This window comes from Arvicola amphibius, chromosome 8 (genome assembly GCF_903992535.2).
Source record: "Arvicola amphibius chromosome 8, mArvAmp1.2, whole genome shotgun sequence".
Lineage (NCBI taxonomy): Eukaryota > Metazoa > Chordata > Mammalia > Rodentia > Cricetidae > Arvicola > Arvicola amphibius.
In genome coordinates this window covers 67188468-67258769 of record NC_052054.1, presented here as the reverse complement: position 1 = coordinate 67258769, position 70302 = coordinate 67188468, and the positions used below count along the sequence as shown (strand labels likewise).

Below are 70302 nucleotides of genomic sequence, written 5' to 3'. Positions count from 1 at the left end.
TGAAGGAAGTCAGGACAGGAACTCAGCAGGGCAGGAACCTCGAAGTAGGAGCTGTTGCCAATGCCATGAGGGGTGCTTACTGGCTGGCTCCTCATGGCTCGCTCAGTCTGCTTTGTTTATAGACCCCAGGAGCACCAGTGCACCGCCCACAATGGGCTAGACACTCCCCCACCAATCACTAATTAAGAAAATTCTCTATAGGCCTGTCTACAATCCCAATCTTACGGAGGCATTTTCCTTTCTGTTTTTTTTTAAATTATCAATGTTATTTTTTAAAATTGTTTTTATTGAGCTACATATTTTTCCTACTGCCCTTCCTTTATGGAGGCATTTTCTTACATGAGGTTCTCTCTCAGATGACTTTAGCTTGTGTCAAATTGACACAAAACTATTGAGTACAGAAAGAAAGAGAAGAGAGAGAGAAAGAGAGAGGAAGGAGGAAGAGGGAAGGAAGGGAGGGAGGGTAGGGAGGGAAAAAAGGAAGGAAGGAAGGAATGAAGAAAGGAAAGGTGTCTTCTAACTTGTGAGGAAGGGCTGTCCCCCAACAACAGCCCAAGAGAAAAGTCACCATGTGCTGTTGCAGAGGACCCAGGTCTGGTTCCTGACAACCATATCAGGCTGCTCATAACTACCTGTAACTTCAGCTCCAGAGGACCCACCAGCCTCTCCTGGCATTCATGGACACCCCCCCGCCAACACACACAGGGGATGAGTGCATACAAGTACACACATGAAAAATCTGTGGGAGGGGCTGGAGAGATGGCTCAGCGGTTAAGAGCATTCCAAAGGTCCCGAGTTCAATTCCCAGCAACCACATGGTGGCTCACAACCATCTATAATGGGGTGTCCTCTTCTGGCCTGAAGGCATACACACAGACAGAATGTTGTATACATAATAAATAAAAAAAATCAGTGGGAGCCGTCTGGGGGCCAGGAAGCCCCTGTGATAGTTAGGACCTCCACAAAGGATATTAGAGGGGAGGGGAGGCTCCCGAGTCCTTTGTGGGATGGTGGGTTAACTACACCAGACATGATGCATTCACACTGGTGTTTCCCCACCTCCACCCGCTTTCTCTCCCCTCTCTGAGAAAGTTCTTGCTTTGAAAACTGGGCTGGCCTTGATCTTGCCGTGTATCCCAAGCTAGCCTTGAACTTAATCCTCTGTTTTTTCCTCCAGAGTGTTAAAAATACCACATTTGCTACACCTGCCCACCTCAGCCATTTTAGCCATTCTTTGAGAAAAAAAAAAAAAAAAAGAATGTAAGTTACTTTTAGTTAACTACGGATCCTGTCTCTTTAGTCCCAGAGCTGTCTCTCCATGGCTGAGCTTCCCATCCATGGCTTAATTCCTATGGTTGAACTTCCTGTTCCGGCTTTGCTTTCCCACAGTAGACGCACACGAACACGAGGACGTACACGTAGACAGACAACACGAGGACGGGCGTCTGTGGGTGACTTCTGGCCTTTCTCAAGGACACCGTGTTCTCCCTCAGGCTGTTGCGCTGTGCTATTCCCTTCTTATCAGAGTTGGGGAACAGCCTGTTCTCAGGCTTTGGAGGACATTTGGAGAGGAGCATACACGGGACTGAATTGGGAGGAGGGAAACCCCACTTTCCCGGGACTGCTTCTCAGTCAAATAGCACAAATAGCACATGACAATTTACCAATATAATGTGCATGTCACTGCTCTCTGCAGCCCAGGCAAGTACCCCCCCACCCCACATCTGGGACACCACTGCCACTGCCCTCAATCCCTGATCCCAGTGAGGGGCCTGCCCTTCGCAGGAGTGAAGACTCTAGGAAAGGGGTTCCTTTCTGACTTCCCAAGCCCCAGGGTGAGAATTCCTTTGGCAGCAAACACAGTTCATGCCTTCTTAAAGCTCCCCAGCTTCTACGGAGCACCACCATAATTACGGCTCAAAATAATAATTACCGCTTTCTCTTTGTACGGCGCTTTGAAGCGGCAAGATCCTTCAGGGCAGGGATGTGGTTTGGTTCATCTCTAGGTCTCTGGCCCCTGGCACTGGAAGGCTCAGATTATATTTATTGGACAAATGGATGATGGATGGGCTGAGCAGGTGAGCTTCCGAGGAGAGGGGGCTGGAAAAGAGCACAGCGAGCAAGTGGCGAGTTCATCCCTCTGCATCTCATGGAGTGCCTAGGACTGAGGTTTGAATGTGGGTTATCTTCTGATAACAGGTTCACTGAGACACTTGAGAAAGGCCAGTTAAATGAGGGGCTGGTTGTGGTTCCGTTGGTAGAATGCCTGCCTAGCATGCACACAACCCTGGGTTCAATCCGTAACACCAGATACACTGGGTGTGGTCGTGCACGATGCAATTCCAGCACGTGGAGTCAGCGGCAGGTGGGTGGAGCTCGAGTCATTCGAGGGCAGCTTGGTCCACAAGGTAAATTCCAAGTCAGCTGGGGTCCACATAGAGAGACACTGTCAAAAATTAACAAACAAACAAATGAACAAGATTGGGCCTGTAGAGGGGGCTCAGTGGTTAAGAGCACTTACTGCTTTGTCAGGGACCAGAATTTATTTATTTATTTTTCACCTTTTTTATTTTTCCATTCAAAAAATTTACACTTCCTCCCCTCTTCCCATTCCCCTCCCGCTCCCCCACTCACCCTCCTCCTTCCCACTCCCTCCTTAAGAGAGGGCAGGGAACCCTGCCCTGTGGGAAGTTCTAGCGCCCCCCACCACACAACCAATCCTAGGAAGCTTTGCGTTCAAATAGACAAATAGACTAGGGAGGGACCAGAATTTAGATCCTAGAATCTACAGCTCACAAGTGCTGTAACTCCAGTCCCAAGAGATCTGACACAACCTTGTGGCCTCTCTGGGCATCTGCACAAATGCAGACACGCAGACACGGACAGACATATGTACACACACATACAATGTAATACAAAGCATCTTTAAAAACTGGGGTAGGGTGCAACTCAGGGATTAACAGTGTCTGCTGATCTTACAGAGGACCTGAGATCAGTTCCCAGGACCCACATCATAAGGCTCACAACCACCTGTAACTCCAGATCCAGGACATCTGACACACTCTTTTGGCCTCTTTGAATACCTGTATTTATGTGCACATACCCACACAGACACCTGAGGAGCAACCATTGATGTTGACCTGTGTGCATGCATACACACACACACACACACACACACGCACGCACGCACGCACGCACGCACGCACACCATACACAAAGAGAATGGGAACTCACTCAAGTCCTCTGGAAGAGAAGAATGCACTCTTACCTACTGAGCCATCTCTGTAGCCCCAACCTTGAACTTCTGATCCTTCCATCTCCATCTCCCTCCTGAGTGCAGTGTTGTGATTACAGGTGTGTAACATACAATGGATGGGTTGACACGTGTGTAATCCTAGCATTGAGGAGGTAGAGACAGGAGGATTAGCAATTCACGGTCATGTTTAGCTACACAGCAAGTATGAGGTCAACCTGGGCTCATGAGACCTGTTTCAAAAAAACAAAACAAAAACAAAACTGAGGCTGGAGAGAGGCTCAGCAGCTAAGAACACTGGCTGCTCTTCCAGCAGACCATGTTCAGTTATCTCACCCATGTGCTGGCTCACAGTCACCTGGAGCTCCAGTCCCAAGGGATCCAACACCCTCTTCTGGCCTCTGGTCACCAGGCACGCACATGGTAGACATACATACTTGCAGACAAAGACACATAAAAATAACAAAAACATCTTTCAAAATAAAACAAACCCTTAAGCAAGCAAAAAGAAAGACTAACATTTTATTTCTCAGGATAGGGTCCTGAGAACATGAAATGAACTATCTTGCAGACCTATGAAATGTGTGTCCTTGAACTCAAGATGTAGCTGGGGATGACCTTGAGGTCTCACCGCACCCCCACCCCCGCCCGCAAGTGTCAAGTGTCAAGGGCTTCCTGCGCCTCTGTCTTGCATTACCCCGAAGGTCTCAATGGTGGCTCTCCCTATCTCAGGCCCTCTCCCAACTCCACCCTCACACCCGGGGTAATCTGAGAGTAAAGAGCCCGGCCACCTCACCTTCGTGAAGGCCTGTACCACCTCAACAGCTGCAACGTACAAATTTGAGGTCAGATTGGAGCCACAACGGGAACATTTTATATTGTGGGACACAGTATTATCAGGAACACACACCCTCGAGAACTCAAGGAGAGAAAGGGATGGGAGCATTTCCCAGAATCATGTCGAACCTGTGGATGAACTCTTTCTAGTTTCCAAGACAAGGTCAGTCACTCCCAGAAAGAGAAAGTTGACCAGGTTCTCCAGCTTCTTTCTTTAGACCAGGTTTCCTTTGTCTCAACAGCCTGTCATTGCCCCGGCGCAGCTCACCTCAAACTGGATGGAAATCTAAAGGCTCATCATTTCCTTATTGTGGATATTGGATAAAAGGGACAGGTGCTAGCCTAGAGTGCCCAAGGGTTCATTGAGCTCTATCAGCAGTCTGGAGAGTTAAATTTATTTAGCCAGTTGGAGAGTGGAACTCAGGTTCTCGGGGTTGGTGGCAAATGCCTCTACCCACTGAGTCATTTTGCAAGTTGGCAATACAATCTTTTATTTATTTATTTTACATTTGAGTATTTGTTTGTTTGCTTGTTTTGTTTTTCGAGACAGGGTTTCTCTACAAAACATTCCTGGTTGTTCTGGAACTCACTCTGTAGACCAGGCTGGCCTTGAACTCACAGAGATCCACCTGCCTCTGCCTCCGAGTTCTGGGATTAAAGGTGCACCACCGCCACCCAGCACTAATTAAGTGAAGGAGGTACACACCACAGTGTGCGCAGGTCAGAGAACAACTTGTGGGAGTTCTCTCTCTCTTTACCATCAGGCTTGGTGGCAGGCACCTTTTCTCACTGAGTCACCATTTTTTTGGGGGTGGGGAAGTCACCAATGCAGTCTTGTAGAGAAGACAAAGTGGAGGGTAGAGCCAGTTTTACCGCACCTAGTCCTTCCTATTGTTCATTTTGAGCCTGGACAAGAACCTGTACTGTATTCCAGTACTGGGGGTGGAGGGATACCTCAGGGTCAGGGTTTATAGGCAGATTCTGGGGACCACAGAGAAGGCTCAAAAGCTCTGCTTTTCCAGAGGACCCACATTCTCTTCCCAGCATCATGTTGGGGAGCTCACAACCACCCGTTAACTCCAGCTCTAAGGGATTGGTGTCCTCTTCTGGCCTCTGTGGGCACATACATGGTATTCACTCAGAATGCCGGGGGGAAGGGGGGCACTCACACATACACATAAATAAAAACAATAAAGTAGGGATGGAGAGAGGGCTCAGAGGTTAAGAGCACTGCCTGCTCTTCCAGAGGTCCTGAGTTCAATTCTCAACAACCACATGGTGATTCACAACCATCTATAGTATGATCTGATGCCTTCTTCTAGCCTGCAGGCAGACTTGCAGACAGAACACTGTATACATAAGAAATAAATAATTCTGAAAAAAGTAAATCTTAAAAAAATTCCAGGTTTGATTCAGTTAGTCTAAAAAGGAATCTGCAATTTCACATTTCCCATAGGCTTTTGGGTGATGCCAATACTGCAATCTGAGGTCCTCACCTGGAGGTAAGGACTACACTCCCTCATGCAGAGAGGGAAAGATTAAACAAACATCTTTCGCAGTTCCAGATGACAGCTAAAATATGATTGTTAATTTTAGTAACGACAATTTGCAAAGGGTGTGTGTGAGAGAGTTTGTGTGTATGAGTGTGTGTATGTGTGAGTGTATGTGTGTGGTGGGGTGAACCAGGGACCCTAACAGGGATCGTACAACAGCTGCAGCCCCTGTACTGGCAAGCTGTTCCCATCACTCTCTGGGGGAGGGCATCCCCGGGAGGATGAGAGCTTGTAAAGGGCTCTCTGATGGGGTCTGCCACTCAGACATCTGTACCCAGGAATTCCTATGACTATGGTGACTCTGGAGGCTGCTTCACTGCCTCAGAGGTAACTGCCTGCTGCTTAACACAGGAGCTGAGTTTGAGATGCTTGGTGACAGAAACCCATGCAGGTGGGAGCAGCTAAAGGCCAATACAGGTTTTTCTGGGAGTTTGGAGACATTGCTCAGGATAGAGGAATGGGAGAGGCCAATAGGAATGCCAGGAAGCCTTAGGGGCACTCGAGGCTTTTGGCTTGGGAAGGGCTGGGCCTTTATCTGGTTCTTCTCATCCTACAGACTTAGAGACAAGGGAGCTCCCAGCTCCAAAGCTTGTCAACCTCAGGACCCACAGCGCCAGAGAATGCCAGGGAAGGCCACTGATTGGCCACTTTGGATCAGATGACAGTCCCACGCCTCCCAGTTTGCTGTCCTTTCTCTACTTAAACTCTCCCCTCCCCCTCCCCGCATCCTGTCTTACCCAGTTTCATGGCTTTGTATGTACTATTTTATAGACTACATTTTTACTTACGTGCATATATGTGTGTCTGTCTGTCTGTGTGGCTTTGTGAGTGTGAGTGTAGGTGCCTGCGGGGATAAAAGAGGCAGCTGGGGCTCCTTGAACAGGAGTCACAGGGGGTCAAGGGCTCCACTACATGGTCTTGGGAACCAAACTTGAAGACTCTGGAAGAGTAGCAAGCAATCTTAGTTTTTTAGTTTTTTTTTTTTTTTTTTTTTTTTTTTTTTTTTTTTTTTTTGTCTTTCAAGACAGGGTTTCTCTGTGTAACATCCTGAACTGTCCTGGGACTCATTTTGTAGAGCAGGCCTAGCATCAAACTCACTGAGATCAACCTGTCTCTGTCTCCCGAGTACTGGGATTAAAGGCGTGCACTACCATTTCCCGGCCTAAAATGCTTAGTTTTTGATCATGGAACCATCTTTGTTGGGGCTGGGACATGTCTCCACAAGGTACCCATTGGCAAACCCAGGTTTCTCTGACTTTACCACTTTCTCTGGCCCATGTGATAGCTAGCAAAAAGCTAAAGGATGCCAGGCAGCCGTATTTGTTTGCTAAGCGCCTTGGCCTGCAAGTGGCCTATGTCATTTCTGCTCCATCTTACTGGTGAGAACCAAACACAAGGCAACACTCATGCCTAGAGAAGTGTAATCCCTGGGTGTGAAGAGACCCCAGCAATAATCTGACATAATTCCATGGAAAAGAAGAGCTGGCTGTAGCAGTTACTGCAACTGTGTGGGAAACTGTGATGGTTAAGATTGATTGCCAAGGAGTTGGAGAGATGGCTCAGTGGTTAAGAGCACTGACTGCTCTTCCAGATGGACCTGGGTTCAATTCCCAGCACCCACATGGCAGCTCACAACTGTCTGTAAACAATTGACTGTAATCCCAGTTCCAGAGGACCGGACACCCATGGCAAAACTGCAATGCACATAAAATTAAATAAATAAATAAATAAATAGACTGCTTGCCAAATCTGAGAGGTGGCTCAACAGCTAAGAGGACTTGGTCCTCTTGCAGGGGACCTGAGTTTGGATCCCAGCAACCATGTTGGGCATTTTAAAAATACTTGCAACTCTGGCTCCAAGGGCATCTAACACCTCTGGCCTCTGCAGGCACCTGGACTCAGTGCACTTACTGGCACGCACACATACACAGTTAAAAATGAAATGAAAATCTAAAAAAAGAGATTGATGATTTGAGTGACTGTAGAGTTACCTAGCCCCCAAGCATACTGCGAGGGATTATCTGGGTTAGGTTAAGTCACACAGGAAGACCCACTGTAACCATGGGTGGCACTATTCCCCTGCTGGAATTTCTGGAGAGCTGAGCACCAGTATTCACACCTGTCCATTTCCTGGAGGTGGTTGCAATGCCACGATGGACTGAATCTTCAAACTGTGAGTTCACATAACCTCTCCTCCCTTAAGTTGCTTTGGTTCGATATTCTGCTGCCAAAAGGAGAGAGGTAACTATTACAGAAATACCCTAGGACTGGGTGGGTGGGTAGTGTTGTCTAACTTTCCTTTGAGTTGAAATCGGGAAGAGTAGGCAAGCTCATAAAACCCATGGCTCATGGAACTCAGAGTGACAAGATTCAATTGCTAGGACTGGGGAAAGGGCTCAGCTGGTTGACTGTGCCTGCTGCCAAGCTTGACAACCTGGGTTAGCCTCCCAGGATCACATGCTAGACGAAGAGAACCAACCAGCTCCTGGGAGGTGTTCTCTGACCTTAAATGCACACTGTGGCGCGCGCATGCACACTCGTATGTGTATGTGCACTGGCACCTGTGTGTGGACACACACGTACAACATTTAAAGATTCCATTCGATTGCTGGCGAGAGATTCTCAATGGAGTTTGCTGGGAGCTAGGCTGGGAGCAATAGAGTATGATTCCTGACATCAACTTCAGGTCTCCACATGCAAACATGCGGACTCCCACATGTGTTCCCATATATGTGCAAACACACATAGGGAAATGGAAAAAAAATGAAACCCAAACAAATCAGTTACAACAAGTGACTCAAAGATAGCTGGTTGGTGTTGGGTGTGTGTGTGCACCCTGAGCACCTTGGAGCAAGTGTAGTGGGAAAGGAGGAGTGTGTGGGAGGGAAACTGCTGACAGAGTAAAAAAAGTCAGGAGAGATAAGAGATAGCTTGGAGCGCCCAGGGCCTTTGTTCCTTGGAGTTGTTACTGAAGGGGGCACCAAGCTGTTCCTAGCAGGGTTTCGTGTGAAAGAGATGGGTGAGCATGCCTCTGCCTTCTGAGGCTCACCAGGGAGGAAATAGTTAACATTCTAAGAATTCCTCGGCGTGGCCAGGACTCAGGACGGGATGATAGCTAAACTGTTCACTTTAGCTCTGGTAGCTCTGAGCCAGGGAGGAATAATTAATTCTATTTACAGTCCTTTGTTTACTCTTTGTTTCTGGGCTGTTCTAAAGGCCCTGCCGCCAGTTCACCTTTAGTCTTTCTTTCAGTCAGTTACAAGCAGCCATGATCTTTATCACTAGCTGGAAGGTCGGGCTGGTTTATCTTTAATCTAGGCCTGGAAGTCCAGCCCTTGAACATGAATTACTGACAGTTTGGAGATTTTCCGTTTCAGCGCTCAGCACAGGCCTCCTCCTGAATTTCCTACTTCTCTACTCAGCCCAACAGACCCAGCAGCGAGGGCTGGGTGCTGCTTCTGGGGCACAAAAAGTTGGCCTCTTGCTAAGGGGACAGTTAACGCTTTCCATTTTCTTAGTTTGTCCTCAGGTGTCATCTATCTTTTTGCCTTTGGGCTTTGTTTCTTTAGGCTGTACGTGATTTTCTCTGGTGTAGGAGGGGTTGTTTCAAAAATGGTCCATCTCTCACTTAGTTTAAATACGGGCAGCACAGACGTCTGCTTTTGTAAAGTTATAGAGCACTGAATATGCCATTTGTCTCTGAGAAGCTAACATTGACATTTTATGCTTCAAGCTGTGCCTTGAAAGCACTAGCTACAGAGAATTCTTTCATTCCGTTTCTCCATCATCAGCATCCTGGCAAAGTAAAAGTCACAGAGAAACACTTAATTGGGTGGCATACTCCGCAGGTTCGAGTCCAGGCTCCGTCATTCTTGCTATGTCACTTAATCTGTATAACGAGGGCAGATCTCAAGATGAGGTCGTCTCAAAGTGCAACTCTCAATCCAGGAGATTCAGGATAGCAGATCTCGGGAACTGAGCTTTTCAAAAGACCGGCATTGGCCTGGAGGCATTCCGGAGCGGAAGGGGTTACGATGATAGAGACGCCAGGAGGACCTGAGCGGCGGGAGCGTCCCCGTGAGCAGCTCACCACGCAGGCGCGAGTGGCGAGGCTGGGTTGGGGGCCGTCCCGACACCCGGAAGTGTGCGCCTAACGGGTCGAACCCGGCCTTCTGTCCTGGGAGGGGGCGGGGCCGCAGCCCCTCGGAGAGAGGCGCCATAGAGCAGGACGGAGGACCCGGGTCCTAGACACATCCGGAAGTGGCGTCCTAAGGCGCCTCTCGGTAACCATAGAGCCGGAGGGGGGTGGCGGCCAGGGGTCGCGGAGCTCGCTTGCCTAGAGCGGCGAAGAAGCGGTGGCAGCCGGGCGGGGGAGGAGAGGGAGAGGCGCGAGCGGAAGCGGCCGGGAAGGTCACTTCCGGCCTGGGCGCCCGTCCCCCTGACCCCAGGGTCTGAGTCGCCGCTGCCGCTGCTGCCACCATCCGCGAAGCAGGCGAGAGGGGGAAGAGTGCAGCGCGGCGGCCCCGGGGCCGAGGAGGTGAGGGCGGCTGCGGGCTCAGGGGGGCGTGCGCCGAGGGGCTGGGGTGGGCGCGCGTCGGGAAGCCGGGCTTCGGACGGGGGTGGGTGGGGAGGCGGGAGGGCGAGCGCGGCAGAGCGGGCGAGTGCGCGTGCGCGTCGCGTTAGAGGTGGGGGTGGGCGTGAGCGGGCGCGCGGCCGGGGAGCTCGCGCGCGGGCGCGCGAGGGGGAATGGGCGCCGCGAGCTGGGGCAGTGCGCGTGCGCGACGCAGGCGGCTCTGCGGGCTGGCAGGCATCTCCGCTAGGCGGGCGGTGGGGTCCGGGACCCCCCGGCCTGTACTTGCTGCCGGCCATGGCCGGAAGTGTCGGGGACTTTGGGTGGGGGGGCAGATGGGGAAAGGGGCCCCGCCGCCTGGACCGGGCTGACCGGAAACGGCGGCCCAGGGACAGTTTAGGCCTCAGTCCTCTCATGTCCTTCCTTCCCCATTTGAAGTCGGCCTGGTCCGTTGCTGCCCCGGGCGCCATGCGCCCGTCTTTGATCCGGCGGGTAATTACGGGGATGCAGGCGGCGGGAGGTCCATTCATCTCTTTTCCCCCCGCGCGTGCTGACGGGCGGCAGGAAACGGGTCCCGGGAGAGGAAGCACCAGGCCAAGGTCAGCGCCGCGTGGGCCCTGCGGCCCTGCCTGGACAGTTGCCTTCCTCCCCCGGGGCGGCTTCGGGGCTGGGTCCCGCGCGGAGCCCCGCCCCTCAACAGCCCTCCCGCCTCCACCCCCTATCTGCTCCAGAGCAGGTCACAGGGTGACCCCCAAATCCTAGGCATGAGTGCCCTAGCACCTGCAGAGGTCAGTCGGAAAAGTGATTTACAGACACAGAAGCGAGCGCGGAGCGTGAACCGACGCCTGTTTTAGTGCCAGGCCGGTATTGGGCTCCAGGATAGGAAGGTGAACGTAGGGGGTGGAAAGCAGAAGCTGAGAGCTGACCCAGCACAGGCCCAGGGAATTTTGTTCAGGGCGTTATTAAAAAGGCAGCGACTCGGGTTTTTGTTTGTTTTGTTTTCTTTTTTCCCTTCTGTGTAGTGTGTAGTTCAGACTCCATGTCGGGCATTGTTGAGGTGTATAGCCTCAGCTCTGCTGAAAGCACAGGTGGGCCCTAAGCCTCTTGGGTCGTGTGCAATCAGCCTTCCCTGCCTGCCTCTCTGGAGTTTCTGAGTGCTGTGCTGCCGTGGCCCAGAGAACTTTCACATCGGGTTCTGATTCCGCTTATCTCATGTATTTTCCCTCTAAGAGCTGAGGATGGGATGGGAAGGGCATATCCTCCAGCTTGGCCCGTGGTGAAGTTTAAGACTGAGTTGCAGCCACTGGGAATATTTATCCTGATGGGCTTTGTAGCTCAAATCCGTGTTTCAGCTTCCCGAGTTTTGTGGTAGAGAAGAAACTTCACTCTGTTCCCATGAGTACGCAATGGAGGTGATAACAGTATCCTCACCAGTACAAGGCCTGTTGTACTTTCCTTTCAGGCAAAAGTTACTCAAAAGGTCTTTGAAGGCCCCTGAGTCCCAGTTTTGGCTCTTTTACAGATCTGTGACCTTGGATGTGTAGCACTTCCCCTTTCCCAGGCTGTTTCCTCCACAGTCTCCTTAAGTGGGGGAGCATTGTTACAGTTCCCTTAGTAAGCCTAGCCCATCAAGACTACAGACACGGCTAACCCCAGGACATTGTTCTCTGGTGGGGACACCTCCTAGGTGGGAGAGAAGTTCTGAAGGTTTCCGTGGGCCAGACCTGCTGCTGGGTGACACTGGTCAACTTGACAAGGATCTTGTAGTCCCTTTTTGGAGTTGTTCAGACCAAGAGGGAGATATGCCAGAGTGGCCATGGGCCTAGGGGCCTACAGGGAAAGGGGACTGCGATCTCAGTTCAGGGACAGTGGCATTAGCATGGTGGGTCTTGGACAAGGTGACCCCAGGGCTTATGGGAGATGGCAGGATGCAGAGCTCAAGGCTGCCAACAACTGTGTAGTCACTGATGGGCACCCATCATTCTCGTGGTGGTGGTGGGGTGCCCAGATCCACTTCACAAGCTTTCCAAATCCGTACTGGTGTTCTCTGACTAACGGGTTGTACCGGCTGTTGGGCCCCATATTTAGGAGAGACTGCAAATTTGATGACGAGCTCTGAGAGCTTGGCAGGCACCTGGTGCTGACTTCTTTGAAGCCCTGGGACCAAGGTGGTCACCTCGGTTTGGGCAGGCTAGGACAGATGCTTGTACTAGTGCTCCCCAGGCCTTAAAGTAGCTTCAGAGTATGGTCTCTGTAGGAGCCCAGAGCTGGCCCTGATTGTAGTGCCGTCCCTACTGTTGGAACAGTTCTGGGCAAGCCTGGGTCTGGGATTACAGGCCTATTCTTAGGTGCTAGCCATTGGGTTGAGGTTCCTGGTTTCCCATTCTGTGGGTAAACTGTCAGGAAGACTCCTATATACAGGACTGCTAGCCAGGAGACTCTTGAGACCTAGTCTCTCATTATAGGGGACTTATAGCTTAGTGGGATAAGCAGATGTGACTTCTACTGGTGGCTGGGAAGGGTGGTGAGAATTGAGATCCCTATTAACTGTGGTGGAGGCCTCATTAGCCAACTGGGTGGGTAGGAAGCTGAGCTGTCATGGTCTTAGTATCAATGGCCCTAAGGTGGAGTGCAAAGAACTGTAGAGGGATCATCTCAGCCTCTGTCCAAGTGGACTGGGTGACCCAGGTTGCTGGTGCCTCTGCTCCTCTGCCTTGGCCTCTTGGGCTCTCTTTGTGCTCCCAGAACAGTGGCTTTTCTGCTGTGCCCAATGGGGAGTTCTGTCTAGCTTCATGCTGGAGTGCCTGCCCTGATGTGGATAACGCTGGGACTAGACATCAGATAAAATCTCAGCCTCAGGGCCAGGCTGCTCAGAGCATCGCTTTGTCTCTGTGTGCAGAGTCAGATGGTCAGGAGAATAGTTCCTGGCCTCCTTTGAGGACTCAACCTGCTGGACATTCCCAGTGATGTTAGGAGATGGGAAACCCATAGGAGGAGCTTTAGAGTTCCGATAGGAATCTCCCAGAGGACTGAGGACTCGACCACAGGAACAGACATTAAGAGCAGTGCCAGTGTCCTGAGGGGATGTCTGGCCGACCCAGATTGGACCTGGAGTTTGCTCGGTGGCTGTATGACATTGTATTAGCCTCACAGTTGTCTAGATCTTGGCTTTCTCATCTCTGACACGGGAACAGCAGTTATGGAGTGCAGCAAAGGCTTCATTGCCTTGTCTGACGGCATAAAGTGCCTGCAGCTTTCTTGTTAAACACTAGGCTTGTGTTATGATTTACTATTGACATGGGGTGAGATGAGGCACCTTGCCTCGGTCACGTGGTTGGTCAGCAGTGGGATAGGTGCTGACCCTGGCAGCTTGCCTGTAGGGATTGTCCTCTGGCCTCTCCCAGGGAGTTCAGGGGATCAGGATCTAAGTTTATGCTCTTAGAGCACCATGCACCCACAGCTTGGGGTTTAATCTCCACTTGGTGAATGTGATGTTACTGTTGGCTAAGGAGGACAGTTGCAGCAGAGGGAAGGCTTCCCCTTGGCAAATGGGCATGTTACCTCAGCACTTCTAGAAAGACATAAGACCAGGTGGTATCTGCACACCTAGAAAACAACCCCAAACAACCCAGTCCAGAGGGTGGGTCTGAGATGGCTCATGGGTCTTTCGTCTGTCTGTAATGCAAGATTTAGTTTTTAGAGAGTTTTAGTGTTACAGTAAAGTTGAGTAGGAGGCATAGTTCCCTTGTGCCCCTCCCACCGATCCCAGGTTCCCCACTGTTGGAATCCCACTCCACCCCCATCCTGGGTTAATTTGCTGTTATTGATAAACCTGTACAGATGCTGTAATTGCCCAGCATGCACAGTGTATTCTTGAAGAGGGTTTTGCTTTTGGCAGTTTGCAGTTACTTGTCAGTGGTTAGGAGTCAGGTGCTTAGGAGTGACCCTGGAGATTTGCAGATGGACTGAGTCTGAGAGCTAATGCTGCAGGTCCCTGTCTAATTTGGCTCCTGCTTCCTGGCTGTGCTTGGCCAGGGTTGAGCAGGGTGCCCCTCAGGGACTGCTCCAGCTGAGTGCCAAGTGTGTCACAGATTTACAGTGGATTTAGAATCTAGAAGGCTCTTCTGGGGTAGGTGGGGTCAAGGTCCTTCTCTATCCTGACCTTGTTTACTTCTTTTCCTTGACTGTCAGGCCCTGCTAGCCCAGGTTGACAGTGTCCATGCCTGCTGAAGAGACTAGAACCCACAGGAAGTGGGTGTTAGGAGTGACCATTTAGGAGGCAGAGGCGGCTCATCAGCTAAAACACTGCAGAGGAGAGCATGAGGACCAGGAAGTTCTGCCTGGCTCCATGCCATGTCTAAATACACCCTCAGATCCGGATGAGGTACAGACGGTGTTCTCAGATTGTCACTACTAAAACTGACTAGATGAGATGGAGTAGTCCCCACGAACTCACCCCGAAGGACAAGTGTAGGAGCCCAGTTGTGGCAAACTGTGGGATGCATCCCCTGGATGGTCAGGCCTTGTCTAGGGCTGAGGAGATGAGGGCTTAGCTTTGGTGTGGTGTTGGATGCAGGGCTTGGTTAGAGAGGAAGCCAGAGGGCTGGAGTGAGGGGAGAGGACAGTCACAGACAAGGGAAGCCAGAAGGGATCTGCTAGGGAGGGAGAGCAGAGAGGTTGCTTTGTGGAGCACCCTAGTGAAGGACAGCAGGGCAGTGAGCTGATGGCCACCTGCAGCAAGCATACTGTGGAATGGTAGGTACCTGGCACACTTAGTGATTGCCCTCAGGGAGCACAGAAGGAAATAGAAAGATGATTAGAGATAATGACACAGCTGGCATGTGATAGGAGGTGGGGCCCTGGCCGTGGGGGCGGGGAGGCACTTGAGTCAGCCCTTGAGAGGGGAGGAGCTGTAAGATCTGGGGCAGGATTCTCCAGAAGGGCCCGGTGGGGGTAGATAGACTGGGTCTCTGGGAGAAGATGGGAGTTTGCAGAGCATGGGCCAGACTGGGGTCCTGTGGGGACTGGACGAATTTTGGGTTTGTGGCTAGAGCAGTGGAACTGTGATGGGCTGTGCTAGGCAGGGTAATGTTTCTTGCCCGTGGAAGTTTTACTGAATTAGGGAATCCTTTCCATAAGGTACAGTTCACGCACAGAAAGCACACAGTTTGCTGACTTTCAGTATATTCATTGCTTTGTGTGTGCAAAACACAAGATTTTAGAAAATTTCCTTGTTACAAAAAGAAACTAATCCTCATGGTGATTCCCCCACCATAAAATTATTTTCCTTACTACTTCATAACTGTAATTTTGCTGCTGTTATAAATTGTAATGTAAATATCTGATGTGTTGGATATCTGCAACGCCTGTGAAAGGGTTGCTTATCCCCCAAGGGGTCACAGCATGCAGGTTGAGAACTGCTCTTCTATGGGTTTGCTTATTTTAGGTGTCTTTAGAATGCAGCAGTATGTGCTTCCCCAAATTTGGCTTGATTTACAAGCAGGATGCCTTCGAGGTTCAACTTTGTTGTGTGTGTTAGTGCCTCACCGATTGTGGCTGAGTGCCATGCTTCTCTAGATGACCACTTTTATTGGCTCTTTTTTGTTTCTTGTTTTGTTTTTTAAAACAGGGTTTCTCTGTGTAACGGCTGTCCTGGAACTCATTGTGTAGACCAGGCTGTCTTTGAACTCATAGAGATCTGCCTGCCTCTGCCTCCCAAGTGCTGGGATTAAAGGCCTGTACTACCACCACTGCCTGGCTATATTGACTTTTTGGTTTTTGTGATTATATTTTCAGAACATTGACATCTAGATTTTCGTGTGGCAGAAGTTTTTCCCATGTACTGCTCTAGGTATAGACTGGAGTGGAATTGCTGCGTTGACTACGATTGTTTGCTCAACCTTGAGCGACTGCCAGGTGTTTTCCAAAGCAGGTGCACCAGCCTTGCCCTCTTATCAGCTGAGCCTGAGGCTTCCTTTCTCTACCTTGTCACCAGCACTTATGACAGTGGCCTGTAGTGTGAAGTGGATCCTCTTTGTGGCTGTGCTCGAATTTCCCCAGGGCAGTTGGAGGCCCCTGGAGGCTGGGCAGTGGGAAGGTCGTGCCTTTGAAAAAGGAAGGGATGATAGTGGTGTTGGTATCTCTGCTGGTGACCCAGGGATTTGGGGAGGTGGGGACAGGGGACAGGGGTGTTTGAGACTCAAAAGCAAATGTGGGCACTTGGTGACAGAAAAGTCAGAGAGTGTAGTTTGCTGATGAAAATAGAAGAGGACAGGTGGTTTGGAGATGAATGATAGGTAAGGTGCGTTGGGGGTGTCACCATTCTTCCCTGCTGCTGGGAGGAAAGGAGCAAGGACCGCTAGGCTGGAACAGGGAAGCAAGTGAGGGAGAGAGGATGAGGGGCAGGAGGGGCTGCTTCTGCACCCAGCCCCAGCAGGCAGGGGTAGGAGGAGGTGAGATTGGCAGCAGAAGAAAGCAAGGGGGATAATTGGTGGGCAGGCATCCAGAGGGGGTGGGTGGGACCTAATAACAACAATAATAACAATAATTTGTCTGGGCTTAATAGCCCTGTCAGATCCATGCGCTAATTGGATTGCTTAAGGGCCCTGCTGGGAGGGGTGGGGCCGAGGGGGTGCTCGCTCATTTACTTCTGCAAGGAGGAGGTCAGAACAGAGTGAGCATCAAAGGCTGGAGGTACTGGCTGAGAAGGGAGAGGAGGGAAGGCAGAGGTGGCCTATACCTGCAGGGCTCCTGGTCAGAAGCATCATGTTGCTTGGACTGTTCTCTCTTATTTCTTCAGCGGTGCTGGAGCCTGACCCTTAGAGGGTCAGACCTAGGGCCTCTGCCATATGCTGGGCATAAACTCCGCCACTGAACACCCTTGCACATCTTGGAGTTTTCTTGTGTTCGGGTTGGGGCTCTTTTCCAGGGATCTGGGTTGTGGCTCCTAAGGTTCTCCTGGTTCCTCTGTGCCTCCCCTGCAGATGCAGCATTCTACTCCCCAGGCTGTGAGATCTCAGGTGGGCCCTGCGCCTCAAGATCTAGAACAAGAGGGCTGGTAGCTACCTCCATGAATGGGGGACCCAGTGGATGGGAGAGGAAGAGGACTGGATGCCCTTCTTAAACCGTTTGCAAGAATCCCTGATTCATCCCTACAAGCTTGGTGCCACTGGGGGTGTCCCACAGCTCTGTGACACGCTTGTCCTGAAACGACACAGCTGAGTCCTAAGAGCTTTTACTTGCTCAGGGTCACAGTGTGAAGCTGTGGTAACACGTGGGTTGAGCTTCCAGGCTGGGATTTGCCAGGTGAAGAGAGGTGTGTGCCCCTGGCTGGTACCAGACCTGCTTCCAGCTTGTTTGCCTATGTCTGCCAGGTGTTTCAGTTCCTGGAGAGCACAGTGGACTGCTCTAAGCAGCCATCTAGACGCCCTGTAGCTCTGCTAACTAGAGGAGTCAGGACTCGAGAGTGGTGGGCACCTGTGAGGCTTGCTGAAGATCTGCCTTACCCACACAGAAGTTTAGGCTCTTGTGCCTTGTGGCCTGCTGCCACAGGGGCCTGGGGCAAAACAAAAAGACTGCAGCGAGGCAAGAAGAACAGAATGCTTTCCCTTCTGAAGTCTAAATCTTTCAGGACATTTTGTGTGGGTGTGGAGGCCAGGTTTTGATTGATGATGGCAAGTTTTTCCCAGTCATTTTCTTATTTTTTGAAATTGTCTTTCACTGAACCTGGAGTTCATCATTTTGCTAGACTACCTGGCCAGCAGGCCTCAGGAATCCTTGTGTGTCCCTTTCTCCAGCAGTGGGGCACATGTGCACTGCCAAATCCATCTTTTACGTAGGTGCTGGGATTGAACTCACTCTGTGTGCTAGTGTGGCAGGCCTCTATAGACCGAGCTATCCACCTCCTCAAACCCTTTCGGGACATTTTGTGTGTTATTTCACCCGTGGGATAGGGGCCAACCCTTCCCGTACCCTGGGCCCAGCAGTGCTGTGGACTTGTGTGCTTCCTTGGTAAGGGGAATATACACATACAACTCGGCTTCACAGACAGAAATCAACACAGCGGCACATGGTCTGAAACCTAAGCGAGGCTGCCTCCTGTCTGTGCTCCCAACCCTGGCTCTCCTCATGGCTCCCATAGTCCTTGGATTTGAAAGCTGTGCTTATTTTTGTATCTCTTGCTCTTTAACATTAGGAGTCAACCAAACTCATCCTTTTATTTGGCCAGGTATTAAATATGTTAGACTTTATGGATCACAGTGTGAACCAAAACTGTCATTCTGAATAGGTGATTAGGAACATTAAAATGTGGCCATTTGGGGGGAGTCATCGTGGTGTCAGTGTCAGGAGGAGGAATTTGGCTAGTCTGGCAAACGTTTTCCAACTAGCACAGGTCACCCTGCCAGTCCCCTTGAGGGTTGCCTCCCTGTCTGGTCAGAATAGCAAGGCTTCCTGGCTTTCAGGCGGTGGAGTCTGTCCTCGTCTGACCACAGAAGGCCTGCTGCAGGGGTGGGGTGAGTAGAGAGCAGGCAGGAGTGCCCTGCCTCCCCTCCTGCCTGCAGGAAGTAGCTGCTTGAGCTCTGGGCTTCTTATTTAAGCGAGAATACAGTATCACACTGGCAGCAGCCTCTCATAGGACAGCCCTCTTTCCACCTCTTTGACCCCTGCCAGTGCCTGGCCAGTGCCTGTAGTTTGTCTGATTTTTTTTCTTCCCTTAGGTACTTGTAATGTTGACAGTTTTATAGTCATCAGGCATGTGTAGTTTTTAAAAATTTTTCTTTCTATTAAAGATATTTGTGTGCTGGAAATACGCTGTTTTAAAGCGCATGCTTGGGCGAGTTGCTCTGTCCAGAATTGCAGGGCAGTCGCTGCTGTCTAGTCCTACGTGTTTCACTCCGTGTCAGGAGCCCATGCCTTCTTCAGTCATTTCCAGTGCTGTCACAGCACTGCAGTCACTGGTCTGCTGCTGCTTTGTTTGTTTTTAAATTATTTTTTCAAGACAGGGTTTCTCTGTGTAGCCCTGGCTGTCCTAGAATTTACTCTGTAGACCAGGCTGGCCTCGAACTCAGATCCACTTGCCTCTGCCTCCTGAGTGCTGGGATTAAAGGCGTGCACCATTTCCTGGCCTAGTCTTTTTGTCTGTGGGCTTCTCTAGAGAGCCCAGACCCATGGAATCCTATGCCACGTGGCCATGGACTTAGTGACCTTGAGTAGTTCGTGAATACAGAATCTTACACCATGTCACCCTGGCTTATTTGACCCTGAGTTTAGTGACCTTGGGCAGTTCACACACAAACCTACTCCTAGTGCCCTGGGCTTAGTGATCTTGGCAGTTCATGTACATTGAGTCATACACTGGTGCCCTGGGCATAGTGACCTTTGGCATTTCATGCAACCATGTGGCCCTGCTCTTAATGGGTCCATGACCTTGGGAAGTCCATGTACGTGGAATAATAGGCTTAGGCCTGTTTCTTTCCCTAGTATTTGCTGTCTGCTTTTTAGCTGGCACGCACAGCACCACATGCCTGTTCACTCACGCTCTTGTGCAGGTGCGTGGTTTCTTCTCCGGTATATACCAACAGTGCAACTCGGACACTCCTTCTGTTTGAGAAGTGGCTTGTTTTCCATGTGACAGTTCACCTGACACTTTCCCAGTGTGCTTGAAGGTTCTCCTTGGAGTTGTTGGCTCACTTTCTCATCCCGAGACAAGATCTCACATAACCAGGGATGGTCTTGGATGCCTTCTGTAGCTAATGCTGGCCTAGAACTTTTGATCCTCCTGCCTCCACCTCTCAGTGCTGTTATTAACACATGGTCACCGCCACACCTAGCTTCCTTTGGAGTTTTGGTGTGCATGGTGTGCCATCCGAGAGCCCTGTAGTGTGTGTCCTGTGTAGGCGGGACAGAGCTTCCTCTCTCTCAGAGCTTTCCGCTCTGTCTGAGAAATAAGCTGCCACAAAGCCGATTACCCAGCATAAAGTGCAGGTGCCTCCTTGTGTGTGGACATCATGTAAGAGCAAGGCTCTGTGGGGCTGCTGTGCTGCTGAGAGAGTTGTACCTGGGGAAGCTTGTTTGTTCCCAGATCCCTTGGCCTTGGCTCCCAGCCTTGATAAGGTAGTTTCCTCCCCTGGAACTGGGAGAGCCTGTCTCAAGAGGAAGCTGTGCTTTCACTGATGTCCGCACAGACCTTGGGGTGTGTGTTCTGGTGTGTTCTGAAGTGTTTCTGCCCTCACACCTGCCTATTCTGTTCTATCGTCCTGAAGGTTGTCAGGTGAGGGAAATGAAGAGAACAGAAGAGATTTGGACTCACTTTTTTTTTTTTTTTTGGTTTTTAAGACAGGGTTTCTCTGTAGCTTTGGAGCCTGTCCTGGAACTAGCTCTTGTAGACCAGGCTGGCCTCGAACTCACAGAGATCCACCTGCCTCTGCCTCCCAAGTGCTGGGATTAAAGGTGTGCGCCACCACCACCCGGCTTGGACTCACTTCTGAGCACTGGAGGACCCACGAGTGTCACAGCCCCGTGACCCGTGGCTCTTTCCGACCATGCATGTGCTTGCCTGCAGCTGTTTGCTGACATTCTGTCCTGTCCATAGGCTGATGTCCTTCCAGGTTTCCCAGTTTAAACCTTGCTGCTCTTTTGAGAAGCATCCTCAGTCAGAGTTTTGAGTTTTTCTCTCTCAGTAGCTTCTGGAGAGGTCATCACCTAGAGTTCCTATAAGCATTGCACCTAGCTCTTGGGCCACTTGGCCGCCTTGTGCAGTCACAGAACTGTTCAGACCTGGCTCCAGCAACTGGGGCCCTCTTGGGTCTTTGTGTCTGTTTCATGTGGTTCCCCCTCCTGAGCCAGACCTGGGGCAGGACCAAGTACTAGAAATCATTGAGTTTTGTCTTTTAAGCCTTTCCTTGGCTCAGTTTCATTCACCTATGTATTCATACCATTGTTCTCTGTGGTACTTGGGCTGCCTGGCACTGTTGTAGGTGCTGGAATTCCTATGGGTAGTGCTGGCTGAGGAGTGGATGAATGAAGACAGACTAACCTGGTAACATGAAGGAGCCCTAGTATGTAGCACGAATTCTAATTGGTATTAATAATAAAAACTCAGAGTCAGATATAGGGGTTAATGCTAAAGATCAGAGAAGCAGAATGGACACTAGAGAGTTCTTACCTCTACTGAATCCTCAGACCAAAGGGGCGATCCTTTCCTCAGGCTGCTTCAGACTGACTGCCTTCTCAGACTGCTCTGAGTTCCTCTCTCCCTCCTGTCTTCTAGTCCTCTCTCCACCTAGCCCAGCCATAGTCACTCCTATCTCCACCTCCCTAGGGCTGGGATTAAAAGTGTGCCATCCTATGTGCTAGGTTCACCTTTGTGTGAGCTCTGTTTCTCTTTCAGACTGGATCAGTTTTGTGTAGCCCAGGGTGGTCATGAACTCACAGAGATCCATCTGCCTGTTTCCCGAGATTAAAGGTGTGCACCATCACTGCCTGGCCTCTAGTGGTTTAGCTCTGCACTCTGATCTACAGACAAACTTTATTTGTTAAGACAAAAACAAAATATCACTACAAGGGTGAGGCGGAGAAAAGGCCAGGTGAGGGTAGAGGTGGGTAAACAAGTCTTCCAAGGAGGTGACTCACTTGAAACACAGCCTGGCAGGGACAATGACCATAGCAGTCATCACTTGCTCAAAGGCTCTCTAGAGCCAGGAGGAACACCACCTGAAGGGTCCCAGGTGGCTGTACTGGTAGGGGACGTATGGTCCGGTTTTCCTGAGGGCTGGACCTAGTCCAGGCTTTCTTGCCTGGCCTAGAAGACCCACGTGTTAGTGTTGTCTTGTGGAGCAGGCTTGTTGCTATGATTCTAAACTTGGGCAGCCAATCGGTCCATAATGTTTGATACAGGAGGCACAGGCTTTCTGCCTCTGAAATTTCTTTTTGTTGCTCTTATCTTGATGTAGAAATTGACAGCATCTGTCACTGATCTCTCCTCTCAGTTGTACCTGAATGTCACTGCCACATTCTGGAGGCATATGAGTCTCTTCCACTAAGTGTCAAATCTGCATGGTTGTGTAACCCCATGCACCTCTGTCCTCGATCTTGCCCATGAGGAAACTGAGTCGTGGAGATGGGAGATGGCTGTGGCTGTGTAGCTGTGGGGACTGAACAGTCTTACCGCCTGAGTCAGGGTGCTGCAGCTTTAGCCTCCACTGTCTCAGTGTAGGCTCCTGTCTGTGGTGACTGTACCTGCCGTGCACATCTGTAATCTGTCTTCCTGTGTTATCCCTTTCTGCAGGGACCCAGATATGGAGCTGCGGGAAGAAGCTTGGTCTCCGGGGCCGCTGGATTCTGAGGATCAGCAGATGGCCAGTCATGAGAACCCAGGTGAGGTGGCCTCGGTGATTCTTCAGCCAATCCCACTGCCTTTCACCAGGCCGGGGAACCATCCTTTGTGACTTTGGGGTAGCTGAACCCCTGCCCCTTTCCCTCCAAGAGCCCCATACCCACAGCTAGAGTGAGAGGCTGATGTTCCAGTCCCTAAGGGTTCTATTAACAGGCCCCTCCAGATCCTTGGGGTCCACCTTTTGTCTCATTTCTCCAGCTGGCTATTGTTGAGCACCCCTTTTTGTGCCCTATGCTCTGTTCTGGTTCTAGGAGCACTGTGACTGCTTTACGGGCACTCCTCACATCAGGAGTGGGCCCCCAAACTCATGTTCTGGAAGTTGTAATGAATGAGTGAAGTACTAGGAAGGGGAATCTAGTCATGTGGTAAGATTGGGAAGGGTGGGCTGGGCTAAATATGAAGTCATTCATTTTTAAGTGTTGGCAACATGTGTTTTGTTTGTTTAATAAAGCATTATTGGGTACGTGGTGCCTAGGTTTGTTGGGTAAGACCCATCCTGGCCTAGAGCACCCTCATCCCTCTCCCTGGTGACACCAGCATGATGACAAGAAAGCTCATGATTCGGCACAGTCGACACTGTGTCTGCTGCTTGGGCCAGATGCGTTGGCTCCCTCCATTTTAATAAATCGGTACTTACAACACATTGCTTCAGTGTTCCTTAGACTTTGCTGTCATGACCTGAGGTGGCTTGTCTCGTCACCTGCACCTGTACACAACCACAGATCCATGGGGGGGGAGACTCGTTACAATAAAAGTTTGGCCCTCCCTGAGCGCCTGAAGTGCTTGTAGACTGTCCCAGTGTCCTTTCTGTCGCAGCGATAAAATAACTCCCCACGGAAAAGTAGGGGAGAAAGGGCTGATCTGAACTTCTAATTCCAGGTTACAGTCCGTCATGGCGTGAAGTCACAGGGCAGGAGCTTGAGACATTAGTCACAGCGCATCCACAGTCGACAGCTGAGAGAAATAAATGCATGTTTGCCTGCGCGGGCCCCGTTTGCTTTTTTTCCCTCATGTCAGTTTTGGATTCCCCGAGCAGTGACGCCCGCACAGTGGGCTGGCTCTTCCCACATCAGTTAGCTGATGACAGCTCCCTACAGACGTGCCCACAGGACAACGAGTGTAGACGGCCCTTTATTGAGACTTCCCAGGTTATGCTGGCTTGTGTCAGGTTGACAATTAAAGCTGGGCTCTGCCTTGTCCAGGTGCTGGCCCGTTCATCCCAGGCTTGACTAGTCTCTAAAGGTGGTCCTCAGCAGAGCCCTGGCTCTGGACAGCGGAAGCCATGTTGCCTCATTCTGCTGAGTGGTTACTGAGAAAAGAGGCATTCCAGAGAATTAAATCGCGGGGCTTTAGAATTTAATTTTTTTTGAGTCTTGCATATTTCTGGGAAGCCTGTTCAAAGGGCACTAACGCTGCTACTGAGAATGGCACTGGCAGTCTGTCCACCGTCATTGCAGCCTCCATGTGGTCATCTCACTGAGCATGCACAGAGCCTGGGAAGGTCAGGCTGCCTGCTGTTGATCTACCTTATTTCCGAAAGGATATTGGTGGGGGGTGGGAGCCAAATTGGGACGGAGGCCAAGCAGCTTGCTCAGGCATGGGGGTGGGGTGCACAGGTGAGCTAGAGCTCCCTAGGGCTGAAGCAGTTTCACAGTCCCTGAGGCTCCTTTTCTCCTGATTGCTCCAGCTGCCATATGAAATGGGCAGTGGCCGTGACCAGAGTGATCCTTCTAGATTGTCTTAGTTCTTAGCCTGGCAACAGGATTTCCAGACAAAGAGTAGAGTAGTCCCAGTTGAAAGGGCTTTCATCCAGTACTGCGGTAGACTCCCACTGGGTGATGAGGCTCTGTCCTCCCTGTGGAACATAGCACTCACCCTGCCATGCGCCTCCGTCACCTGGGAGCGCTCACTTCAGCTGGAATGGCCCTTGAATCTTCCCAGGTCCCTATGTAGTAGTACACCAACACAGCCAAACCCCAAGCCATTAAACCACACTGGCAAGTGTCAGGCCTTGAGCATACCTGCTAGCTCGAGTAGACATTAAATGGGATACGCCACCTCAGCCTGGGTGTGTAGGGGTGTCTTAGGGAAAGGAAGTAGAGGAGATGGCTTTCAGGTGTTCATTGGGAAGCTTGTGGGCAAGGACACACTTGAGGACCCATAGCTATAAAGTAGGTGCTGTATACAGAACTGTGTGAGACATGAGAGGCCAGGGAGGCCAATGAAGAGCAGCTTGGGTTCTTGAACCAATGAACCTAGACCTGCGTGGCATGGTCTAGGGAGCTAATTGTGAGCAGGGAGGGAGGAAAGAGAATTTCTTTCTGATGGAAATAGGGGTGGCCATTTGTGTGACCAAAGTTTGAAAACAGCGGAGAATTCCATCCTATTGCTTCATGAGCCAGGACACCTGCCTGTACAAGTAGCCGTGGCCCATGCCCTAGAAGGCTGTTGGGTTAATAAGGAAACAGGGCAGCCTCTTCACAGCCAGGTGACTGGGAATGCCCCCCCTCAAGTCCAGATTGCTTAGGTGTATTGAGAGAACACGGCACACAGAAAAACCATGTGATCATAGAACTCTTACATGGGGTAAACTCAGCAAAGATTAGGAGTAAAAGTGCAAACCGTCTCAGAATGGAAAGACTAGAAGGAACTCAAGTCAATAAGCACATTGTTCCCAGAATATTAAAGGTGAGGGGCTAGAGATCACTCAGTGGTTAAGAGCGTGTATTTGCAGAGGAACCATCTGTAACTGCAGCTTCAGAGGGCCTGATAATTGGACTCTGGGCACTTGCACCCACATACACAGCCCCCTCAATAGTACATATAATTAAAATTATTTAAGAAGCTGAGAAACAGGATACTTGTTAAAAATGAAAACAAGTTATTTTTGTTTGTTTCAATATGATTTCTTGGTAGTGCTGACTGTCTTGGAACTGTAGACCAGGATAGCCTCAAACTCAGATCCATCTGCCTCCTGAGTGCTGGGATTAAAGGCATGTGCCACCATCTCCTAGCAAAAATGAAATTTTAAAAAGATGACAATGAAGTAAAGAATATTGAAGTTAGGCAGAGAAGGTGTGATACACATTTAGACTGAATCCTTGATACATGCAAAACAAAGAAATAGGATATATGGCAAAACTGTAATTCATGGCTACATGGCACTTGCTGCTCTTGCTGTGGACCCAGATTCCATTCCCAGCACCCATGTCTGGCAGCTCACAACTGCCTGTAACTCCAGCTTCAGGGAATCCAGTGCCTTCTAACCTCTCCATTATCGTACACTTGTGGCATGCATTTACACAGACACATGCACACACAAACACAGATACACCCTAACAACTAATTCAAGTGAGAATCCCCACCTTTGAGCTCTGTTGAAAACAAGTCACAAACACTGAGAGCAGCTGTTCGGAGCCGAGGGCCAGGATGTGGCTCAGTGTCGCACACTCATTTCCCATGCCTGGGCTTCAGTGCTTGATCCCACTTGTTACAAAACCAAAATCCAGCTTCCTGGCAGAAAGAATGAATAGCTTATAAGGAAAAATAAAGGCAACAAGTAAAGTTAGACTTCCTGTCAGCAACATTTCAGCCCAACAAAACAATAGCAATGTAACCTTGACAACCCTCAGGCTGAGGGGTGAGCCGAGGATTTGAAGGTTCTTGACAGAACTTGAGCCCAGTTAAGCCCCTTAGCTGTGGTCCTTTCCCAAAAAAATGTGATGGTGAATAAGCTTTGGACAACGCCAGTGACCAGAGAGAGGTAGGCAAAAGGTGGCAGTGAACAGGGGCTGGCTTCAAGCATAGGACCAGCTGGCCACCCAGACACCTGCCTATGAAAATACTGTGAAAATGGAAAGGGACCCCTTAAGGGCATTTAGTGTGGCTGTCCCCAGAAGGCAGCATGGGTCATACCAGTGATTCCTGTGCTCTGCTTCCATCGTTACCTGCAGTGATGATGGGAGCCATCTCAAGTGGGAGATACTAAATAGTTGAAATAAAAACTCACGTTTGCTGAGTGCACGTGGCAGTTGCCAGTATGGATTCACAAGTTCTTACTTGAAAACAAAACCCCAAACAGGCACTTTCTGATTCTTCTCCTGAGTCCTGCTTTGGAAAGCTGTCTGTGGTGGGTCTGGGTAAGCAGCATACAGAACAAATGGGATGCCGTCCTGGACCCAGGGAGGACAGCAGCGTTGAGGAGGCTCCCTCACAACGGAGATGGGCCGTTTTAGCCTGAGTGAATATAACAGAGTGCCTGTTTTTGCTGTGGTTCTGGGGACCCAAGGGCCCTGCCACAGAGCTACATTCCCAGCCCTGTTCTACTTTTTATGTGATCACAAGATCTTGCTGAGTTGCCGATACTAACCTTGAGCTCATAGCCCGGGCAGGCCTTAGCCTCTTAGAAAGCAGATACTGCAGACCCTGCACCACCAGGACCAGGCTGTAGTCCTTGCGTTTTATGGTGTTGGGAAGGGGGAAGACTCAGTTGGTCACTTAGGTGAAGAATAGGAAACCAACCTACACTCAAAAACTGGGCCAATGTCCTGCCTACAACCTCCTGAAGTGGGCTCTTGAAGCACCAAGAGCTTACTTCTAATGTGTTGTCTTGAGATCATCACAGCTGCTATCCCACAAGCAGAACAAATAGCTGCCTCTTCAGTGGCCAGTTGGTCTATGATCTGAATATCATCCCTGGAGCCTTTCTCTGGGGAGAGGACAGGACGGCATCTCGAGACTGTCTTTGGCAAGGCGGGGCTCAAAGGGGTGGTCTGTCAGTCCGCTAGTCCAGAGGTGGTGAGTGGCCTGTGTAGCCAGCAGAGCCATGTGGGCCTGCCTCTTTCTGATATCTTTAAATTTTATGTTTTGCCTATATGCATGTCTGTATACCATGTGCCTGCCTGGTCATGTGCCTGTGGAGGCCAGGAGGGTGTCAGAGCCCCCTGGAACTGGAGTTACAGGTGATTTTGAAGCACTGTGTGGGTGCTGGGAATCGAACCCGAGTTCTCTGCAAGGGCAACAAGTGCCCTTAACAACTGAGTTAGCCCTGGAACTTCTACTTAATCACTAGCAGCCTGCCCGTTTACAAAACAGGCACGCTTAACTGAATAATCAGACAACTTAGAAAAAGTCGGAGCCAAAGGAAGGAACACACGTGACCAGAGTTGTTGCCCCTACTGCTTATCCACTTCTTCCCTGGCTTGTCACTTAGCCTGTGATGGCCCTGAAGGGAGGTGGATGCATTTCTGCCCCCTGCAGGTCTCTGTCCCGAGCTCCCAGACTTCCTGCTGTATTCAACATTCAGATTCCATGTCATAACTGCAAATACTGCTCAGAGATGCACAGACACAGTACACTGGCACTTTGAATCTTGAATGTTCTAAATTTTGTATGTGCACAGGTGCAAACATGCCACCTCTGGCCTGTGGAGGCCAGAGGAAAACCTGACGGGTTGGTGTTCTCCTTCCACCATGTGGGTATTGTGACTGAATTCAGATTGTCAGACTTAGGGCAAGCACATTTCCTTGCTGAGCCATCTTCCAGGCCCCATTAGGACACTTGATTACATACGTGTCACTATTTTGTTTCTGGTTTCTTCTCTCATGTATTCCATTATGCTTGCATTTTGCCTGCCCACCTGCCCCTTTTAAACCTCTTCCTCCCCCAGTCTCCTTTCTACCTCCTACATGTATGTGTGTGTGTGTATGTGTAGAGTCTGCCCACTGTGTGTGCCCATCCACTAGTATGCATAGGCCAGAGGCACATGTGGATTGTTTTAGTGTATTAATCTTCACACAGACCCTGAAGCTGCAGTGTTTGTTGGCTAGGTCGCCTTGCCTGTGAGTCCATTGGTCTCTACCCACCAGCCAGCATTGGAGATTCAGGCCTGCACTACCATGCCTGGCTTTTATATGGTGCTGAGGATTTGAACTTGGGACCTCTTGCTTTCACAGCAAGTACTTTTACCCAGTGAGTCACACAGTTCCATACATACATTTAAATCTTGCTGCTGGGTTTTATGTTTCAAGACAGGGTTTCTCTGTAGCTTTGGCTGTCCTAGAACTCACTCTGTAGACTAGGCTGGCCTCGAACTCACAGAGATCCACCTGCTTCTGCTTCCTGACTGCTGGGGTTAAAGGCTGTGCCACCATTCCCTGGCTTAAATCTAGCTTCTTAATATGAGGAAAAGTGATATTGTTGGAATCTGGCTTGTTTCATGTAATAATCTAGTTCCATCTATTTTCCTGCACATTTCATTCTTTACCACTGAATAAAATTGCATTGTATGCATGCATGATGTTTCCTTATCCATTCTTCTGGGGACGGGCTTCTAGGCTGGCTTAATTTCTAGACTGGCAGTGAGTATCTCTGCCCACTTTGTGCCTAGATTTGCTTTCTACCCAGGCGATCTCAAAGTCTTTACCTTAGACTAGTGTGTCACAGCCTTGAACACGGAGAGAGACCTTGCTGGCCTTGTGACGGTACAGCTGAAGTTGGGGATACAGTGAAGCCGGAAGGTCCTAGGACTTCAGTGGGAGAGTACCCTTGGCTAAGGTGTGTTGGGCAGTGACCATTGGTGTGGCTGTTCAAATCTTGGCTTGGCCGATTTCTGGTTCTGTCACCACGGACTGTTACTTTAGTCCCTCATACCTGGAACTAGGAACATTTCTTCCAAGCAAAGAAGTGTAGCTGGGGCACTGAGCCTCCCTCTGCCCCCATGGTTCTTGTTCTTGATCAAAGCATTCCCAGATGCCGAAGGGGACTTGAGGACCGACAGTTCGATCTGCGCTAGAGGGAGAGGGATTGCTGTGAGCATAGGGTCAAAGTATTAGGAGAATGTAAAGAAGAGAGACAGCCACACCTGCAGTAGGGGTTCTTTTCTTTCACGAGGAAGACTAGGGCCCGAGGCTTGGTTTCTGGGTGAGGGTGCACACAGTTCTCCCAGAGTGGTGTGGGTATTAGGTGAAAGAGCAGCTCTATTCTTTGGATCCACCTAGGAGGAAGTATTTAATCTTTATAGTTTTTGCCTTGACCTTTGCTGTGTGTGGCCTGGAACTCGCCCTCCCTCGAGGAAGCTCCACTTATCTTTTAGCTCTGGGCCCTGACAGAATAGCCATGTTTACTCTCACCTGTCCAGCTTCACTCGTGGGGCCAGTTTCCGCATCTGTCCATTGCTTCAGCTTTAACCCCTTATCAGCTACCACAGCCTGTCTGTGATTGTTATCTCCTGAGTTTATTTTCTATCTAGCCCCAGGGGGCCAGCACCTGAACAGGAGCTCTGGGCTGCTTGGAGAGTTCTCTGTAACCTTTGACACAGAACACATGCACGCATGCACGCGCACGCACACGTACACACCAGTAGATGTCTGCAGGCAGCGTGGGCCCCTGGAGCGTATGAAGTCCGTCTCTACTGCAGAGACTGCATTTTCTTACCTCATCTCGCTGTGTCCATCTGACTTTAGGCCGCCGCCTTAGGTTATGACCCTGGAAGTGTTTCCTTCAGTGTAGAAGTAAAAGGGACCTGGCCTTGAGTCCACTCTCCCCCAGTCCTGATGGGGGACAGGGGCTTCACACACCTGTCAGAGCTGACCTTGACAGTCACGCATCCTTCCCTTCTACCTAGCTCCCGTTACAAAGAAGCAGGTTGCACTGCAGCCACCAGATGTGGGTTTGACAGGCCTCAAGTGTGTCTTCCAGCCTAGTGGGCCAGTTACTCATTGCCAGCATCGCCTCCGAGACCGCATTTATGAGCACTTGGAGCTGGTGAGAGAGACTTCAGGGTGCCGCCTGAGCTGGTTGGCAGGATTTATGTACCTAGTGAGGCCCCGGCATATGACTGTGGGCCTCAGCTCTGCTGTAAAGGGGTAGGGGGCTGGAGGAGTTTAAGAGGTGGGGAGACCCCTGGAGAAAGTGTAGCCCGCCTCAAGAGCACAAGTTAGACTTGGACAGGAGGCAGGCTTCAAGGCAGCTGGATATACGTGGAGTGAGTTGGGGCTACCCTGGGTGTTTTCAGTTGTTCAGAGCAAGACCCCTAGACTGTAGTTGTCCTTGATAGGTGGGGGTGGAGGTGTAACAGGCTAACTGTGGGGCTTGCTTACCCAGATAGGCTAGTGCACATCACAAGCTGGTGTTCCATCCCGTTCATCCAACTCCTTCCCCTGTTTGTTTCCCGCCCTGCAGCTAGGATTGCCCAAATGTGACACCATTATGTCCTAGCCCGCAGACCTGAGACCTATCTTTACAGCGGCATCAGGTCTGACCCTCCCACCCACATTGATACTCAGGTGCCATTTGTGCTGGGGTTTCTCTTAGTATCTTTATCCTTGACCCTCTATAGCTCTGGTTGTAGACCTTTATGGGGGCCCTGGTAGCCTTAGTCATTGGTCGACAGGTCCAGAGAAAGGCTAGCAGAGAAGTCCTCTCTGAGGAAGAAGAGCAGGTCTTAGGGAGATGGGTTATGAACACAAAAATACTTAGTGAAATACCTCGAGTGATCAGTGCTCCATGGGATAAGGGGTGCGGGCTGCGAGCTGGCACAACCCGGCTGGCCCTGGGTTGTCGGAATCCTGAAAGGATAAGCCAGCCGCCCCCGGGTTGCTCACTAAACTGAAATCAATCCATTGGCCACCTGCACATGGATAGTCACTGTGGGCCCACCACCTCTGACTTGCCTCCTCCTTCCCTCTTGCCTTACAGTGGACATCCTCATCATGGATGATGACGACGACGTCCCCAGCTGGCCCCCGACCAAGCTGTCCCCACCACAGTCGGCGCCTCCGCCTGGGCCCCCGCCCCGGCCGCGGCCGCCCGCACCCTACATCTGCAATGAGTGTGGCAAGAGCTTCAGCCACTGGTCGAAGCTGACCCGACACCAGCGCACGCACACAGGCGAGCGGCCCAATGCCTGTAGCGACTGCGGCAAGACCTTCTCGCAGAGCTCGCACCTGGTGCAACATCGGCGCATCCACACAGGCGAGAAGCCGTACGCCTGCTCCGAGTGCGGCAAGCGCTTCAGTTGGAGCTCCAACCTCATGCAGCACCAGCGCATCCACACGGGCGAGAAGCCCTACACCTGCCCCGACTGCGGCCGCAGCTTCACACAGAGCAAGAGCCTGGCCAAGCACCGGCGCTCACACAGTGGCCTCAAGCCCTTCGTGTGCCCCCGCTGCGGCCGCGGCTTCAGCCAGCCCAAGAGCCTGGCGCGCCACCTGCGGCTGCATCCAGAGTTGTCAGGGCCAGGTGTGGCGGCCAAGGTGCTGGCGGCTAGTGTGCGGCGCGCCAAAGCGCCGGAAGAGGCTGCGGCGGTGGACGGCGAGATCGCCATCCCAGTGGGTGACGGCGAGGGCATCATCGTGGTGGGCGCACCGGGGGACGGTGCTGCGGCAGCTGCAGCCCTGGCCGGAGCAGGGCAGCGGGCAGCGGGGCCGCGGTCGCGGAGGGCTCCGGCGCCCAAGCCGTACGTGTGCATGGAGTGTGGGAAGGGTTTTGGGCACGGAGCCGGGCTGCTGGCCCACCAGTGCGCGCAGCACGGGGACGGGCTGGGGGCAGTGGGTGGCGAGGAGCCTGCACACATCTGCGTGGAGTGTGGCGAGGGCTTCGTGCAGGGCGCTGCCCTGCGGAGACACAAGAAGATCCACGTGGTTGGGGCGCCGTCGGTCTGCAGCAGCTGCGGACAGAGTTTCTATCGGGCAGGTGGAGAGGACGACGGCGAGGATCAGTCGGCCGGTGCACGGTGTGCCGAGTGTCGTGGTGGGGAGGCGCGGTAGGGACGGGGATGCCCGAGGGGTGGGCAGGGCCCCTCGGGCTCAGTGGGGACTATCAGCGAGCAAGACCACGAGGCCCAGGGAGAACCGGACCGGGAGGAGCAGCAGCCTCCCTTCTTCCTTGGCCCACGCTGACCCCGGTGTGAGGGGTCCTGCAGTCATCAGGGCAGGTTCTCAGGACTGCCCACAGCCTCTCTGCTGACTCGCACCGGCCCTGTATGTTCCCAGCCTGGGAACCAGAGACTATGTGAGAGAACTGTGTAGATCAATCGGCACTAGACCCTCAATAGAGAGGCCATCCCCCACTGCAGGTGTGGGGCTGCGGTGTCCTAAGGAATGGAGGGATCCTGGCCTTGTGCACCAAGAGGGTCTTTCTTCCCTTCTAGAATTTTCTTTTAATCATACCTTTTTGGCCCCTCCCATTCATTATTTTTTCTGCCCCATGGGTCCTTGTCGATTTTCTAGCCCAAGTTGTTCCTCTCCCTCCTGGATTTGCAGTAGCAGAGGAGTGAAGAAGTAGCCTCCTGTTCCCATCACGGTCTCATTGAGAGGACAGAGTCCTGTGTGCTCCCTGTCCTGACGGTGGAGAAGGGATGTGGGGGCAATAAATGGCACTATTCAATTGATCCAGCACTGCCTGGTTCTTGAGTTTGGGACGGAGAAGGGAAAGAGGTTAAATACAAGTGACAAGTGCCAGACCAGCGGTGGCCATACTGGACCCAGACTGCCCTCACCCGGTTCCAGGAACGAGGCCTGCTTGCTGAGGAGCTCCTGACTGACCTGGTGCAGCATCACTGAAGGTGGTCTGCTTCCGCTGGGAAGAGTTCAGACGCTGACATCTCCATAGAAGGGTGCAGCTCCAGGGACCCCCAGTGCTGTGACTCATCCAAGTGCTGGTTATTAGTGAGCCATGTACCTGTGCTCTCTGCAGAGCAAGCTATATCGTGATGACTGCTACTGTCCAGGGAAGGGGATCTCAACGGAGGAAGATGAGCTTAGGGGTAGACAGTGTCTCTGGGTTTAGCACCCAAGTGAGGACAGGATGTTGGCATGTTCTGTTCAGGTTCTGCTCAGTGTCAGTCCAAGGCATCTCCTGGAATACTACACCCTCAGGATAAGAAGGCGCCTTCAGTGTTAGGGTGTAGTTTCCTGGGCCCACAGTCCTCAGCTCAATATCGCCTGTTCATGAGCCTTGGAAGGCCATATTGTGGACCCTGCCAGGGAGTCCTTTCAGCCTAGTCTGGGGAATTGGGGGGATGAGCTGCAGGTTTCCTCCAGCCATCCCAAGGAGCAGGGAGGCTTCTTGTTAACAGGTGTTGAAGGAAGTATGAGCCCTGAGTGTGCCCATCTGTATCTGTATCTGCCCATCCTCATCTGAAGGTTGAGAAGGTCAAAACCAAAGGTCACAGTGGGTAAGGATATGACTGTCCTCTGGAAGATTTACAGTAGTTGTAGGTCAGGAAAACGCTCGGGTGTTCACTACCTGGCTTGGGTGAGTGGCACTAGAATAGCTTTATCTGGTAGGTACTATCTCAAAGGAGAGTTATGTGTGGAGCGGCCACAGGTTCCTAAAGATCACAGAAATGTTGCTTAAAAACCCTTCAGTTCTTTCTGCCGAATGCTGACTTGGGGCATTGTTGGAGGCCAGAGAGGGGAGACTCTGTCTTGAAGATGTAAGCTGGAGCCCACCGCCAAGACATGGACATGCTCTGCTTCTTACAGGCTGTGTTACTCTGGGCAGGTGAACCAACCTCTCTAGTCCTTGACTGGCTTTCTTCTCTGCAGAAGGAAGAGCTGGGTTGTCTCATGAACTGTTGAAGGTGATCTAAGCCAGATGTGGGGTCACGGGCCTCTGCACCTCTCCCAGGCAGGAGCTGAACGCAATGGTGAGGAGCTGGTGCTTAAATTCCGGCTCTGCACTAGGCATTTGGGCCTCAGGAGCTTAATGTAACTCAGTTAATAGGGAATTCACTGAGCAAATGTGTCTGCACTTAGGGCAGGGTGTCATGTCCCTTCTCCCCAAGTCCAGGCCAGCCTCAGTCTTGTGAGGCGTGCCTTCCCCTGGGAGTCACCACCTAGTCCTCAGCCTGAGGTGCAGCTGTCCCAGTGGACAGGTGGACAGATGGACAGACAAGGCTGGACAACCTCGACTTTGGGAAGACAGAGGTGGTGACGGCGGAAACATCATTTGCTGTTTGCTTCTGTGCACGCCATGCCATTTAGTGGCTCTGCATCCATGATGCTATCCATTTCTCTAACATTTTATGTTGTGTGCGTGTGTGTGCGTGCATATGGAGGACAAGTTACAACAGTCTGCTCACTTTCCGTCACCTGGGTCCCTCCTGGGGAGTGGAATCTGGTTGCGGCAGGCTTAGCAGCAAGCATCTTTACCCACTGAGCCACCTAAGCTCCCAGTTCTGCTTCCATGTGGAGCTGCTGCTGTTACAGCCAACATGGATAGTCTGAACCCGGTCCCTGTGCAAAGCAGAACACCCCTCCCCCAACCCACAGCCCCAACCCCACACTCCCCCGAGTCAAGTCCTACCTGGTTGTATTTTCTGAGCACGGGGCTCACCTGAGTTCCAGGAACATGGTGGTGACCTTGACAGCCACAGTCTGTGCCCTTGTAAAGCTTGTCCTCTGGGGTGAAGGGAGACATACCAGCAAGGCACGACATAGTTGCTTAGAGAGGGTGCCAAGGGCATATGGGACAGACAGACACGGGAGAGAGGAAAGCGCCCCCTTGACCTCCTCCCATCCCTGAGTGCAGTGACCATCCAGGAGCATTCATGGTGCACATCTGCTTCCCAGTGTGGCCTGGAGGGTGGCTGGGGGGGACAGTGATGTGTGGAGAAAACTGGGCTCCCACGCCAGTAACTTGGGAGCGTGCCAGATTCAGTGCCTGGCATGTGTCATGATACCAGGTACCCCTCCCCCAAGCTTGCGTCTCTTGGAAGACCTGAAAATGGCACACCCCTTCCCTGCCCAAACCCATTCCCAGCTAGTCGTGAAGCCGCATTCTCTGCAGAGCAGGCTGTAAGGGGTGGGCTATTCCTGTCCAGTGATGATGGGGCCCATGGGAGAAAGAGGAAGAACAGGAGCAGGTACTTCCTGGGATGTCATACCCAGTGTCTTCTGAACTTGGTCAGTCAGGAAACCTTCCATTCATAGAGCATCTTGGGGCTGGTATGTTAAATCCCACCACGGTGCATGCCCTGCCTGTCAGCACCATGGACAGAGAGCCCGACCCTAGGTTTCCCCGGGTACGCCTCCCCCACCCCCAGTCCACAGGCATCCTGGTCTGAGGGGAGTAGGCCGAATAGGGGAGCAATGTCGCATTTTCCAGCAAAGGAAACAGGTCCATGGAGGCCAAGTGTTGTGCTCCCCGTAGATGAATAGTGGAGAATCTAAGTCCATATACCACACTTCACTGAAACAGCCAATTGATTTCTTTAACACCGATTTGACTGTGTGCACTCACTCACATGTGGCAACTAGAGGACAGCTTGCAGGAGTCATTTCTCTACTTCTACCATGTGGGTTCTGGGGATCAGACTCAGGTCACTGGTCTTGGAGGTAGGCACCTCGACTTGCTGAGCCTCCTCCTCAGCCTAGACTGTCTTGACAGGTATCATTGTTTGGGCAGGCTGATGGGAACTACGCTGGGGGAGTTTCGGCAAGGAATTCATGTTTGGCTACAGATCTTTTGTTTGTTATAGTTTTTGTTTTTTGAGACAGGGTTTCTCTGTGTATCTCTGACTGTCCTGGAACTCCCTCTGTAGACCAGGCTGACCTCAAACTCATAGAGATCCACCTGCCTCTGCCTCCTGAGTGCTGGGATTAAAGGCCTGTGCCACCACCGCCTCGCAATTTTTAAGGTCATGGGTACTTGGAGGAAATACTACTAAATCCCTCCTATACCATCTTCTAGAGTCTCCTTATTCCATGCATCATCCATAGGCAATACTTAGTACAAAAATAGGGCATAGTTTTAGAGTTAGCATGTCTGTCTGTCTGTATACATACACACATGCACACACGCACACTATATTGTGTCTTGTCTTGTAGTCCAGGCTAACTTGGAAGTCGCTGTGTGAAGACGGCAGTCAACCCATCTTCCTACCTCCACCTCCCCATGTTGAGGCTGCAGATGTCTGCTGTCTCACACAGCTCAAAAACGATGTATTTCTGGGGCCACAGAGATGGCTCTGTGGTTAAATGCACTTCTTGCTCTTGTGGAGGACCTAGGTTCATTTCCCAGCACCCACATCAAGCAACTCACAATTGCTTGTAACGGCATGCCCTATTATGGTCTCTGCAGGTGCCTGCACCCACATGTGTACGCACGCACTCACAATTTTAAACGTCTCGCTATGACTAATGTGTTTGTATTGTGCTCATGTCTGCCCCTCCCCCACCTCCCTTCACCTCGCTCGTTAGTTCCTATGGCCCTATAAACACTCCCCTTCTGCTTTTATGCCATATGCTCAGAGAAACACATCTGGTTTCTGCACCTGGGAAAACGCGCACTAGAGGGTTTAAAGAATTGCCTTTTCAGGGCCAGTGAGCTAACCCAGCGGGTGGAAGCGGTCGCCATGGAAGCCCGACAGCCTCACTTTACTCCCTGGTTTCACGAGGTGGAAGGAGAGAACTGACTGCTAAAAGGTATCCTTGACCTCCACACGTGCGCCGCACATACATGTGCCTGTGCCCACACCTTCACACTGCGCAGAGATAAAATTCCTTTCACCGTGAGCATGCCCTGCACGCCACCCTCTATTTACACACCTGTCATCTACTAGCACCATCACCTCTTGTTGACAGATGACTTGTCAACAGAGGAACCGTGTATCTCCTATCTACCCCTCTGTCACCCTTTCCCGATCACTGAGGATCCAGCCCAGGGCCTTGTGCACACTCAGCGAGCACTCTGCGGCTGAGCTAGACCCCGGCTCCCATTGTCTCCATCAACTGTGTCTTTATCTGGGATTCTCTCCCACTCTCTCCCTTCCTTACCCTCCCCCTCTTTCTCTCCAATGTATCTCTCTTCCTCTCTTTCTCCCGTTCTCCCCTCTTTTCCCTTCCCCATCCCAACCTGGCCTCAAACTTGCTACACAGCTGAGAATAAGCTTGAACTTGTGATCATCCTGCCCCCCCCCCCCATCACAAGCATATGCCGCTATGATGGGTTACAAATGCCGCTGGGGCTCAGATCCAGAGCTTTACGCATGCTAGGCAAGAACTCTGTCAACTAAGCCGCAGGCTTGGCCCCGTCTGTTTCTTTGAACAGCAGCCGCACATCTCCCTGCATGGACACAAGGGCTCCAGTTCATTCTTGGCGGATGCAGTTTGTTTGTGGCTCCCTGCCGGTCACCAATACCCCTGCAGGAATCTATGCCCATGAAAGAGGTGTGTGCGTGCGTGTGCACGTGTGTGCATGCGTACACGTGTGCGTGCATGCACTCAAGTGTGTGTGAGCATGCACATTTGCTTGATTCCGATGGCTATAGCTGTTTCACTCCTGAGACATGAGACTAACTTACAGTGCTCTTTAGCAAGTGGCGCACGCGGTGGCTGCTGACCCCCACCCCCACCTTCTCCAGTCAAGGCACTGTCATGGTGGACGCCTGATTCTAGGAAGGGGAGTTTAATGTCCACCAGCTTGGATCATCGTAGATGTCACTTCCCTTAGATGGAGAAGGCGGACCCAGAGAATCGAGGGACTGATCAGGGGCTTCTGAGGTGGCACAGTAAATCTAATCTTGGCCAACAGTTTCCACTGTACTCTAAAGACCTGGCTGGGGCCAGCGAGGTGGCTCAGTAGGCAAAAGTGCCTGTCTCCAAACCTGGCAACCCAAGTTCCATCCCCAGGACTCATATGGTGGAAGGAGAGAGCCCTTGCTCACACGCTCTCCTCTTGATTTCAATTTCTTTTCCTCCCCCTCCCCCGGATTTTTCTATGTAGTCTCGGCTGTTCTGAAATTTGCTCTCTGACCTTGAACTCAGAGATCTGCCCACCTCTCAAGTGCCAGCATTAAAGTTGCATGCCACCACCACCCAGGCTAGTCCTCTCACTTTTGCATGCACCTGTCATCCCTGCCCCCCAAAACAAAAACCAAAGATGTTAGGAAAAACGTCCTGGCTGCATTGTGTTCATCGCGGATCCAGCCCTGCTCAGAGAGGTTGTCTATCCTCATGTGATGGAATATCTTGCCTTACAGCATGGGTCAGCTTTGCCAAGGACAGACAACCCCAAAGGGCTGTGACTTCCCCATCACAGAATCAGAAATTAGCAGACACCTTGGGACAGACTGCCTTAATCAGTACTTTGCAAGGGTAACGGGAAAGCCATTGGGTGCTACTGAGATTTCCATGAATAATGAAGGTTCTCCTACCCTGGTCAGGGAGATTTGCCCCCTGCAATATCTAGTGACAATTCTGGTTGCTGCAGCTGGAGCGGGTGAGTCTTCCTGGAATGTGGTGTGTTGAAGACAGGCATGCTTTCCTGCATCCCGCAGTGTACAGGAAGTCCCTCAACTCAGAAGTAGGCAGCCCCAATATCAGGAAATGGACCAGGAATCAAAGAGAGCCGTCCTCTCCTCGCGCTCCCCCGTTCTGAGACATGGTGCTCTACTGCCGTCTGGTGTTCACTGAGAGAACATCAAGCGCACAAGAGAATAAGGGGATTAAGGGGAACCTGAAACTTTTCAAGGGCTTTAGCAACACAAACCACAACTAAGGGTTCCCACCTGATGGCAGTGCTGCACGCCTTTAATCCCAGCCCTCGGGGAGGCGGAGGCAGAGGCAGAGGCAGAGGCAGGCGGATCTCTGTCAGTTCCAGGACAGACTCCAAAGCTACAGAGAAACCCTTTCTTGAAAGAACAAAAACCAAACAAGGTTCCCCACCTCGAGTTAGCCAAGACAAACTGAAATGTTGAAGGTTCTCAGCTGATATTCATACTTGAGTAAGCCCCAAACGCTGTAAGAGTGGTTTTTGTCTTCAAGGCCAAACAACCTGAACTTGGGGGCTTTCCGGATGGACCCCTCACTGCTCCCCACAGACAGGGAGGAGTGTGGGAGGAGCTCGGGCACTGGACTCCTTGACCCTTGGTTGCCAGACTTTCACAGTGGCTCTGTTGACCTTCCGTGGTGTTTATATGTGTAGGTATTTTACCTCCATGCATGTCTGTGCACATGCACATGCCTGGTGCCCCTGCAGGCCAGAAAAGGGCAGCGGATCCCCCGGAACAGGAGTTGTAGACACTTGGGTGCTGGGAATCAAACTCAGGTCCACTAGGAGAGCAGCCGGTGCTCTTGACCACTGAGCCATCTTTCTAGCCCCTGGAGGCTATTTTTGCATCCATCCTTGCAGGTGGGACAAGCTATAAAGGCTGTGAGAGTTCAGGGCCTCTGCCTGCCCATATAATGCACAGCTGCTGGGGATCATACGGATCAATCACTACCATATTTCCTACTTTCGGATTTTTTTTTTTTCAGATTTCTCATGTATCCCAGGCTGGCTTTGACCACTACACAGCTGAAGTGCCCTTGTCCAGATTCTCCTGCCTTTCCTGCTGGGCGCTGAGATTCCAGGGCCATGCTTCTACCCCTGGCTAATAAGTGTTACTGTTCAACACAAGCATGCATAGCCGCTATGTCCCCTATATCTGCACAGCAGATGGTCGAGGTTGCCAACAGTGTTCCGAAGGACGGGCGCTTCCCAGGCCTGTGGGAAACTACTACGGCCCTTATACCCCCACCTATCCTCGCAGATCATGTGACATTGGCCAAATGGCTGCATGTTATATAATGCAAACTCTCCCAGGATGGGGGAGGCGTTCTTGCAAAGACGCTCAAATAGGGTCAGTGCTAACAATATCAGCACAGAATAACTGCGTACTTCTGGAAAAATAAAAATATATGCGTGACCAGAGTGCACGCGTGCAGCTCGGAGGGCAACTTGGGGACTCAGCTCCCGCTTTCCCTCGTTGAGTCTTAGGGATCTAACTCAGGTTGTCTTGGTGACAAGTGCCTGTGCCCACCGGGCCATATTGCTCCCACCTCCCAGAAATAAGCTTTTCATTTATTCAAAGGGTTGGCGTGGGAGTCAGGCCAATCACCTTTTAGGCTTTTATTTTTCCTGTTTAAGACAGGGTCTCATTATGTAGCTCTGCTGTCCTAGTCCTAGAACTCTGTAGACCAGGCTGGCTTCAAACCCACAGAGATCCGCCTGCCTCTGCCTCCCAAATACTGGGATTAGTGACATGTGCCACCATGCCTGGCAACTTTAGGCTTTCTACAAGGGACAAGCCTAGAACATTCCCAGGCTTCAGAAATACTGCTTGAATAATGGGGCTACAAGCAAAGCAGTCTGAGGCATGTGGAAGGCCCTGAATGCTTCCTGAGCGCTCCAGGTTTGACGATGGTGCCCAGAAGTAGATTTTCTGGTTTGAGTGACAGCTTTACCATCCACTCCATGGGAAGGCACTAGTGTCTGAGGCACTGTGGAGGTCTGAAGAGAGATGAGATGTAGCAGGAGATTTTCTAGGGGAGGTAGTTCTCAACCTGTGGTTCTCGACCCCTTCGGGGTCACATGTCAAGTATCCTACATGTCAGGTATCCTGCATGCCAAGTATTTATAATGTATAACATTAGCAAATTTACAGATAAGTGTCAACGACAAAATGATGTTATGGTTGGGGACCTGTATTAAAGGATTGCAGCATCAGGAAGGTTGGGAATCCCTGGTCACTTTCCATGTGTGGTGTGCACATGTACATGGGCACACATGCTTGGGTGTGAAAATGCACGCTGAAGGCTGCAGGCTGATTTGGGAAATCATACTCCATTGCTCTCCCACCTTGCTGAGACAGGGTCTCTTAGCCAAGCTCATGGATATGGCCCGTTTGGCTAGGCTGTTTACCCTGGGGAGGTTGGGAAGGCTACCACGCCTAACTCTCATCCTGGTCTTCACACATGCATAGCAAGAGCTTAACTGCTCAGCTAGCTCCCCAGTCCCAGATGAAGATTCTTAACAGGCAGGGGAAGGAAAGAAGCAGGGGTTGCAGGCACACACCACTAACCTCTATGCATGGGTCATGCGATGTTGAGGTTGAGCCAGGGTTTCCTGTGTGCTGGGCAGGTGCTCTGACCAACTGAGCTAGCTTCTTCCCGGCCCGCTCATGCTCAGGATGTTTGCTCTATATTCCTGGCTACAAGGAGCTACCCAAACAGACTTAACTCTAGCCAACACACACAGGACAACTTGTGGGTGAACATGCCTCTGCACGCCAACCAATGGCTGTTCTTGGCTTTGGAAAATCACCCAATCAGGAAGGGAGTCACTGACAAACATGGTCTAGTGCCTGAGATTGATGCTTGCCTTGTCAGAATCTTTCCATCTCCCAGTGCCGGGATTACACACATGTGCCAACACACCTGGCTTTTTAACATAGGTTCTGTGTATCAAATTCAGCTCCTCATGCTGGCATGGTAAGCCCTGTACCCACTGAGCTATCTCCTCTTCCACCTCTGCCCTCACACCACACCCTGATCAACACAACCACCTGGTGCTTTTCCACATGCTAAGTGTTTATTTTCATTCCCGCTACATCCTCCGAGGCAGGATAAACTTTTTTTTTTTTTTTTTCACAGACACGGAGGTCCTAGGGCCTGAAGGGGGAGGGGACTCATGTCTTCAGCTTTTCCACCAGTTCCGGTCATCTTCCTCTAAGGAATACCAGTCACCACTTATCACCGTGTGGGGCCTGGTGAGCTGTATTTCCTCCAGCTGTCTTCTCACCTCAGCATGGTACTGCTGCTTCCACAGGCTGGGAAGAAAGGACTGTCACGCTAGGACCCATCTTTGCCCTGTCCCCCTTCTCACATGTCCTGGAAGCCAAACCAAGGACTACAAACCTTTTTGAGAACTCGCAATGAGAGTAGTACATCTGCCACAGTTTAAAAGCACTGGGGGGGTGTGGCTCCCAAGGCCCCACCCCCAGTGGAAGAGGAAGAAGAGTCACTTTTCTTTGGGGTTGTGGCCACTGGTGGCTGCTCCTTCCCCAACTCCCGAGGATGACTCCACACTGTGTGCATGTGGGCTGCATTAACAGGGGGGCAGTCAGCCAGTTAACTAATTAAAAAAAAAGACAAGCCAGGCATGGTGGCACAGGCCTTCAATCCCAGCAGCTAGATCTCCAGGACAGCCAGGACTACACAGTGAGACCCTGTCTCAAACAACACAACATCCCAGCCATTCTGGGGACTCCACATACACAGGCACATGTAGGCATGTGAACCACAGATGCACATACACTCACACACACATGAATCCACACAGGTAAAAGTCCTAAATGCAAAGGAAATCTACTGTGTGCTGTGTTTTGTCCCAGGTTTGAGGCACAGTGATGAACTCGGCAAAGGCTTCACCCATCCCACTTGAGAAGAGGGCTATTTAAAACACTTAAATAGCTGCAGAGAAATCCCACTTGGCCTCTGGAAGATCAACTGGTAAAACTGACTAGGTGGGACTGGTAGTGGTGAATGCATGTGGGTGTGCTCCAGTATCTGTGTGTGTTGCATTGTGTGAGCATTGCATGTATGCACATGTATGCATGTGAGTGTATTGTATTTATTGTGTATGTGGTGTAAGTGCGCATGTGTTATGTTTTTGTGTGTGCGTTGTGTGTGCATGTATTGTGTGTTACGTACTTTTTTGTGTGTTATGTGTATTGTGTGTATGTGTGTGTTGTATATATGTTTTTTGTGTGTGCGCAGTATTGTGCGCACATGTGTGTACTGTATGTTTCTCTGTGTATATGTGGGCATGTGTGTATTGTATGTACATGTGTTTTGTGTATGTATGTATTGTGTTGTGTATGTGTTTTTGTATGTGTGCGCACACATGTGTCACTGTGTGTTGTGCTGTGTTTTGTGTGTATGTGCACACACATGCAAGTGTGCAGGTGGAGGACAGAGGTCAGCATCATTGCGCTTGTCTTTCTCCCTCGCTCTTCACTTTGAGAAACTCCCTAAACCTAGAGCTTGCTGACTGGCTGGCAGGCTGACTGGGCAATGGACTCCAGATCTTCTCTTCTGTCTCCCTAGCGCTAGGCTTGCAGGCGTGTGCACCACCACATCCGGGTTTTACAGGGGTTCTAGGGAGCAGAACTCTCAAGCCCTCAGGCTTGTATGGGAAGCTCTTTACAGACAGCCATCTCCTTAAGACTGCACCAACTACTAAGACCATATTCACCAACTGGGCCCTGTCAAAGACTGCTGGGCCTTGCGGCTCATGGTAAAATTGCCTCTCTTTTTTTTTAAAATTATTTTTTCCAAGACAGGATGTCTCTGTGTAACTTTGGAACCTGTCCTGGCACTGGCTCTGTAGACCAGGCTGGCCTCAAACTCACAGAGATACCTTTGCCTCCCAAGTGCTGGGATCAAAGATGTGTGCCCCACCACCTCCTGGCTCCAGTTGGTTTTTTAAAACAACATTCTGCCCTTTGGGCTTGTTTACGCATGCACCTTGAGAGATGTTTATGTAATTAGGTTGCCAGCCTCACCCAGCCAGGGTTCCCGATCTACCTCCCCATCCCTTAGCCTCCAATGGTACACTCCATCCCTACAGTCACCCCTGGCTTTGTGCGTTTATAGGCATGTGCTAGAACGTGTACTCTGGATACATCCTGTGGCTCTTACCTGGAGCAGTCAACTGAGCCACCTTACCACCAACCTCATCTGGGCTGCCAGCCCTATCCTTTTCAGTCCAATTCTTTGTTTTTGTGGGCAGGATCTTACCCAGAATGTACTAGGTGGGCTAGCCTGGCCTCAAATGTGCAGCAGCAATCCTGCCTCTGCTTCCTTAGAGCTGGGACTACAGGCATGTGCCATTTTGCTTGGAACTTCAGCCAAATTACTTTTTTGGATTCTAAGTACACTTGGGCACGTGAGATGGCTCAGTGGATAAAGATACTTGGCTGCTAACTCGTCAACCTGAATTTTATCCCAGGACCTTCATGACGGAATGAGAAAGCTGGCTTTTGCAAGTTGTTCTCTGACTTCCGCACATGCACACAAAGAAATAATATTTTAAGAAATGGACGTGCGCGTGTCTGCATGCATTGTGCGCGTGTCGTCTGAATGCACTGTGCGCGTGTCTGCATGCATTGTGCACGTGTCTGCATGCATTGTGTGCACGTGCAGGGCCCACAGAGGCCAGAGAGCACTGAGACACTGAAACGAGGCTGTTGTGGGTCACCATGTGGGTTCTGGGGACAGAGATCATCCCTCTGCAAGAGCAGCCAATGCTTTCAAGCATCAAGCCATCTTTCGAGTCCCGCTCCTTTTAATTACAGTTGCTTGCACGAATGGGGGTGTTATTTATGGGAACACAGCAACTTCTCAGTGGCTCCATTCAATATTTAACATGCAGGGCAAACTTGTCTATTTTTGATTGAGACGGAGCCTCAGGCCGTGGGCTACACCACCCAGGAACTCACTATGTGGTCAAAGCGAGGCCCCTGTTTGTGGCCATCTTCTTCGTCTCAGTCTCACAAGGGCTAGGACTGCAGGTATGAGACTCAGCAAAACGAACTATCTTAACCATCCTGGCGCGCATACATGGCATCACACTAACAGCTATACTGTAGAGCAACCGCGTCTGTCATCCAGACTGAAAAATCTGCAGACATTGTATGGGAACTCTAAATGTTCCTTTCCCCTTGAAATCATTTCGGCAGTGCCAGGTATGGAACCCAGGGCTTTACCTATCTAAGATCTCTCCACACCACCCGGCCCTCTTTCTCTCATCCTTTAGTAACCTCCAGCCTTCCTGACTTGAGTCCAAGTCTAGGACCCTCATATGAGTGGTCACACAACAGCTGTCTTTGTGACTGACTTCTCCTAACATAGAGTCCTTGTGTCCTAGCCATGATGAACAGGCATCAAATTCCCTGTCTTGAAAAATGCCACTATAAACATGAGTATACTAATTATCTCTTTGACATTTTTTTTCCCAAACAGGGCTTACTGCGTAACCTTGGCTGTCCTGGAACTGTCAGCGGTCCTCAACCTGTAGGCCATGACCCCTTTGAGGTCCCACATGAGACATCCTGCATACCAGATGTTTACATTACGATTCACAACAGTAGCAAAATTACAGTTATGAAGTAGCAATGAAATAATTTATGGTTGGGGGGGGTCATCCCAACATGAGGGAGTGTATTAAAGGGTCACAGCATTAGGAAGGCTGAGAACCACTGCTCTCGGTAGACTAGGCTGACCTCAAACTCAGAGATTCACCTGCCTCCAGGGACTAAAGCGTGCGCTATCGTGCCTGGTGCAGACGTCTCTTTGAGATCTTGTTTTCAGCTATTTTGATGACATATACAGAAGTAAAATTCTACAGCAATTCTGCTTTTGGTGTGAGGGCAAATACGTGTGTGTTGCCTCCCCCAACCCCCAGCCGCCCATTCAAAGGCCATCTCCCCGAGGTCATGCATCTTGTCTCTGACATCCATGTTCCTTCAGCCTGGCATTCCACAAGGTGCCTGGAACTTAATGGGATTCACGCTTTAGATAAATGGTTGTCAGCCTATGGGTTGTATATCTGATTATTTTCATCATGATTCCTAACAGTAGCAAAATCACAGTTATGAAGCAGCAATGAAAATAATCGAATGAGTTGGGCAGTTATAGTGCTCACGTTTAATCCCAGAACTTGGGAGGCAGAGACAGGTGAATCTGAGTTTGAGACCAACCTGGTCTACAGAATGGCTGGAGGTCACCACAACCTGAGGAACTGCATTGAGGGGTCACAGCATTAGGAAGGTTGAGAACCAAAGCTTTCGATAAAGATAGTTGCCAAGCCAAGGATCCCAACCACTTTCAAGCGTTGCTGCTTCTCCGAGTAACATGTCAGAGAGTCAAGTTTACGTCTCAGGAGACGATCAGTAGGAACTTACCCAATTATATGCAGATTGGAGGCGAAATGGCGGAAGGCATAACACAGCTTCAACATCCCCGACGTACTGAAGCTGTTCTTCACCAAGTTGAGGCTGGTGAGGCACTGGTTGCTAGCGAGGGTCGACGACAGGGCCTCACAGCATTCGAAAGTCAGCCCGCATGCCTCCAGCCTACACAGAAGCCCAAGCAAGAGTCAGTCACTCAGCCCAGAAGAGCTTCAACCCAATATTTAAAAAAGGTGAGTGGGAAGCCAGGCGGTGGTGGCGGCCCATGCCTTTAATGCCAGCACTTGGGAGGCAGAGGCAGGTGGATCTCTGAGTTTGAGGACAGCCTGGTCTACAAGAGCTAGATTCAGGACAGGCTCCAAAGCCACAGAGAAACCCTATCTCAAAACCAAACCAAACAAAAAATGTGAGTGGGGTTCTGTCCCCAGAGTTTGATTTAATTGCTCTTGGGAAGAGCCCATATAGTTCCAACCCTTAAGTTCTTGTTCTGGATCTGAGAGCTTCTGGGGACACCTCAAACTGTCTTTGTGAAAAGGACCAGAGACACTGAAATGGGGAATACAAGGGACAAAAGGAACACAGAAATACTTGCTGATTAATAAGTGATACCATGCCTGGTGGTGGTGGCACACATCTTTAAACCCAGCACTAAAGAGGCAGAGGCAGGTGGATCTCTAAGTTTGAGGCCGGCCTAGCTACAATGCAAGTTCTAGGATAGCCAAGGCTATACAGAGAAACCCTGTCTAGAGACACCTCTTCCCCCCAAAAATGATATTGCTCCAGAGACTCAAAGGATGGGGAAGTGTGTGAAGGAGGCAGGATGTCCAGACATGCATATCCACGAACGCTGCATGGACCTGCTCTAGTGGGAGGACCCTTAACGGATAATCACGTCCAGGTCAGAGCTTGGTCAGGGACTATGTGGGACATGGGAGGCTGAAAACTTTACAATAAAGGCTTAGCATTTGAGGAAAATGGATAGACTGGAGATTAGCATATTAAATGAATTAAGTCAGACTTGGAAAGACAAATATTGCATTGTTTTCTGTTCTTGGAGCCTAGATTGTAAGTAGATACATGAAGTCATATATAAACTAAAGTAGTTGTGAAGCTGTCCAGGGCAATGAAGGGGACTAGTGGGATGGGGGAGATGTGAGAGGGGAAGGTTCAGAGGTATGGGGGGGGGCTAAAGGTGTGTGATGTGGTCAAAGTAACTATATATATTTGTATGAGAACGTCCCTGTGAAACCCAGTACTATCTAGGATAAATTCATGGCAATAAAAAAAAATTTAGGGCTTTATCCCGAGAAGAGCAACATGCCAGAGAATATCATTGACAAGGGCACTGGAAAGACAGCTTAGCAGTTAAAAGCATTTGCTGCTCTTGGAGAGGACTGGGGCTTGCTTCAGCACTCCCGTCAGGTGGCTTACAGCTGCCTGGAACTGGATCCAGCTCAGGAGAGCGTGCTCTCCTTCTGGCCTTGGTAGACACAGGCAAGCAGGCACACACACCTGAGCACACATGACAAACTGTAAATAAAAAGATTAAGCAGCCATTGAGCTGGGCATGGCAGTGTACTCCTGTTTACCTGCACATTCAAAAGGCTGAGACAGACACATAAGATCCAGGCCACTTGGGCTGAACAGAAAGCATCCACCTCCAAGGAAAGAAAAATCAATGGATCATGGTCTATCAGGGTGCTCTGATATTTGAAAAGTTACACTGACTAGTTTTGTGTGTGCACGCCATGTGCGTGTCTGCTGTGCACATGTCGGAGGTCAAGGGACAATCCACTATGGTTAGTTTTCTCCACCTCCTATTTGAATCCCAATGTCGGAACTCAGATTGTTGGGGGCCTTTACCTACTGAACCATGTCACCGGCCCATATTCTAGTATTTAAAAAATTACTTTTATTTTTATTTATATGTATCATCTGTCTGTGGGTGTGCTCGTGTGTGTTAGGATCTCACTGAACCTCATAATATAACCCAGACTGGCCTCAGACTCAAGATTCTCCAACTCCATCATCTTGCGTGCTAGAATGACAGGTGTGAGCCACCACATCTGGGAAGCACTCTGGCCAGGTGGTTGAGATGCTGAGAACAAAAGTCTTAACCACTGGTGTAACTGGTTGCTTAGAGGTTGCTTTGGGTTCATTCTTCCCGCTAGATTCTATGTGCGGCACCACCAAGGCCTTAGCTGTCTCTATTTCCACCACACAATACCCAGCATCATGCCAATCACAGAGGGGAGGCTCAGCGAGTATCTGAAAGCTCCCCACTGCTAGACCCTGACACCCATCACACCACCACCTTGGGGTCATGGCTCGGGTCCCTCCCACCACCTCCTCTGAGCTCAGCCCCTCAAAGAGGCGACCCTAAGAGATTACCCGAGTCTCCTCAGGGAGCTTTTATTCTGTTTCAGCCCTTTGCACAGGGCTATGACTCCGTTGTCACCCAGGTCGTTGTAGCCGAGGTCCAAGCTCTTCAAGTGCTGGTTCATGGTGATCATGCTGGCCAGATCCACGCAGCAGTCCCTGGTGAGCCAGCACTCCACCAGTCTGCGAGGGACATGGGAAATCCACGTCCTCAGCAAGGAGGACTAGCGCAGGAGCAATATTCAGGAACACTTGGAATGGCTGCCTTTATTTTCTGCTGAGAGACTGTCTTGGATAAAGGGTTCCTGCTACTGTGAGTGATGATCCTAAGCTTCAGGCCCTGAGACTACATGGTTGAAGGTGAGAACTGCCTCCTGCAAGCTGTCTTCTGACCTCCATGTGGGCAATGCTGCCCATAAAGGCCCTCACTCCAAATAAGAAAACAAACATATGCAATTTAAAGGGAGTCGGCCTTTACTGTGCATGGAGTATGCTCATGTGCGTATGTGTGTAGGAGGGTAGGGGTGTACTCACATGTGCATGCCTGTGGAGAGTCCAGAGATTGACATCACGTATACGTCTCTCTTTCCCTATGCTTTAAACTTGTCATTTTACAGAGACTTGCTGGCTAGTGATCCCCTGGGATCTGCTTGGCTGCCTCCCCACTTAGTGTTGGGGTTATAAGCACATGCAGAGGGCACCTAGGTGAGTTCTGCAAATCTGAATGCAGGTTTTCATGTTTGCTAGGCAGGCCCCATCCCCAAGAGACAGCTTTTCTATCTGTTCTCACAAATAGCACCGAGTGGGTGGCACGTTAGCCTTGGAGATGGGTAGCAGTGGAGGGGATCTGCAGCAGGTATGGATGAGTGGAGGCATCTTTGGAAAAATAACTGTGCCAAACTGGGAGGCATGGCTCAGTGGTAGAGCCCCTGCCTAGAATCCCCCAGTGAGGGGCTGGGAGTGTGGCTCAGTGAAAGAGCCCCTGCCTAGAATCCCCCAGTGAGGGGCTGGGGGCGTGGCTCAGTGGTAGAGCCCCTGCCTAGAACCCCCAGTGAGGGGCTGGGGGTGTGGCTCAGTGGTAGAGCCCCTGCCTAGAATCCCCCAGTGAGGGGCTGGGGGCGTGGCTCAGTGGTAGAGCCCCTGCCTAGAATCCCCCAGTGAGGGGCTGGGGGCGTGGCTCAGTGGTAGAGTGCACATACAAGGATCTTGGTTCCATTCCTGGAGTACTTCAAACAGAAACAACAAAACAAAAAACAGTAACCAAAAAACCAAAAACCAAAACCAAACAGACAAAAAAAGGAAAGAAAAGAAAACCAACAACAAAAACAAACAAACAAAAAAACCCCAACCAACCAACCAACCAAAATCACTAAACCAAATTATCTCTGAAGAAATGAACAAACTTCAAGGGATTAAAGGTGACCCTGAATGCATAATCCTGCCTTGGGGCTCTCGTCGCTTTCCCCAGTGTGACTGCAGAGGGTCGAGCACTTGACCTTAGACTAGTCTCGTGTCTCCGTGTCCACCTCTCTTGCCATCTAGAAACCTGGGTGGCAGAGACGACGCTTAGCCATGGCTGTCTACTCACTCCAGCTCTTGCAGGTGACAAGTCGGTTCCTTTATAGCCTCGCACAGAAACTTCACGCCGTCATCCGCCACTGGGTTCTTGGTCAGGCTCAGGTGTGTCAGCGTTCTGTTGTTGGTCAGCGTCAGCGCCAGGAAGCCACAGGCGTCTCCTTTGAGGTCACACTGGTTCAGTCTACGGGGATACAAAGGGGAAGAGGATGGGACGGGCTCCTCTCTGCCTCAGTTTACCCTGTTCTACGATGGGGCCCATATTTACACTGACCACTGCTGTGAGCCTTAAGTGGCGGGTGGTTAAAGACCCTGGCAGTTACTGGGATAGTTATTAGCACTGGACACACTTGAAGCGAGAGCTCCAACCAGGCCGGCAGGATGGCTTAGCAGGTAGAAGCGCTTGTCGTTAAGCCTGAGAACTTTAATCTGGATCCATTCTCTGGGAACTACATGGTAGAAGGAGATTACCGATTCCTAGCTTCTCTGCCACCCATATGTATGCTGTGGCCAGTGTGTGTGTGTGTGTGTGTGTGTGTGTGTGTGTGTGTATGTGTGTGTGTTTCAGAGAACAAACTGACACTTGGCTCTCTCTCCACACCATGTGGGTCCTGGGTTATTGAACTCAAGCCATTAGGCATGGCGGCCAACTCCTTCACCTGCTGCCACACCTCGTATATGTTTTATTCACACGATGTTACTAGTGGACCAATTGTTCGTAGAGAATAAACAGCAAGGAGCCAGCCCCTGGTAACCAGAGTAAGCAAACGGCATCAATCCGAGTAACAAGAATCTCTCACTCTGCCAGGCCTGAGACTTCTGGCTGAAGAAAACAGAGACTAATGAACATTACATGGGAACACGGCCTCACAGCAGCCAGGGGGAAGGCTGTTCCCACTGCAGCCCGCACGGCGGCCTTCCTAGGAGTCAATAATCCCACACATCTGCGACCTTAGCCGAGTCCTCTATATCCACCTAAAAGTCTTTTCATGGGTGTGTCCACTCATGTATGTGCGTGTGTGGCGGCCACTGATCTGCTCCTCATGAGCTATCCATTTTCATTTCTAAAGATTTTTAGTTTGTATGTGGAAGTGTTTGGATGCAGTATGTTTACTGTATGCAGTACCCTTGGAGGCCACAAGAGGGCATGAGATCCCTGGAACTGGAGTTAGGGATGGCTCTGTGCCTCCACCTGGGTGCTAGGAACTGAGCCTGAGTCTTCTACAAAATCAGCAAGTGCTCATAACTGCTGAGCCATCTCTCAGCCCAACCCTAGCTTGTTTATTGAGACAAGGCCTCTAACTGGCTGCTGATTCAGTGAGGCTGGCCAGCCCCAAGCTGTGCCTGTCTCCTGTTCCCCAGCACTGGGATTAGAATGGTGCACCAACCACCTGTTTTAATTATCAGGCGAGTTCAGGGGATCCGAACTGAGGTCTTCATGCATCTGTGGCAGGTGCTTTACCGCTGAGCTGTCACCCCAGCTTCCTGGAAACCTTAATTCTCACACAGACTCTTAGCTCTGTAGAAGCAGACACTGCACGCCGTTTCCAACACTTTATTACCGGTAACTGACACCATCTGTGGTCTGACAAGACAGCTCAGCGGGTGACGGTGCCGAGGACAAGGATGACGACTTTGACTTCCACCTGTGTGCTGTGGTGCATGTGGTTGTCCCCTTCACCCCACACATAACACAAAAACCTAGACTGTTTTCCTGATACACACAATCCTCTGCGTCATCCAGGCAGTAATAACAAGATGGTTTTTATGCCAGCGAGGGTCCTAGAACCAGAGTCCTACATATACTGGGTGTGGTAGGTTGAATACAAAACATCTACCTAGGGGTCCTGTTTGAACACTTGGTTCCCAGTTGGGGATGCTCTTTAGAGAGGTGGTGGCCTTACTGGAGGAAGCATGTCACTGGGGGTGGGCTGCGAGCCTCACCTCACTTCCTGCTCTGCTTCCCATGAGTGTATAAAAACCTGCCCAGCTGCTTCCTGTCCCGCCATTTTGTTTTTCCTGACTGTTGCGAAGCCTCCCCCACTATGCTGGACTCTATCCCTCTGAAACAGTAAGCTAAAATAACTTCCTTGAAGTTGCTTTCTGCTGGGGTATTATAACACACTCCCCACCACACACCCTCTCCTCTGGCCATTGCCCGTCACTCCCTTTGAGAACCGAGAAGGGAGCCAGACTCACATGAGCCGCTGGAGAGCACACCGCGGGCCTTTCATGAACTGGCACAGCAGTCTCACCTCTTCGGTCCTCAGGCTGTTGTTGGACAGACACAGGTGGGTCAAGGTCATGTTGCCGGAAAGGGCTGAGACCAGACCATGGCAGCTGACCAGGCTGAGTTCACAGCTGTCCAGTCTGCAAGGAGAGCCCCCCAGAGGAAACAATGAGGCCCGTTCTTCCGTTTTCCTCCCCGACACTGACCAGCGTTTACCACAGCACTACCCAGGACACCTAGCTATGGAGCCAATGACAGTGTTCAGCCGCAGAGCAGCCGACAGGGAAAACGTGTGTGCAGGCAGCGGAGCATTTTCACCATAAAGAAGAACGAAGTTGCGTTGTTTGTAGGAAAACGGAGGCAACCAGAGACAGGTGCACTAAGTGAACTCAACCAATTTAATTTGTGGTTACTAGATCTAAATTAAAAAAATTTAAACGTGTGTATATGTGTGCATGTCTGTATATGTGCGCACCTTCTGGGTTCCCAAGGAGGCCAGAAGAAGGCATTAGATTCTCTGGAGCTGGAGTCATAGGTATCTGCGAGATGCCCAGTGTGGGTGCTGGAACGGAACCCAGGTCCTCTGGAAGAGCAACGGTGTTTAGCTGCTGAGCCATCTCTCCAGCCCCACACCTTGGTTGTTTAGAGACAGGGTTTCTCTGTCCTGGCTGTCCTGGAACTCTGGAGACCAGGCTGGCCTTGAACTCAGAGATCCGCCTGCCTCTGCCTCTCAAGTACTGGCAGCCTCACACTTTAATTTAAAAAATTTAAATATTTTTAAGTGTAATAGTGTCTTGCCTGCATATATGTGTGAGGGTGCCAGATCCCCTGGAACTGGAGTTACAGACAGCTATCAGCTGCCATGTGGGTGCTGGGAATTGAACCCAGGTCCTTTATTAGAGCAGCCAGAGCTTTTAACCACTGAGCCATCTCTCCAGCCACCTCATACTTTTTAAAAGCACATTTTATTTATTTATTCATTATGTGCATGTATGGGGGCACAGTGTGTTAGTTAGCGGGAAACCGAAGAGCCAGTTTACTCTTTTACCATGTGGCTTCAAGGACCTGGACTAAGATCACCAAGGCCTGGCGGCAACCTCACCAGCCAGCCCAAGATTTTATGGAGATACATACAACTGTGTGTGTATGAATATCATGAGAAGAGAAATGACTGTGTTCAGGAGGATAGGAACCAGCGCTGGCTATGGGTGAGAGAGAATATGGGAGTCAGAGTTAGAGCTACTGCACAGACAGTATATACAGGTGTGGGGTCTGGAGGACGGGCTTAGTGGTTAGAGCGCTGCTCATCTTCCAGAGGACCCTAATGCAGGCTCCAGCATCTGGATGGGATGGCTCCCAACCACCTGTAACTCCAGCTCCTGGGGATCCGATGCTCTCGCCTGTCCTCCATAGGTACTGCCCTAACATGCAGATACCTACAAGATAAAGTAAATCTTAGTATATACATGTACAAAAAAATTAAAAATTTTCCTCTCCTCTCATCCCTTGGGTTTTTGTCTACATGTGTGAAGGCATGTGTGCACCATGGCTCCCCTCTCATCTCTTGGGTTTTTTTTTTTTTTTTTTTTTTTTTTTTGGTTTTTCGAGACAGGGTTTCCCTGTAGTTTCTAGAGCCTGTCCTGGATCTAGCTCTTGTAGATCAGGCTGGCCTCGAACTCAGAGATCTGCCTGCCTCTGCTTCCCGAGTGCTGGGATTAAAGGCGTGCGCCACCACCGCCCGGCTTCATCCCTTGGGTTTTGTCTGTATGTGTGGGGCATGTGTGCACCGTGGCTTTCACGTGAAGTACAGAGGACATCTTGGCGGCTGCCCATTTTCTTTCTGTATATGGCTACTTGCTCTGGGGATCCTGTCTCTGCCTCTTTAGTCCTGTGTAATCCATCAGGTCTATCTGGATCTATGTGGGTTCTGGGGAGCTGAACTCTGGTCCCCATGCTTGCTCTACATGCTCCTTACCCACAGATCTACCTGACCAGCACACCTATTTCCCATGTGTGTGTGTGTGTGTGTGTGTGTCTGTGAAGAGCTCATTCTGAGCTCAGGCCTCCCTAGACTTGTTATGGCCCTTCTGTCTTAGCCTCCTGAGTACTGGAATTACAGTCGTATACAACCAGACCCTGTGCCAACCATGCCCATGTTCTGTTTTAGGCTTGGCCAGGCAAGCAGGATGTCACTAGTCACTGAACGAGATCAAGATCATCTCTAACCGTGGAGTTAAGAATGAACTGATCCACTTGGCTCGTGTAAGCCTCATGCTCCAAAGGAACTCTGTCAGTACAGAGGTCTTGGGCTGATTCCTGCTACTCTCCTTTTGCACAGGAAGGGCTATGATCGAGTGAATGGGGGTCTCTCTGATTGATGCCCCACACCGGGGCTTTCCTGTGAGACCTTATTCTAGAGTGCAACATCTGCCACTCCCGCCCATCTTCCAGACCTCTCAGCTTGACAGTCAGAGAGCGACGGGGACTCACATCAGCTTCTGGAGTGTACACTTGGAGCTACTCAAGGCCCCACAGAGCTGCCCCATGCTCTTTTCTGTCACCAGATTTCTTGCCAGGCTGAGGGATTTCAGGCTGGTGGGTGAGAGGAGGAGCTCAGAGATCATACTGTAAGAAGCGGAGGTCAGCTTGCAGGAATCCAGTCTGTTGAGACAGATAATGCCTGAGACATTTTTCTCATCCCTCCTGGGTAGCCCAGGGTAACACACTCTTGACTCGGCTACTTAGGAACTGGAGGTGGGTGCACACAAATAGCTTCCCCTTTCCTTATAGTAGCCCGCCAACGCTTTTACCCAGCGCCCCATACCCCATAGTTACAATAAGTTATCGATGATTTTCTAAATGAAAGTTCTGGGCTGGTGAGAACGCTTGGGGGTCAAGGAGCTTGCCGCCAAGACCGAGACCTGGGTTTGATCCTGGGACCCATACAGTGGAAGGAGAGAACCCATTCCCACAAGTTGTTCTGACCACACACACAGTGGCATGTTGGCATGAGCACACACCTATGCACACGCGCACACACAGAATTAGTAAACACGATCCAGTGCAAGAGAGCGAAAGTGGCAACTCCTCAGCATGACTTGACAGGTGGCCCACGTCAGTTCTAGCTCAGAAAGTTTGCCGTGGTCACACAGCCCTACTCAAAGAAAAGCCCGGAGGTTGCACACGACCCCTTCTTTTCCTTTGGAGATAAGGCCTCATGTAGCCCAGGCTGGCTTCAAAATCTCTAAGTAGCCTAGGATGATCCTGAGCTTCTGCTTCTCCTGCCTCTACCCCGAGTGCTGGGATTTCAAGGTTCAAGCCCTGCGCTTGGGTTTTGTGTAGTGATGGGAACTAAAGTGACACCTCCTGCATGTTAGACAAGCCCTTCACCAGCCAGGCTACACTCGCAGATGTCCCCACACCGCTTTTCTAGATGCAGGATCCTGCCAGGCTGGCCTCTCAAGCTCACCATCCCCGGCTCAGCCACCACGGTTCCAGGTACATACTCAGCCCCAGCATGTAGTATTTGTTTCCAGTCTTTCCTCACATTTATTTAGTGTGTGTGTGTGTGTGTGTGTGTGTGCGCGCGCGCGCGGACGTGCTACAGTGTGCATGTGGAGGTCAGGGGACTGTCATTTCTCTCTCTCCCCCATCAACTAGGTTCTGGGGATGGACCTCAGGTCACCAGGCTTAGCGACAAACTCTTTATCCACTGGGCTACTTACTGGTCCTGTTTAATTTTTACAAAACACTGAAGTGTTTCATTGTGGCACAGCATTTACACCTTGAAATCTACTATTTGAGATGCTCCCTTTGCTGGCACGCAGGCCATTCTTTTTCTCAATTCTCCCAGCTCTCCCACTCCCAGTGAAGAGTGTTGCCAAATCAGTATGGCCACCCTTCTCCGGGACGTCTCTCGAATCCTCTATTTATTGCAACTTTCTGGAGACTACTCCAGCTTCTCAAGTGAAAGCCACGCATTTGATAACCAGAACCGAAGCTCACCGCAAAGTCTCCAGGGAGCAGTTAGGGTGTCTCAGCGCTTCACAGACTAACTTGACATCATCATCCTTCAGGAGATTATTCCCCAGATTGAGGTATTTTAAGTTCCGATTGCTAATGAGGGTCATCCAGAGATACTGAAGGCCAGCGGCTATCTCTGCACCCTTAAGCCTGCAGAAAAGGAAGAGAGATGAGGAATACAGTCACATCCCAATCCTTTCTCTCTTAAATTACAGCATGTTTGCTCATTGTGTGAAGACAGATTACTATGATTGGTTTAATCATAATTGGTTTAAGAGTTGAACGGCCAATAGGAGGCTAGGCAGGAGGTATAGGCAGGACTTCCGGGCAGAGAGAAAGGAAGTAGATGAATCCAGGTGCTCATCAGACACCAACAGGACTTGAAGGGAGTCAGACATACAGAATGAAAAAAAGGTAGAAAGCCATGAGTCAAAGAATATAGACGACTAGGAATGGGTTAATTTAAGCTCTGGGAGCTGGTGGGACAAGCCTAAGCTAAGGCCCAGCTTTCATAATCAGTAAGTCTCTGTGTGTTATTTGGGAGCTGTCTGGTGGGACAGAGAAGACTCACTGCAGCCTTACCCTTCTACGCCCGCTCTCAAAGCTGGAAACTATTACATACCGTTTGTTTCTGAGAGTCTATACAGCCTTGTGCTGGCCTCGACGCCTGGTCGTGCTGCCTCCACCTCTCAAGTTCTAGGATTACAGCCCTGTGCCATATTGCTCCAATTCATTTTTTTTTCTTTTTAGAGACGGGGCCTAATTTATCCCAAACTGATCTCACAAACTCACTCTGTAGCCCAGGTTCCTCAGCAATGCAGTGTGAAAGTTACAAAGTGAAACAATCTTTCTTCCCCGCTCTGCTTTTGGTTGTCTCATTTGGGGTTTCTATTACTGTGATAAAAATACCTTGACTAGAAGCAGCTTTGGGAGGAAAGGGCTTAACTCATCTTACAGCTTGTAGATACCGGCTAGGGAAGTCCGGGCAGGAACTCAAGGCATTTGCTAGCCAACAAGAACAGAAACTTGCCTCAAGTCCACTTCATGTGGCTTTTCCCAGGGTAGCGAGGGTAAGTCAAGGAGTGGGTTTTTTTGGGGGGGGGGGCGTCTAAAGTAGAGCTGATGTTCCTTCTCCTACCCCAAGATCTGTGGCATCTGTAGCAGACTCTGAATTTTGTTATTGTGAGAGCATTTATTACTGAAGGCCAGACCCTACAGCCTGAGGCAAGCAACACACAGGCCAGACCCCACAGCTCTCCTCACTGGGACAGTTAACAGTTAAGAAGCTGTCTGGGTGGTGACAGTCTTCAGCTGAAGGTACCTGGCCCTGCAGGCTCCTTGTTACTTATGCTCTGCTGAACTAAATCACCACGATGTGAAACTTCTCACTATCCTAACGGTTCACAAAGTCAGACCTTTCCATTGTTCTGGGGATTTGCTGGAGAGGCACTGACAAAGGGCACCTTCTGACTCAACCCAGCACTCCTCCTGTGATGGTTTGAGCGCTCTCTCTCTCTCTCTCTCTCTCTCTCTCTCTCTCTCTCTCTCTCTCTCTCTCTCTCTCTCGTTCACACCTTTTTGAGACAGGGTTCCTCTGTGTAGCCCTGGCTATCTTGGAACTCGCTTTGTAGACCAGGCTAGCCTAGAGCTCAGAGGTCTGCCTGTCTCTGCCTCCCGAGTGCTGGGGTTAATATTCACACTCAATTTTTTTTAAAGGCTTACTTATTATTTATACAGTGTTCTGCCTGCACATATGTCTGCAGGCCAGAAGAGGGCACTAGATCTCGTTACAGCTGGCTGTGAGCCACCATGTGGTTACTGGGAATTGAACTCAGGACCTCTGGAAGAGCTACTAGTGCTCTTAACCTCTGGGCCATCTCTCCAGTCCCCTTTAAAAAAGATTTTAATGGTTACATGTTGTGCTCCTGCATGAGTGTATGTACACCACGCAGGTGCAGGAGCCTGTGGAGGCGGCAGGAGGAGTTGGATCCCCTGGATCTGGGGTTACAGATGTTGTGGCCACTATGCAGATGCCAGGAACAGAGCCTGAGTCCTCAGCAAGAACAGCCCTCCGGCCCGCTGCCCTGCACACTCTCAGCTGCTCTGCAGTCTCTAAAGGGACACCCGCCCCCCACTTATAAGGCCCTGTCATGCGTAGATCTTTCTATACCGTATTGTTTCTATAAATTCTGCTTTTCTACCTCAAAGCCAATTTCTGAAGGGATTACAAGTCCATTTCCTTCACAGACTGACTGCTGTTACTCCTGGTATATTTAACAATTAGCTGCTCATAGATGTGCACACTATTCACTAGCTTAAAGGTATTAAAGAGTAATGAGAGAGAGCTATGTAAAGCATGACATTGACCTATTACTTCAGATTCTATTACCAGGCCCCAAAGTCTTCTTTCTTTACTAACCATCTCCTGTGCATCCTTCAGAACCAACAGTATTTAAGCCTGCCTCAAACCTATGCACCTCCTGTAGTCAGACGGTTGTTAGCAAGTCTTGTGGTGCACAGCTAGCAGCAAAGGGGGTGATGGCATGGGTGGTGCCACTGTCTGCAGAGAGGCCAGTAGCCAGTAGCTTGGCTGCATCTCAGCTGTGCCCCTAGGTGTACCTCTCCCCCCCCCCCCATTCCCTGGGCACCTGGATCTGGATCTCACTGCTGATAGCCAGCCACCAGGCTCACGGTCTTTCCTGGAAACACCACTGAGGATTACAATCTGATTGTTATTGAATGTGGTGCTGCAGCAGCAGCTGCTGGCCATGCTGGGACTGTTTCCCCAGGAGCTCCTGGTGCCCTACCCCTGCCTGGCATGGCCATTGTCAAGGTGAGCCTGTCTTCCCTTACAGGACGGTGACGCCTCTTAGCGCAGATTTGGTAACAGCACTTCAATTGTCTTACAGGAAGAAGAGACAGAAGCTGCTATTGGAGCCCCACCTATTGCCACTGAGGGTCCTGAGACCAAGCCTGTGTTGATGACTCTGGCTGAAGGTCCTGGGACTAAGGGACCCCGTCTGGCTTCACCTAGTGGCAGTACTACTAGCTCAGGCCTAGAAGTGGTGGCTCCTGAGGGTACCTCAGTCCCAGTAGAGGGAACAGGTATCCTGGTTGACAGTGCCACTGTCTGCCGTGTCTGCCAGAAGCCGGGTGACCTGGTCATGTGCAACCAGTGCGAGTTTTGCTTCCACCTGGATTGCCACCTCCCTGCCCTGCAGGATGTTCCAGGGTATGTGTGAGGCTGGGCAGGATAAGATAGATCATGGAGAGCTGAGTGTTTGTCATCATTTACATCTACTCTTCACCCTAGGGAAGAGTGGAGTTGCTCACTCTGTCACGTGATCCCTGACCTAAAGGAGGAAGATGGAAGCCTTAGCCTGGATGGATCAGATAACAGTGGTGTGGTAGCTAAGCTCTCACCAGTCAACCAGCGGGTAAGGGCCGAATGCTTAGATGTTGGGTGGCCCAGTGGCTGAAGCCCCCTCCATGCTTTAACTGCCATCTCTTGTGCCCTCTAGAAATGTGAGCGTGTCCTTCTGGCCCTGTTCTGCCATGAACCCTGCCGCCCCTTGCACCAGCTGGCTACCAATTCTACATTCTCCATGGTGAGTTCTAGACGTAGGAGAGGTTGGGGATGTCAAGAAGTGGTGGTGTATCCATCCCCTCATGCCAATGTTGTGTCTCCCTGCAGGAGCAGCCTGGTGGTACCCTAGACCTGACCCTGATACATGCTCGCCTTCAAGAGAAACTGTCACCTCCTTATAGTTCTCCCCAGGAGTTTGCCCAAGATGTGGGCCGCATGTTCAAGCAGTTCAACAAGCTGACTGAGGTGAGCCTGCAGAATGAATGCGGGAGGGTGGGGGCGGGGAGGAAAAAGCCGGGACCTACTCACAGTTGTACTCTTAAATCGGTCCAGGACAAAGCGGATGTGCAGTCCATCATCAGCCTGCAGCGCCTCTTTGAGACGCGCATGAATGATGCCTTTGGTGACACCAAGTTTTCTGCTGTGCTGGTAGAACCACCACCGCTGAACCTTCCCAGTGCTAGCCTAAGTTCTCAGGAGCTGTCTGGTGGCCCTGGTGATGGTCCCTGAAGCTGGAGCTCTTGTGGTCAGCCCAGTCAAGCTCTGGTCTCTGTCCTTTTACCCCATACCCTCTCCTCCTTTGGTGGCCCGACTCCTGCTCTTGGTGGCCCTGTCCTCCAGTCCCTCTTCACAAAATGGTTTTTACTTCTGTGGATTTAATAAAAATGTCACCAAATCAAAAACAAAACAAAACAAAACAAAACCTTATGCACCTCTTTGAGTTTTTTTCCAGTCAGCTCCCATGCCGTGTTTCTGGGAACTTGTTTCATGCATCCTTTGATAGTGCTCGTCCTCCCCTCTTATAGATGGGCCCTGTCTAGGCAGGAGAAGCCTGCCAAGGGAAGCCCTGCCTTGTAGCCGGCTGGGTGGCACTTACGTTAGATTCTGTACATTACAGGCTGGATTCCTCAGTTTGAGGCACAGTATCTTCATGGCCCATTCGTTCAGGACACTGCTACCCAGATCCAGCTTGTTCAGTTTTGGATGCGTGCTGAGTACTGAGCAGAAGTCCTCCCACAGCTCCATGATGAGGGACTTACACTGTGCCCTGTGTCAGCGAGGAGAAAACAGAAGGATTGAACAGGCGGACATCCCCTGGGGGGTTTGTTAGAAGTGGTCAGGAGTCTCACACAGCCCTCCCTGTCCCAGGCAACTTAAAGTCTAACACCCTAGTAGTAAAATGGTGCAGCTGTATTGTTATGCCATTAAAAAGATTTTATTTTAAAGGTTACGTGCATGCGTGTGTATGTATGTGTGTCTATGGGTGGGTATGTACATACATGTGTGTGTAAATGTGCCCATGGAGGCCAGAAGATGGCATCAGATCTTCCTGGAGCTGGATTTATCGGCAGTTATGAGCCACTCAGTGTGGTGCTAGGAAACACGTTCAGGTCCGAAGAGCAGCAGGTGCTCTTTAACTGCTGAGCCATCTATCTAGCCTGGATTTGTTTTAAAGTCTGGAGATGATACAATCATCACTTCATCTCTTGGATTAGAGATTTCCACTTCCAGTTAGCTATGGCAATTAACGGAAGAGAACAAGATGGAACAAGGTATACGGTAATGGAACTATTGATATTCCTTAGTAGCAGCCGAGGAGGATTACAGGACCCTTGTCCTGAGGTGCTAGCCCAGCTCTTACTTCCTCTCCTCTCTCAGCTGCAAGTAATTTGGGAGGGTGTCAAACTATATGTGGAAATAAATGGTTAACTAAAAACACAACTTCATGACACAGTTTCCCATGAGGCCATTACCTGCATGAGGGAGAGACTTTATTAGGATGCCGTTGTTTTGGGTTACCCATGTTTCTGTAAGCAACCCCAATAAACTTGCTGCTTCACCAAAATAGTTTTGGTAGAATGATAATTCTAGGCTTTTGCTGGTTTGGTGGGGCGAGTAGAGGTTTGCTTGCGTCTCTCTAGGAAAACATTACAGAGCAAACTACGACGCGAAATAAACAGGGACCTCTAGAAGGAAGACATGATACAGGAACCCCACGCAGGCATATTGTTACAACAAGGGCCTGCCCCTTTAAGACATTCTTGGGAACTCCAGGCCTCACAGGTCTAAAGAGACCAGATGTGCCTTCCTGCACATATCTCTAGAAGAGTCATAGCCTGTGCTGTGACTCGTGCCAGCTCTCGACTTATGGTCTCTGGCTCCTCCAGGCTTTGTGCCACGTGTCTGTGGCAAGTGCAGTCAGCTTTATGTAGAAACAGATGCAAAGAGGGCAATCTGCTGAAGCGGAGTGAGTGAGCACTGTGCCGTGCACTTCTCACTTGCGCGTTTGTCTTTAGGTGGCAGAGAGTGACGTGTGTTTACAGGTAACAGTAAGACAAGAAGGATTATTGGAACAACTACGTGCAAATGGTGAATGGATCACGTAGGCATGAGGACTCAGAAACAGTCAAATGCCAGCTGGGAGAAGGAAAAGGCTGGAGCCTGGCACTAGCCTCCCAGAAAAGGATTCCACACCCACCTTGTTGGAGAGACTGAGGCAAGGCCAGGAGTCAGCGGTGGGCAGGGATTACGCCTTGATCAGAACAATTTAGAGAGCATGTCCTGCACCTTTACCTCACTTCAGGATCCAGAGATGGGCTATGCGGAGGGGCATCAATAGAGACCTACTGATTTTTGTCCCTTTTTTCAATGTGGCAACCCTGAACAAATCTTTTTTTTCTGCATTTTACTATTAGTTTGGCTGCTCTAATTGGCTTACAGGTGGAAGCTAGCTTGACACCGCTACCTCCTGAGTGCTGGGTTTGCGGGTGTGCACCACATCCCACCCAGTCTGTGCAGTGCTGGGGACTGAACCTTGGGCTTCATATCCATGCTAGGCAAGCAGTCTCCTGAGATCCGTCTACCAACTGAGCTACATCCCCCAGCATCCGACTCAGTGTTTTAAAGGGCTTATCCAGCAGCTAATGATGACCTAGACTTGTCAGGTCCTGTTAGAAAGTGAAAGACCAGGGGTCAGAAGTGACCACCCTATGAGCCCAAATGGTGAGACCCTTTAAGAGCCATCTGGTACCCTAAATATTTCTGAACGCCATGTCTAAGCCTGATAATATACAAAATTAATAACTTAGGATGAAAATTATCCAATACTCACTGCGGGAGAGCAACGGGACACAGCTCAACATTCTTATCCACTAAGAAGATGTCTCTGACATCCACCCGGAGTGTCTTCAAGTTCTGACAGTGCTGGAGACAGTAGGAAGATACCATCAAGTCCATCTTCTGGTTAACCTGAAGCCATACTTCTTGGAAGCTATTCAGAGCCCAGCAAACAAATTCTTCATCCTGAGACTCAAAGAGATAATAGAAGGCATCCAGAACATCCGCTGGGCTGGTGGCGCTGACCTGCTGACCTAGTTCAAAGACCCAATGTTGGAGCCTCTGCTTCACAGCAGGGGACACAGAACATCCAAGCAGAGCCTCCAGGGTCCTCATTGTGTCCTTGTTCATGAGGCCAAATAAGAAACGCTTCATCCCAAGGAGGTGAGCGTTGAAGTTGGTTTGCTTCAGCTTCATGATGCTCCTCTTTGGGTTTTCGATGAACAAACAGTGCTGATTCCATTTCTTCAGCCCCTTTAAAAGGTAGTATAAGGCGGCACAGAAATCCTGCAGACTGAGGTGGAAGAAAATGTAATGCTGCTCGGGGCTGTCGTCAACCTGGAGAAGGACGTTCATGTGAAAGAGGGCCGAGATCGCATCCTCCTTTAGGCCGTAGCTCTGCAGGTCATCATTGTAGAACACCGACCTCATGTCCCACACCCCCTCTGCCGCCATGCTGCACAGACCCATCAGGGCAACTTGCTCTCTGTGACTGAGGCAACTCCGAAAAGGCTCTCTTGGGGTGAGCTGGTGGAACACCAAGGTGGCATACAAACTGGTAAGGGTCCAGCAGACTGGGGCGCATCTCTCTCCCAGCTTCTCCTGTAGCTGCAGAGCCTCACAGACCAGCAAGCATATGGAGGGGACTTGACACTGGTCAAATATCTGGTCGTTATCTATCACGGAACGGACTGTGTGCTTTCTTTGCTGGTCATCAGAGATGTTCTCGAGGAGTAGCTGAGTCCTCCTCGTTGCCGACAGTCCTCCGACCAATATGTAGAGGGGGGACACTGCCAATGACTTGAGCTTTTCTAGGTCCGTGTCTCTGGTGGTGATTATGAGACAGGATTGGGGTAGGAGGACCTTCATCAGGAGGCTGTACATCAGGATGTATATGGGCTGTTCATCCTCCCAGTCTCCAGAGGGCCTCATGTCATCCTGCAGGAGGGCCAAGTCCAGGTCGTCAAAACCATCTAGGACAAACAAGAGTCTTTCCGGTTCGGACATGATCTTTGTCACTGAAGTGTGCAAGTATGGCCACTCCTCAGAAATCAACTCTGCCAAACTGCTCTTCTCTGTCCATTTTATTTCTCTAACAGAGAAGAAGAAGGCATAGGACATATCTTGGTAGAGTTTACCCTGTGCCCAGCCCAGAATGATACTTCTGGCCAAAGCTGACTTTCCAACGCCTGGTTTTCCATGTAGGATGACAGTATGAGGCCAGAAGACTTTCTGGTATGACTTGAAAGCCTTGAGCAGCACCTGCATCTCTGGGCTGTCACAGTGTACTTCCACATGTGTGTCAAACTTGGCTATCACATGGGCCTTATAGCTAAGCAGGCCACCTAAGATGGTAGAAGGTCAAGGAAGAGAGCAGAAGAAAAACAAAATTTGAAAAACTTATTTGTAGTTGAAACTGACATGTATATCTTCAAGATAAGTCTAACAATGGCCTACAACATCTCAAAAATAGAGGAGAGGAGCCTGAAGGGACTTACAGTAAAAATAAAATCTCTAATTTTGATCAGGGTAGGTAAATACTCTCAGCTGTGTTTAGAACACATCAAATAAGCTTGTGCTTGTATCCAGATTGCTGGAATTATGGTTTATTTTGAATGTCTCATAAATTACCACCCAACATAAATCGCTGTGAGCCACATGGCTCTGTCCATGATGTCCACCCCCCGACCCCACGGACTTATAAGGTTCAGGTGAACACACCACTGACACCAGGACCCCACCGCCTCTCTGAATGCCCTTATCATTGGCCACAGACATTTTCCTCACCTTGTTCACTTTCGTCTGCCTCTGAATCTTGTTTCTCAGCTTGAAAGAACTCTGTAAAAGGGACAGAACAAAATTGATGCAGAATTCCCCTCTGTATGCGGTGATTAATAGAGAACTGCTTTGAGCCTATAGTAGAGTCGGGCAGAACAGAGCTAGGCAGGGAAAACTAAACTGAATGCTGGGAGAAAGAAGGTAGAATCAGTGAGAAACCACGTAGCCCCGCTGGAGACAGACGCTGGAACTTTATCCAGTAAGCCACAGCCTCATGGTGATACACAGATTACTGGAGATGGGTTAACTTAAGATATGAGTTATCCAGAAATACGTTTATGATGTGGGAGTCCCTCTGTGTGTCACTTGTATTGGTTAATGAATAAAGAAAACTGCTTTGGCCTGATAGGGAAGAAGACAGAATTGAATTCTGGGAGGAAGAAAGCAAGAGTCAGAGAGACACCATGGAGCCGCCAGAATCAGACATGCCGAATCTTCCTGGTAAGCCACTGCCACTTGACGATACACAGATTAATAGAAATGGACTAAATCAAGGTGTAAGAATTAGCCAATAAGATGTTAGAGCTAATAGGCCAAGCAGTGATTTAATGAATACGATTTCAGTGTGATTATTTCAGGGCTAAGCTAGCTGGGCAGCTGGGACAAACAAGCAGCCTCTCCCTGCAACACACAAACTATTGGCCAAACAGTACTGCAAAAATGGTTTCTGTGTGATTATCTGTGAGCATCTGGGAACAAACAAGTGGCCTCCTACAACACAAAATCATCTTGCATGATTATGTCTGTTGTTCTAAACAGAGATGCCATGTGTCGACTACCAACACCCCAGGCTTAGGGCACACGGAGGAAAATGGGGCAGAAAGAATGTAAGAGCTGGAGGATGGGGAGGAGAGCTGCGAAATGCTGTGCTCTGCACACGCTACTGCTGCTGCACACATGAAGTCACGCGGTTGTGGTCACACGCTACTGCTGCTGCACACATGAAGTCACGCGGTTGTGGTCACCTGCACAAGGCAGGCAGTGAAAATCCCGCCACAGATCGGGTGGGGGCTCTGGAGACTCTACTGCTGGCTGTGGAAGTCTCAGCATTTGGAGTCACTTTGTTTGGGGGTGTGTCCTCTGGTTGGTCGTCCATGTTCTATGGGTATGTGTACACATGTGTGGGTAAGTTCATGTGCACATTCAAGGGCATATATGTGGACCTGATGCTGACTTTTGGTGTCTTTTGCAATCACTCTCATTCTTAATTTATAAAGATGTATTTATTTTCATTTTATGACTATTTGGCCTGTATATATGCCTGTGTACCTTGTGCATGCTATGCCCGCTGAGGCCAGAAGGCAGCAGATGCCCTAGAACTGGAGTTTTCAGATGGCTGTGAGCTGGCACAGGGGTGTTGAAACACTGAACCTGTTCCTCCGGAAGCGTGGCCAGTGCTCAGAACTGCTGAGCCATATCTCTGGAACCCAACCTATTTTTTGAGAGCTTCTTACTAAACCTTGATCTCACCAATATATCTAGACTTGCTAGCCAGCCGGCACCATAGATCCTCCTGTGTCTGCCTCCTCTGCGCTGGTATTACAGGCACATACCGCTCCCACATGGCTCTTTAATATGGGTTCTGGGACTTGAACTCAGGTCTTTGTGCAGCAAACATTTTACGGACTGAACAATTTAAGCCTCAGGACTCAACCTTATTAATACAGCTAGTTATATACCCAAACACAGCTCCATGCAGTTTAATGCAATCTATATCAAGAGTCCAGCTGACCTCCAAGAAAATTGTCAAAGTGATTTTAAAGTTTACGATAGAATCAGTGGGACTGAGAATGGCCTCCAAAATTTGCAGATAAACGGAGAGAGTCATAGATCCTGAAAGAAACAGCATTTAAGTCAGTGGGGGTAGTGGTATAAGGACCGGCTTATTGGCCAGTCAACTAGAACTGAGAAACCCCAAACCACCCTCCGGCACCTCCGTCTAGACAATTTAGTAGAATTTGTGTGTGTGTGTGGTGTGTGTGTGTGGTGTGTGTGTGTGGTGTGTGTGTGTGTGTGTGCGGTGTGTGTGTGTGCGGTGTGTGTGTGTGCGGTGTGTGTGTGTGCGGTGTGTGTGTGTGCGGTGTGTGTGTGTGCGGTGTGTGTGTGTGCGGTGTGTGTGTGTGCGGTGTGTGTGTGTGCGGTGTGTGTGTGTGCGGTGTGTGTGCGGTGTGTGTGTGTGCGGTGTGTGTGTGCGGTGTGTGTGTGTGCGGTGTGTGTGTGGTGTGTGTGTGGTGTGTGTGGTGTGTGGTGTGTGTGGTGTGTGTGTGTGTGGTGTGTGGTGTGTGGTGTGTGTGTGTGTGTGCGCGGTGTGTGTGTGGTGTGTGTGTGTGTGCGCGGTGTGTGTGTGTGGTGTGTGTGTGTGTGTGCGCGGTGTGTGTGTGTGGTGTGTGTGTGTGGTGTGTGTGTGTGCGCGGTGTGTGTGTGTGCGCGGTGTGTGTGTGTGCGCGGTGTGTGTGTGTGCGCGGTGTGTGTGTGTGGTGTGTGTGTGTGTGGTGTGTGTGTGTGTGGTGTGTGTGTGTGCAGTGTGTGTGTGTGCAGTGTGTGTGTGTGGTGTGTAGAAAGTACAGGCTACGAGTGTGGATTACGCCACCAGAGGTCAACCTTAGCTTTCAACCTCATGAAGCACTCTCTTTTTAAAAAGATGTTTAATTTTAATTACATGTCTGCGTGGGTATGTGTGAGCACTTGTGCCCACAGAAGACAGAGACGTGTTGATCTCTTGGAGCTGGAGTTACCAGTGGTTATGAGCCACCTGATGAGGGTGCTGGGAGCCAGACTCCAATCCTGGATGTACACACATAAGAATTTAGGGGGTCTAGCTGGGCTGCGGTGGCACACACTTTTAGTCCCAGCACTCAGGAGGCCAGAGGCAGGCAGATCTCTGTGAGTTTAGGACAACCTGATCTACAGAGCAAGTTCTAGGACAGCCAGAGCTACACAGAAAAACCTTTTCTCAAAAAACCAAATAAAACAACAAAAAGAATTCAGGGCTCTAATTCTTTAGTTAAAACCACGTGGCTTTAAGTGTATCCATGTTTACACCCAACCCTGCCTACAAACCTGGTGGCCGTTCATCATCTGATCCTTTGTCATTCTGCTCTGGTCCACTGCCTTCTTCTGGGTTACACGCTGAGCTTTCTGCAACAGAGAGGAAGAGAAAATGCTGTTGTGAGTCACAGTCTGATTGCCCCAGCTGGGGATGAGAACACTTCATACCCGGAACTACCGAGGAGAATGAGAGCAAGCCTCGGCTCAGTTTATGCCCGGAGTAGTCTGTGGTAGGACACAGCCGGGCCCTTCTGGCTCAGGAGCACAGAAAAGCAGCTGAGATAGACAGGCAAGGATGCTCCAATCTGCACTTTACACATGCATTCTATACTAGCTCTGCTGAGTGGTTTTGGGTGGGTGACCCAATGAGGTGCTGGGTCATAGGCATTAAATGTTCATTAGTCATCCTTAGTGCCTTCAAATTTCAGACCTAGGTAGTGAGCAACTACCTTGATACGTGTGAATTATCCGATTAGAGGCTTCAACTGTGTGTGTACGCATGTGGGTGCACATGCACATCAAGCGTGGGTGTCTTTACTCTGTAGGCACCTGCCCGGTTTTTGAAAAAAAATTATGAATTTTGTTTTACGTCTGTGTGCATGCAGTTGCCCCTGGAGGCCAGAAGGAGACATAGGATTCGTGGAACTGGAGTTACAGGCAGCTGTGAGCCACTCGCTGTGGGTGTTTCGAGTGGAATACTTGTCCTCTGTGCAAGAGCAGCAGGTGCTTAATCTTAACCACGGAGTCATTTATCCAACCTCTGCTGCATTTGTTTGAATAAGAATGGTCCCCATAGGCTCATATATCTGAATGCTTGGTTCTGCAGTTTGAGAAGGATTAAAAGGTGTGGGCTTGTTGGAGGAGCTTTCAAAAGCCCACACCAGGCCCAGTCCCACCCTCCCTTTTGTGTGTTTATGGATCAGAGAGCTCTCAGCTACTGCTCCAGTGCACGCTTGCCTGCCTCCATGCTGCCTGCCATGATGATCCCGGACTAACTCTGACGCTGTAAGCAAGCCCCCCATTTAACGGCTTTAATAGTTTGTCTTGGCCATAGTGCCTCTTCACAGCAATAGAAAACAAGACACCAACTCACCTATTTTCTTCCCAGACAGGGTTTCTACTAAATCTGGAGCTCACCTAAGCCAAGAATGACCTTGAACTCCGGCCTCTGCCTCCTAAGTGCTAAGATTATAGGTGTGTGCCACCATGTCCTATTTATTTAGTGCTGGGGACTGAATCCAGCTGGGGCTTTGTGCATGCTAGGCGAGCAGGCTACCAATGAGCTGCATTTTAACTTACAATCATCATTTTCATTCATTCAACATATTGTCCAAAAAAATCTAATACATTTTCTATGTATGTATGAGTGTGTATGGCTGATGTGGGATTCCCCTCTGGATGCTGTGATTACCACTGATTGATAAAGAAACTGCTTTGGACCTATATATAGCAAAGCAGAACTCAGCTAGGCGGAGAAAAACTGAATGTTGGGAGAAAGAAGGTGGAGTCAGTGAGAAGCCATGTAGCCCCTCCAGAGACAGACGCCAGAACTTTACCCAGTAAGCCACAGCATCATGGTGATACAGATTAATGGAGATGGGTTAGTTTGGAGATGGGTTAGTTTAAGATAAGAGTTAAAATATGCTTAAGCTATTGGCCAAACAGTTTGCAAATAATATGGTTTCTGTGTGATTGCTTTGGGGCTGAGCAGTCGGGAACAAACAAGCAGCCTCCTCCTAAAACATATGGCCATATATACAAATATGCATATGCAAATTATTTATTCATATATATTTAATAATTTATTTAATTTTTATTTCATGTACACGAAGGTATCAGATTCCCTAGAACTGGAGTTAGACAGCTGTGAGCTGCCATGTGGATGCTGGAAATTGAACCCAGGTTCTCTGGAAGAACAGCCAGTGCTCTTAACTACTCAACC

General features: G+C 50.3%; 2 protein-coding genes across 8 annotated transcripts; one reads left to right on the top strand and one right to left on the bottom strand.

Moving 5' to 3' along the window:
• Positions 1 to 9795: 9795 nt before the first annotated feature.
• On the top strand, positions 9796 to 32997 carry Znf787 (zinc finger protein 787). Of its 7 annotated transcripts, none has more exons than XM_038338688.1 (4): positions 9898 to 9926; positions 22500 to 22588; positions 22859 to 22972; positions 31305 to 32997. In XM_038338688.1, the coding sequence occupies exon 4, from the start codon at positions 31319 to 31321 to the stop codon at positions 32372 to 32374; it is 1056 nt and encodes a 351-aa protein (XP_038194616.1). In that variant the 5' UTR covers positions 9898 to 9926; positions 22500 to 22588; positions 22859 to 22972; positions 31305 to 31318; the 3' UTR covers positions 32375 to 32997. The 7 variants fall into 7 exon arrangements, 6 of the variants coding, with proteins under 6 accessions (XP_038194613.1, XP_038194616.1, XP_038194615.1 ...); XR_005286497.1 differs by lacking the exons at positions 9898 to 9926; positions 31305 to 32997 and adding exons at positions 9942 to 10180; positions 23487 to 23829; XM_038338687.1 differs by lacking the exon at positions 9898 to 9926 and adding an exon at positions 9974 to 10180.
• A 9071-nt stretch (positions 32998 to 42068) lies between these two features.
• Positions 42069 to 64742, bottom strand: Nlrp5 (NLR family pyrin domain containing 5). The gene is made up of 8 exons (XM_038340394.1): positions 63250 to 64742; positions 61015 to 61185; positions 56534 to 56701; positions 55019 to 55189; positions 50312 to 50482; positions 48736 to 48906; positions 46339 to 46509; positions 42069 to 42201 (listed from the first exon to the last, which is right to left on the bottom strand). The coding sequence occupies exons 1-8, from the start codon at positions 64740 to 64742 to the stop codon at positions 42069 to 42071; spliced, it is 2649 nt and encodes an 882-aa protein (XP_038196322.1).
• Positions 64743 to 70302: the final 5560 nt, after the last annotated feature.

Bases quoted from the DNA above. Each gene is read 5' to 3' on its own strand.
- Znf787 (XM_038338685.1), top strand. From the start codon at position 22,510: ATGGAGCTGCGGGAAGAAGCTTGGTCTCCGGGGCCGCTGGATTCTGAG. The intron at 22,589-31,304 runs GTGAGGTGGCCT...CTTGCCTTACAG, and splicing joins GGCCAGTCATGAGAACCCAG to TGGACATCCTCATCATGGAT.
- Nlrp5 (XM_038340394.1), bottom strand. From the start codon at position 64,742: ATGCAGGTGCTGCTCAAGGCTTTCAAGTCATACCAGAAAGTCTTCTGG. The intron at 55,190-56,533 runs GTGAGCTTCGGT...CTGTCTCAACAG, and splicing joins TGCTCCCTGGAGACTTTGCG to ACTGGATTCCTGCAAGCTGA. The intron at 50,483-55,018 runs GTGAGTCCCCGT...GTATCCCCGTAG, and splicing joins TGTACACTCCAGAAGCTGAT to ACTGAACCAGTGTGACCTCA.